At 43.6% G+C, this 72,089-nt stretch overlaps 2 non-coding genes across 2 annotated transcripts; both read right to left on the reverse strand.

Moving 5' to 3' along the window:
• Positions 1-26,689: 26,689 nt before the first annotated feature.
• On the reverse strand, positions 26,690-26,798 carry LOC113461618 (small nucleolar RNA R71). Its single transcript, XR_003383909.2, has one exon. It is a non-coding gene; the product is annotated as a small nucleolar RNA R71 (small nucleolar RNA).
• A 31,965-nt stretch (positions 26,799-58,763) lies between these two features.
• Positions 58,764-58,869, reverse strand: LOC149750997 (small nucleolar RNA R71). The gene has a single exon (XR_016398933.1). It is a non-coding gene; the product is annotated as a small nucleolar RNA R71 (small nucleolar RNA).
• Positions 58,870-72,089: the final 13,220 nt, after the last annotated feature.

The following is a 72,089-nucleotide window of genomic DNA, read 5'->3' on the forward strand; positions in this document are numbered from 1 at the left end:
CTTCATCCCCGACCAAAACGAAAAACCCTAGCCTCCATTTGCTCTCCACCTCAAATCCTAGCCTCCGTTTGCTCTCCATCACAAACCCTAGCATCCATGGCACCAAAGAAGGCTAGGACGACCCGTGGAAGGCGACCTAGGGCAGCGGCCGACGGTGAGGAACGGCGGGAAGAACCCTCCGCGCCGTCTCCTCCGGTTGCTCCGCCAACCACGACTATTTCCTGTGCAAATCGCACAGTCACGACCGAAAGGTACATAGATTTCTCATTTTTAGATCATGAGGGGTTCTCTATTGGAGAGAGACTCCAAGCCCAAGGGTGGGAGCACTTTTGTACCCTCAATACCTCGACCTATCCCAGCCTAGTTAGAGAACTTTTTAGCAATATGGCCTTAGGGGACATAGGGTACACTGCATATGTCCGAGGGACATTAGTAGAAGTCAATGAAGATGTCCTATCCACTGTCTTACAAATCCCTAAGGACGGTGAGGCTCCAACCTCACATCCCCAAAGGGAATCAGCCCTAAATCTACTTTTAGGAAGAGAGGACTGCGGCCCTCTTGATGTTGTCAATTCCCAGGACCTAAATGCAGAGATGAGACTTCTTTTAAGTATTGTCAACCGGGTCCTATTTCCCAAAACCGGTCGCTTCGATTTTGTTTCGGAGCGAGATTTAGTTATAATGCACCATATCCTACTAGGGATACCCCTAAACCTCCCTAGACTTATGCTAAACTACATTGCCCTATGTCATAGGTATTCTAGGTTTAGTTTACCCTACGGCATGATCTTTACCTTAGTTTTCAAACACTTCAAAGTTCCCATTCCAACAAATGAACCTGCAAAGCCCTTAAGAAACACCGACTATTATAATGAGGGCACAATGAGAAGAATGGAATTTCATAAGATAGATGGGTCGTGGGTGAAGGTACCAAAGAGAAAAGCCCAAATCCTAGAGCCCGAGAACCCACATCATGAGTCTGACCATCACTCTCCTCCACCTAGCCACTTGGATATCCCTGATATACCCTCCAGCTTAGCTGGACCTTCCACATCCATGCCACCACCTCCTCCAGTTAGTGGGCCCTCCTTCCTGTCAGAGGATCAGATGCGCACCTTAGCATCTGCCATTTGCCAGCAGATGAGGGAGGAGATGAGATCCATAATCTCTACAGAGTTGGCCCCCATCAGAGCTTCACATGAAGGGCTTCTACAAGAGATGAAGGATATTAGAAGTCAAATTGAAGCTACAACACAAGAAATAATGGGTGTGGGTGCCACCCAAACCATCAGATCAATAGAGCTCAAGGACAGCTTGAGGAGCATTTCCAAGAGTCTCAAAGAGCTGACAAAACCAGATGGCAACGTGGGCACCTTGGTTGCCCAACTCAGAGGAAGAATTGAAATGGCAACCATAGAGTTTGAAGCACTTGTGGCAGGTTTCCACAAGTCACAGGGAGATCAATTTAAGACCCTCATGGATTCCATCAATGCATTCATAGATGCAGCTTGTAAGGTTTATGAACAAAATACAGCTGGTAGGGCCCATGAGCAACGTCGCCGATGAGGGACATTTTGCAGGCTCTTCTTTTTGTAAATCCTAGGCTGTTTTGAAACACTTTTTGTATTAGAAATCAATACTTGTAATGATTTCTTCTTTTGACTATGTACTGACTTCGAAGATTTACAATGACATATGAATGACATACAATTTCTTTTGCAACCCTGTGTACATTTCCAACTCTGTATATGTAAATATGAATGTGCCTCTTGATGTGTCATAAGAATCTCATAACATACATTATGTATTCAAATTTGGCACAACTTATCAAAGCATATGAAACAGGGGGAGCACAACCTGAATATCAAAGGGGGAGTAAAATGAATGCTGAACTCTTTAATAAAGATAACTTGAATATCCTTGAGTGGTTAATTATAATATACTATGAATTGAGTTTTAAGCACCTAATGATAATTTGTCCCCTTCACTGTTGATGACAAAAAGGGAGAGTAGATATTGTATATGGAGATATTGAAAGGGGGAGTAGATATAATTGAAAGGGGGAGTAGATATATAGAAAGAACCAATATGGATATTGAATATGGAATGCAAAATTTATAATCATACTCCAAAGTTGATTTAGAAAAGATAAAATTGAAGAATATTGACTTGATTCAAATTCAGCATCAATATTTCATTTTAACTTGATTCAAATTCAGTTGATATGCTAAAATTGCTTAAGAGCTATAAAGTTCAATCCCATGCAATTATGCACACTGTATCTAGCTCTAATCAAAACATTATACTTGTACATCTGATCAAATACTGTGTATATGTTTAAACTTCAAATTTTTGCATATACTCAGTGTTTTGTCATCATCAAAAAGGGGGAGATTGTTGACCCCCTAATGGATTTTGATGAATACAAAATACTAGAGTATAATTCCATTTATCTTAACAATTTAATTGAGGAATTCATGTGATTAATTGAGAATATTGTTAAGAAATGTCTAGGCAAGTTCCCATAATTTTTATGAATTTATTGAAGAATATTTTGAGTTAAAGAAAACAGATCAGGGACAGCCGAGACGTCTCCGGATAGTTTCAGAGACGTCTCTGGCACAAACAGGAAGAACTGGGACACTTGGAGACGTCCCCGGCACCTGCCGAGTCGTCCCCGCGCTAGCAGAGTCGACTCTCTCAGTAGCGGAGTCGACTCTCTCAGTGGCGGCAGAAAGGCAATTTTCAAGAGATATGCGCGAGACGTCCCCACTGTACGCGGAGTCGTCCCCGCAAGTAAAAAGGAGACTTCCCGAGTCGTCCCCAAGATAGCGGAGACGGCTCTCTCAGGGTTTTCCAGAGAATGGTTTTTTCGGTGATAAGGAAGCGGAGTCGACCCTGAGACAGCGGAGTCGTCCCCATGCATAAAGTGCAAACAAGCCGAGACGTCCCCTGAAGGAGCGGAGTCGACTCTCTCAGGAAATTCCAGAGGACATGTTTTTCAGAGATAAAGAAGCGGAGTCGTCCCCAAAGCAGCGGAGTCGTCTCCATTCAAAAAGTACAAACAAGCCGAGACGTCCCCTTAAAGTGCCGAGTCGACCCCAGACAACGTAAAAAGTAAAATCTTGTAGCCGAGACGTCTCTCGTTGAAGCGGAGACGTCCCCGGAGCGCCTGGGACGCGACTGACAGCTTTTCAGGTTTGGTTTGAATTTCAAATCCTTTTTACTTTGTCTCTAACGGCTATATTTGCTTTTTTTTGGGCTATAAAAGGGACCTCTTGAGTGCTTCTCAACAACTCTTCACCAACCCAAAGCTAGATCATTCAAGAGAAAAGTAAGAAAGAAAAGTTCAAGGGAGTGAGTGCATTCAAGTGAAGAAATCAAGTGTTTTCAAGCTTCCCAAGTGATTTCAAGCTCAACCTCTCTCGTACGCTCGGGATTCAAAGCTCACACTCAACCCTACGCGGTCCACATCGGAAGAATCAACATTTCTCACGCTTCCAACGGCAAAAGGATTCTTCCGGGTTCTATTGTTCATAATTGTCATATTTGCTTTTTAGAGCTTTACTTTTCCTTTGTAAACTCTTTCATTGTGGTGCTTGTTCCAGTCAAGGGACTTGGAACAAGGGAAAGGCGTCCCAAGCCTAAGTGAAATTGGGGGTTTTAGGGTTTGTTGTGAACCCGGTGTAAAACAACGAGTTGGGTAGTGAACTCGCAAAACTACCGTACTATAATCTTGGATTACAGTGGAAATTCCCAAAGGTGATTTGGGGAGTGGATGTAGGAGCAGTGGAAGCTCCGAACCACTATAAAACCTTGTGTTTGCGATTGACCTTTCTTATTTCTCCTTCTTTACTTTAGTGCATATATTCGTGTGTTTTATTTTTAATTAGTCAAAAGCTTTTAAAACACCCAATTCACCCCCCTCTTGGGTGACCATCTCTGGGCAACAGTTTTTAATCCTTATCTATCTACGAACGGTTTTAAACAATGTTCATGCGATGAACGGTTGATCCCGCGCATGCCTCTTCCGCTGCATCTGAATTTTTGAAATTTTTCTGCAGCATGGGCGGGTTTCTAACAGTGGTATCAGAGCCTAGGCATCGTAGATTAAGATAAGGATTAATTATTAATAGGCTTATTAGATCTGAAATTTAAATGATTATGCATGCTGAAAATTTTCTGCATGCAGATTTTTTCTAGGGTGCTGATTTTTGCATGCTGATTTTTATATGATAAAAAGATGATTCTAATTGCATTGTTAATGGGATTACAAAGTTTAGAATCATGATTAGCATGATCAGCAACCTATATCATGAGATAATCAATTAGATTTCAGATCTGAAAATTATAATTGCTGCATGTGGTGATGATCATAGGATTCAAACCCTTTTGGTATCAAATGTAATGACCTGCAATGTGATCTGTAATGTCATGTAATTTTTTAGATGCTTGCATGCATCTTATTTGATGTTTTGAGAGGCCTGCGTGCCTCCTAAAAGGGGATGTAATTTATTATTATTTTTATTTTACATCTGGTTGTATTTCTGTAATATGATGTACGTCAACGATCAAGTTGAAGACAAGGCATGAGATGAACGGCGATCTAAGCGGTTGATGGCGATGTCGGTTTACCCTCACACGCGTTGCGACGATCGCAGCGGAAAGACGCGCGCGGGGTCGTTCATCTCATGAACGTCCAGAGGAACGTAGATTTCAAAAAATTCTGAGTTCTCTAACTCAGAAGATCATGAAATCTGAAGAAAAGAATTAAAATTAATTACTTGATTAATTTTCAGATCTACAATTAAAATTATAAAGATCAAATCTTTACCTTTGAGCGGGTAGATCTTCACCGCTATTTGATGATCGTGGAAATCAGGTTCGCTTGAAGCCGCACAAGTGTCCGGCCTCTACGGGTATCCACACGAAGATCTGGATTGATCGAGGTTGCGATCTCACCGGGGTGCTAGCTCCCTTGCAGAGATCCCTTTTGATGGTTGGAACTTCTCTAAGCAATCAACTCTTGATTGTTTCCAAGAGGAGAAAGAAGGAGAAGGAAGAAACGCTTTCTTTTCTTTTCTTTACCATGGAAGAAGAAGGAGGAAGAGAGAAACACCTTTCTCTCTTTGTTTTCTTCCATGCATCTGATGAAGAGGAGGAAGAATCAAACATCCTTGCTGCTCCTCTTTTACCTTGCGGATGGAAGAAGGAAGAGAGGGAGAGATGGAGGCCGCTCGCCTAAAAAGAACCACCAAGAATTATCCCAAAGGGGGCTGCCCCCTTTTTTATTCTTTTTCTTTGAAGCCCTAGGTGTGGACTCCTCCTAGAAGTTAGGAGGAGCCGCACGAATGTTTGGCCAAAACGGGTCTCGCGTCCCGGGCATCCGGGACGCGAGTCCCGCCCATCCGGGTCGCGCATCCCGGTCATCCGGGATGCGGATCCCGGGAGCATCCGAGGAAGGGAGGGGCTCTTGCCCCTCCCTTCTAATCCTAATCAAATTAGGAATTAGGTGGCCCTTGGTTCATTGAATCTTAATCTAAGTAGAACCCAATTAGTCTCCCTATTTGATTCACATGAATCCTAATCTAATTAGGAGTCATCTTTATCTATTGGACCAAAATTAATTAGGACTCTAGGAATCCTAATCCAATTAGGACTCATATAATTTTAGTCCTAATCCAATTAGGACTTTTATAATTTTAGTCCTAATCCAATTAGAACTTTAGCAATCCTACTCCAAGTAGGACTCTAATAATTTGAAGTCCTAATCTAATTAGAACTCTAGGTGTCCTACTCCAAGTAGGACTCTTGAACCTTATCATATAAGATCGAGCCCAATTAATTAAGTCCAATTGATTCAATCAAATTGCAATCCAATTACAATTAATTCCTTCTTCAACTCACTAACTCTTAGTGGGTTAAACTAATTATCAATCAAATTGACAATTACAAACTATTGTGATTCCAAATCACAATCCAACCATTAGATCGATCAGATCTTCTATTGTGTGTGACCCCATAGGTTCTATTCTGTCTGGTAGTGAGATATGCTGTGATCCCTATCACAATATCATTGAAACTCCTTTCAATGGGTTGGAACAATTCCAACTCTTCTCATTCGGGTTCACTGATCATCAAGTGAATGCCTCTGAGTCTCACAATCCACCAGTGACACCTAGCAGCATGTAGTGGCAACCCAGCAGAGTAGAATAGATGAACCTCTAGGTGCAGTTAGCGTATGATACAGTCCCTCTATCGTGGATCCGAACAGGATGGAGGTCATGGATAACTCGTCAAACCCCATCATCTGTCATATATAAAATTTATTCGACTCCAGTTCGAGATTGGAAAACTCTTTTTCCAAAAACTATCTTGGGCAAGGATTTACGAACTCAGTCTCATAAATCACATAGGATCTCTCCTAATCTATCAAGGTCGATAGATTCCATCTAGATGCACCCCTACTCCTGCAATGAACCTACTGCAGCCAATCTGCACCACAAGGACCCAAATGGATAGGGCCTATGTTTATGTGCTCGTCAAACTACAGCAACCTCACTGTGAATAGCCGAGGCATTGCAGGTCAAAGGACCAGTCATACAACTGCAGCATCAAGTAAGTCACTGACGAGTGGATAGACATCCAAGTGACTACTTGCTTTGGTCACGCTCAGTACCCTTGTTCTCTAACAAGTACTTACACAATCACTCCAGTGTCCCTACACTGTGGACTCAAGACTCATCCATCTGACTAAGTGATCTGTGCACTAATCTCAGCGGATCGATCACCGTCCCTCGTGATGGATCCATCGATCAGGAGCAATTCAGGAATTAATCACCAATGACACATGCCTCAAATTCTCAACTCTTGAGAATATGCGTCATCATCTTATTAATTCCTTGGACGATTCATGGACGCATAAGAACATGAATGAAAAGAATGCCCATCCTAATAAATTCATTATTAGGTCAAGTACAAATTTATGTCCCAAAACAAAATAATGCGTCAGCCAAATTGGCTTCTAGGGCATATTTCTAACAATCTCCCACTTGCACTAAAGCCAATCAGCCATAAATCTAAGCCCCATCTTCTCAAGATGTGCTTCAATTTTCTGCTGACTTAGCTTCTTAGTGAATGGGTCTACCACGTTGACTGTGGAGTCTACTCTCTATGCCTCTACTTATTTCTTTTCGAGATAGTCGCATATCAGGTTAAACTACCGCTCTATGTGCTTAGACTTCTGGTGAAACCTTGGCTCCTTAGCTAGTGCTATGGTGCCATTGTTATCGCAGTATAGTGTTATAGCATCGGATGACATTAAACCTAATTCTGCAATAAACTTCTTAATCTAGAAGGTTTCCACTGCACCCTTAGAGGTGGCGATACATTCAGTTTTTAAGGTAGAATCTGTAATGATCGATTGTTTGGAACTCTTCCAAATTACCGAACACCATTGCACATATTCTAATGTAGACTTTCTATCATCAAATGTGTGTATCCTTCTACCTTTAACTCTGATCTTCTCCTAAAGACCAAGAACATGTCCTTAGTTCTTCTCAAGTACCTACGACTGTTCTTCACAGCTATCCAGTGCTCGTTGCCTGGATTTGACTGATATATGCTCGTGACACTCACAGCATGTGCTATATCAGGTCATGTACATAGCATGGCATACATGAGGCTCCCTATAGCCAAAGCATAAGGGATCTTGCTCATCCGCTAAATCTCTTCAGATGTGTTGGGGCACATCTTCTTAGAGTGATTTATCCCATGCCTAAGGAGTAATAATCTCCTTTCAGAGGTTTCCATGCCGAACCTCTTCAGCACTCCCTCTATGTACATATTCTGTGATAGGACAAGCATCCTCTTAGATATATCTTTATAGACCTTAATTTCCAAAATATATGATACTTTCCCAAGGTCTTTCATAGATAATTTCTTAGACAACCATACCTTGACTTTAGTTAGCATGGGAATATCATTCCCAACAAGAAGGATATCATCCGCGTACAATATGAGAAATACAATAGCCCTCCCACTAACCTTCTTATAAACACATGGTTTCTCTTCGTTCTTGATGAAATCAAACGATTTGATTATATCGTTGAAATGAGTTTTCCAACTCCAAGATGCTTGCTTTAGTCCATAGATGGATATTTGCAGTTTACAGACCTTGTGATCACCATCACAATATCATGATATGCTGCAACAGCGAGCAATATTTGAATAGACTTTAGCATGGCTACAGGTGAAAAAGGTTTCCTGATAATCAATGCCTTCGTATCGATTATAACCTTTTGCTACTAGCCTTGCCTTATAGGTCTCTACCTAGCCATTCAAACCTTTTTGTCCTTTTGTAAATCTAATTACAACCAATAGGTACTATACCTTCTGGTGGATCTACTAAGGTCCAGACTTGGTTGGAATGCATGGAGTCCATCTCTGACTTCATTGCTTCCAACCATTGCTCAGAATCGATGTCTAACATCGCCTCGTTGTAGGTATTGGGATCCTTACCTTGATCCCTATCTCCCATGGAACACTTCCTCTTCATCCTCTGTAAGCATACCTAAGTACCTTTCAGGAGGATGGAAGATCCTACTAAACTTACGAGGTGGAGGAGATACAACATGTACTGGCTCACTACGAATAGGTTCTATAGGCACAATGACTCGTTGCTCTTCAGAGACTTTCTCTTCGAGCTCAATTTTTCTCCCACTGCCTCTATCAAGGATAAACTATTTTTCAATGTAGATTGCATGTCGGCTCACAAACACTTTGTGATCCATTGGGACGGAAAAATCGTATCCTAATGACTCTTTAGGATATCCAATAAAACGAGTATTAATTGTCTTATCCTCTAACTTGTCCGCCTGTTGTCGCTTGATGTGGGCCGGACATCCCCAAATCTTGAGATAACTAAGACTTGGCTTCTTACCATGTCATATCTCATACGGTATGGTAGGAACAGATTTAGAGGAAATTCTATTCAATAAGTAAATAGCTGAAAATAGGGTATCTCTCTAAAGAAACAAGGATAAATCAGTAAAGCTCATCATGGACCTGACCATATCCAATAGGGTCTGATTCCCCTTCTCAGATACCAAAGGGGGCAGAAGATGTACCAGGAGGGGTCCATTGTGAAACTATACCATTCTTCTTGAGATAATCTCGGAACTCTCCACTAAGGTGTTTACCTTCTCGATCCGATCGAAGAACCTTAATGAGTTTTCCTATTTGTTTTTCTTCTTCATATCCGAACTCTTTGAACTTTTCAAAAGCTTCAGATTTGTGTCTCATACACATATCAATACCGTGAGTAATCATCGGTAAATGAAGTAAATAATTAATTTTTCTAGCTTGCACATCGAATGGGCTAACACGTCAGTGTGTACTAGGGTAAGTATTTCAGTGGACCTCTTTCCGTGTCCTACAAAGGGTAATTTGGCCATCTTTCCTTGAAGGTAGGATTCACAAATCGGATATGACTTGGAAGTCAATGAGTCGAAAGCCCATATTTCTCTATCTTCTCCTATATGGCCAAGCCTGAGGAGCCACAAATACTTTAGATTTATCTCATCTCTAGATCTTTTGGATCCTATGGTACTCACTATTTGCTCAGATAATTTTACAGGTACATCCAAATGTAAGTGATAGAGACTGTCAATCATAAACCACGTGGAACCAATTTATTTCTCAAATAAATGGAACAGCAATCTTATAAAAATCTTTTTGTGCTAAACAAGATACAGAAATCAAATTTCTGCTAGCAGTAGGTAACAGTTCCTAAGTATCCTGAGCATATCTGACATACCTTCTTAAGGTGTGTCACCCTTTCTTGCTTTTTATGCTTCCCATGTATGTAGGACAGTTCCTCTTGCAATGGCCGTCCACAATGCAATGAAAATACTTTTCCTTGCAATCGGCCCTTTTCTTGGAACTTTTTTACTTGGCCTTTTCCTGGTCTTCTGCTTCTTCGCAGGCTTCTTCTTCTTCCAGGTAGACTCTCTCTTGGAAGTAGAAGCCAACTCGACAGCGAAAACTATGCCCCTTGAACTCTTCAAGGTTCCTAAGGTAGTTACCAATTTATTTAACAATTCTGTTTTGGTGCATACAGTCTTGTTCATATGATAGTTTACTATAAACTGTTCATATGAAGCTGGAAGGGATTGCGGGATCAAATCCGTTTGCAATTCCTTGTGCATGGTCATGCCGAGCTTCTCAAGCTCCTCAAAATCCTTTATCATGGTCAAACTATGATTATGGACGAACTGCCCTTCGCGTATCTTGGCCTTGAAGAGCCTTTTAGACACTTCAAACCATGCTGCGCGACTCTGTTCACCCTACAACTCTTGCATGTGATTCAATATATCCCCGGCAGTCTTCATGTTCTCATGCTGGCATTAAAGTTCATTGGACATTGATGCCATTATATAGCACCTAATTTTATTGTCATTGTTCGTCCACTTGACATGCATCTTATGCTGATCAGTGATCAGACGGACTGGTAACACAGAAAATTCATGGTCTAGCACACACCCTAATTTCACACAATTCAAAACTATTTTGAAATTGCAGAGCCAGTCTTTATAATTGGGTTTGGTCAAACGGTGGTTCTTTAGGATATGAGTTAAAAGTTTGGAAGCTGACTTTATAATCCTCAGAGAGTAAAGATTCTAGTTAGAATTTTGTACTTGAACTCTATTTGTTTTAAGGACATTTAAAACAAACACCTCCCACTATTTTCTCGAATCTCTTACACTCCTCCGGTAGAGAAACGGAAACCTGCGACTCTAGATTTCAAGTGGGGTGCTACGGTCCCACCAATTTACATGCCACCTCACCTAACAGTTATTGATGACACATAAATGATAAGTGTACAACTCTTTGTACAATGCTTCTCAAGCAAGTTGTAGCCTACTTGGTCTCCAAGTCATAAGAACCTCACCTAACAGTTATTGGTCCCGTTCCTTGGTTAAGTCAGACCCATCGTAATTCCCACAGAAGTAAAGTCGTCATTGGGCCCTCACCTAACAGTTATTGGTACCCAACCCCACCTCTACCCCACAACATCTCATGCCAATAGAGAGGTCCAGTCCTCCGATGCAACTTGCCCACTGTATCCAGCCGAGACAAATCAACGCCGGAAAGACCTTAGCAACTCTACTACGGTGGAAGACCTTAAGACTTAATATTAGGTAATCTAGTCTTAGTGATTCCAACTTTGAGCTATTCATAGGAGGTAATCGATCAATTGGCCAGGTAAGCAGGTGGGAGGCTCCCCTTACTCAGAGAGTAAGGTCCTAATTAAGTAACCATCTTTAATGCTTTCTAGACACCAATTAGATCAATTAATCAAATATGGCTAGCTCAATGCATCGTTCACTCTCGACTGATTGAGGAGGTTTTAGGTCTCAAAGGATTTGCATTTAATGTAACAATCTATCCCAAACCAAATGTTATATAATTACATCTTATGTAAATGTCACATTGGTTCAAGTTTACATCCTATGTAAATATGAAACTCTTTCATATATTATGTGATTACATCTTATGTAAATGACATAATTGTTTCAGTTTACATCTTATGTAAATGTCCTATTTTTTAGAATTTTATTTACATCTCATGCAAATAAATTTTGTTTAACTAATACATACATCTCATGCATACATTTTAAACACATCCTCAAACAGGGGTCGACTCATGTATGCTTGGAGTCAACTCGAGTTAACCTTAAGTCGACTCGAGTTGACATCCTTTAATTATCATGAATCCATGATTTGATCATATCTTATTCATCTCATGCATATATAATTTTCCTTTTAAGCATAGGCATAAACAGAAAAATATATTTTTATGATCATGAATCCATGATTGATTCTTATCACATGCATCTCATGCATATAATTTCAGATCTGATAATTTTAATTTTAATCATGCTACCAACTGAATCTCTGATTATACAAGACATGATTTTTAATTGTTTCAATCTCATTGTAATTTAAAATCAACATGCAACATCATAAGAATAAAAATCAGCATGCTGAAATTTCTGAAATCTGAAATTTTAGCACGCAGAAAATTTCAGCAAGCATGAATATTAAAATTCAGATCTAATAAAATCCTAATCAAGTCTATTAATGTTAATCTTAATCCTAAAAAAAAAACTTGGCTCTGATACCACTGTCGGTATACCCTCACATGCGTTGCGACGATCGCAGCGGAAAGACGCGCGCGGGGTCGTTCATCTCATGAACGTCCAGAGGAACGTAGATTTCAAAAAATTCTGAGTTCTCTAACTCAGAAGATCATGAAATCTGAAGGAAAGGATTAAAATTAATTACTTGATTAATTTTCAGATCTACAATTAAAATTATAAAGATCAAATCTATACCTTTGAGCGGGTAGATCTTCACCGCTATTTGATGATCGTGGAAATCAGGTTCGCTTGAAGCCGCACAAGTGTCCGGCCTCTACGGGTATCCACACGAAGATCTGGATTGATCGAGGTTGCGATCTCACCGGGGTGCTAGCTCCCTTGCAGAGATCCCTTTTGATGGTTGGAACTTCTCTAAGCAATCAACTCTTGATTGTTTCCAAGAGGAGAAAGAAGGAGAAGGAAGAAACGCTTTCTTTTCTTTTCTTTACCATGGAAGAAGAAGGAGGAAGAGAGAAACACCTTTCTCTCTTTGTTTTCTTCCATGCATCTGATGAAGAGGAGGAAGAATCAAACATCCTTGCTGCTCCTCTTTTACCTTGCGGATGGAAGAAGGAAGAGAGGGAGAGATGGAGGCCGCTCGCCTAAAAAGAACCACCAAGAATTATCCCAAAGGGGGCTGCCCCCTTTTTTATTCTTTTTCTTTGAAGCCCTAGGTGTGGACTCCTCCTAGAAGTTAGGAGGAGCCGCACCAATGTTTGGCCAAAACGGGTCTCGCGTCCCGCCCATCCGGGTCGCGCATCCCGGTCATCCGGGATGCGGATCCCGGGAGCATCCGAGGAAGGGAGGGGCTCTTGCCCCTCCCTTCTAATCCTAATCAAATTAGGAATTAGGTGGCCCTTGGTTCATTGAATCTTAATCTAAGTAGAACCCAATTAGTCTCCCTATTTGATTCACATGAATCCTAATCTAATTAGGAGTCATCTTTATCTATTGGACCAAAATTAATTAGGACTCTAGGAATCCTAATCCAATTAGGACTCATATAATTTTAGTCCTAATCCAATTAGGACTTTTATAATTTTAGTCCTAATCCAATTAGAACTTTAGCAATCCTACTCCAAGTAGGACTCTAATAATTTGAAGTCCTAATCTAATTAGAACTCTAGGTGTCCTACTCCAAGTAGGACTCTTGAACCTTATCATATAAGATCGAGCCCAATTAATTAAGTCCAATTGATTCAATCAAATTGCAATCCAATTACAATTAATTCCTTCTTCAACTCACTAACTCTTAGTGGGTTAAACTAATTATCAATCAAATTGACAATTACAAACTATTGTGATTCCAAATCACAATCCAACCATTAGATCGATCAGATCCTCTATTGTGTGTGACCCCATAGGTTCTATTCTGTCTGGTAGTGAGATATGTTGTGATCCCTATCACAATATCATTGAAACTCCTTTCAATGGGTTGGAACAATTCCAACTCTTCTCATTCGGGTTCACTGATCATCAAGTGAATGCCTCTGAGTCTCACAATCCACCAGTGACACCTAGCAGTATGTAGTGGCAACCCAGCAGAGTAGAATAGATGAACCTCTAGGTGCAGTTAGCGTATGATACAGTCCCTCTATCGTGGATCTGAACAGGATGGAGGTCATGGATAACTCGTCAAACCCCATCATCTGTCATATATAAAATTTATTCGACTCCAGTTCGAGATTGAAAAACTCTTTTTCCAAAAACTACCTTGGCCAAGGATTTACGAACTCAGTCTCATAAATCACATAGGATCTCTCCTAATCTATCAAGGTCGATAGATTCCATCTAGATGCACCCCTACTCCTGCAATGAACCTACTGCAGCCAATCTGCACCACAAGGACCCAAATGGATAGGGCCCATGTTTATGTGCTCGTCAAACTACAGCAACCTCACTGTGAATAGCCGAGGCATTGCAGGTCAAAGGACCAGTCATACAACTGCAGCATCAAGTAAGTCACTGACGAGTGGATAGACATCCAAGTGACTACTTGCTTTGGTCACGCTCAGTACCCTTGTTCTCTAACAAGTACTTACACAATCACTCCAGTGTCCCTACACTGTGGACTCAAGACTCATCCATCTGACTAAGTGATCTGTGCACTAATCTCAGCGGATCGATCACCGTCCCTCGTGATGGATCCATCGATCAGGACCAATTCAGGAATTAATCACCAATGACACATGCCTCAAATTCTCAACTCTTGAGAATATGCGTCATCATCTTATTAATTCCTTGGACGATTCATGGACGCATAAGAACATGAATGAAAAGAATGCCCATCCTAATAAATTCATTATTAGGTCAAGTACAAATTTATGTCCCAAAACAAAATAATGCATCAGCCAAATTGGCTTCTAGGGCATATTTCTAACAGGCGATGGGATCAAGAGTTGATCAAGGATCGAATCAAGGAGGCTTAGAACCAATTCAAGAGTTGAAGACCAATTGATCGATTGACGTGCATGTGTTTGTAATATGACCTAATTAGAATCCATGATCATCACCTATTTAAAGTTTAGCTTTATTTGATGCTGCGATTATAACTGCCTATGATGTGCCGTTTGCATGTGATGTGAATGAGAGCGGGGTAGATAGGTTTACATGTGATGTAGCAAACCCAATTGAGACCTAAATTAAAACCTCCTCAATCAAGTCGAGAGTGAACCAACATGAGCGAGTCATATTAGATTAATTGATCTAATTGGTGTCTAGGAAAGCATGAAAGGTGGTTACTTAATTAGGACCTTATTCTCTGAGTAAGGGGAGCCTTCCACTTGTTTACCTGGCCAATTGTTCGATTACCTCTTATGAAGAGCTCAAGTTGCAAACACTAAGACCTGATTAACCAATATTAAGTCAATAGGTCTTCCACTGTAGTAGAGTTGCTAAGGTCTTTCTGATGTTGATTTGTCTCGGCTGGATACAGCGGGCAAGTTGCATCGGAGGGCTGGACCTCTCTATAGATATGAGATGTTGTAGGGTAAAGGTGGGGTTGGGCACCAATAACTGTTAGGTGAGGATCCAATGACGACTTTATTTCTACGGTTATATGGTGGGTCTGACTTAACTAAGAAATGGGACTAATAACTGTTAGGTGAGATCTTCATGACTTAGAGACCAAGTTGCACTGCAACATGCTTGAAAAGCATTGTACAAGAGTTGTACACTCATCTATCTATGTGTCACCAATAACTGTTAGGTGAGGTGCCATGTAGATTGGAGAGACCGCAGTGCCCATTAGAAACCCTAGTCGTGTAGGATTTCCGTTTTCTTACCAGGAAAGTGTAAGGGATTCGAGAAAATAGTGGGAGGTACATTTGTTCTAAAAGTCCTTAGAACAGATTAAGGATCAAGTACAAAAGTCTAACTAGAATCTTTACTCTCTGCAGATCATAATGTCATCCTCAAACTCTTTGACCCGTATTCCTGAGACCAACCGATTGACTGGAACCAATTACAAGGACTGGCTAAGAAACCTCAAAATTATTTTGAACTGTGAGAAACTGGGCTACATACTCGAAAATGATATCCCTAGACTACTAGCACGTCCTACTGATGATCAGCGTGTGACGCATCAAAAGTGGACTGATGATGACATCAGAGTCAAGTGCTATATGATGGCATCCATGTCCAATGAACTACAATGCCAGTATGAAAATATGAAGACTGCTAGGGACATACTGGCACACCTGCAAGAGTTGTATGGTGAGCAGAGTCGCACAGCTCGTTTTGAAGTGTCCAAAAGGCTCTTCAAGGCAAAGATGCGCAAGGGGCAGTCTGTCCATGATCACGGTCTGACTATGATCAAGGACCTAGAGAAGCTTGAGAAGCTCGGTATGAACATGCACAAGGAATTGCAAATAGATCTGATCCTTCAATCCCTACCTGATTCATTTGGACAGTTTATAGTAAACTACCACATGAATAAGATTGAATGCACTAAGATTGAACTGATAAATATGTTGGTAACTACTGAGGGAGCCTTGAAAGGTTCAAGGGGCAATGTCCTTGCTGCTGAGTTGACTTCTGGTTCCAAGAGAAAGTCTACTTGGAAGAAAAAGAAGCCTGCTAAGAAGCAGAAGAAAGACAAGAAGCCAAAGAAGGAAGTTCAAAAGAAAAAGGCTAATGACAAAGAAAAATATTTCCACTGCAATGTCAACGGCCACTGGAAGAGAAACTGTCCTTCATACCTCGAGAGCCTGAAGAACAAGAAAGGTGACACACCTTCAGAAGGTATAGACTTGCTCATAATTGAAACTAATCTAACGGTTTCTTCTACTTCTAGTTGGGTTATAGATTCTGGTTCTAGTGCTCATTTGTGCACTACCATGCAGGGTCTAAATGAAAGTAGAAGGCTGGCGGAAGGTGCGGTAACCCTTCGGGTTGGCAATGGGGCAAAAGTTGCTGCTGTGGCTGTGCGCACCTACCCTCTGCGACTACCGTCTGGTTTTAGTTTATTACTTAGAGACTGCTATTATGTACCTGCTGCTAGCAGAAATTTGATTTCTGTTTCATGTCTAGCATAGGAAGGTCATGTTTTTACATTTGACAAAGACTGCTGTTCTATTTATTTCAGAAATAAAATAGTCGCACGTGGTTTTATGATTGACAGTCTTTATCATTTGCATATGGATATATCTGTAAATGTGTCTGAGCAAGAAGTGAGTGCCAAAGGATCCAAAAGATCCAGGGATGAGATAAACCAAAAATATTTGTGGCACCTCAGGCATGGCCATATTGGAGAGGACAGAATGAACAAAATGGATAAAGATGGGTTTCTCAGCTCATTGACTTTCGAGTCATATCCAGTTTGCGAGTCCTGTCTTCAAGAAAAAATGGCTAGATTGCCCTTTGTAGGACATGGGGAGAGGACCACTGAAATACTTACCCTGATACACACAGATGTGTGTGGCCCATTCGATGTGCAAGCCAGGGGACGTTATTCGTACTTCATTACCTTTACCGATGATTATTCACGGTATGGGTATGTGTATCTTATGAGACACAAGTCTAAATCTTTTGAAAAGTTCAAGGACTTCAAGAATGAAGTAGCTGGAAAACCTCTTAATGCTCTTCGATCAGATCGAGGAGGAGAATACCTTAGTGGAGAATTTCGGGACTATCTCAAGGACAATGGCATAGTCTCACAATGGACTCCTCCGGGTACACCTCAACTCAACGGGGTATCAGAGAGAAGAAATCGGACTCTATTGGATATGGTCCGGTCCATGATGAGCTTCACTGATTTACCTATGTTTCTTTGGGGAGATGCCTTACTTACCGCAGTATATCTACTGAATAGAGTTCCCTCTAAATCCGTTCCTACCACACCGTATGAGATATGGCATGGTAAGAAACCAAGTCTTGGTCATCTCAAGATTTGGGGATGTCCGGCCCACGTCAAAAGACTACAGGCAGACAAACTAGAGGCTAGGACCATAAGTGCTCGTTTTATAGGATATCCTAAAGAGTCATTAGGATACAATTTTTACGTCTCAGAGGATCACAATGTGTTTGTGAGCCGTCATGCCATCTTATTGGAAAACCAGTTTATCCTTGATAGAGGCAGTGGGAGGAAAATTGAGCTTGAAGAGAAAGTCTTTGAAAAGCAACAAGTCATGGATCCTATCGAACCCATTCATACAGAGCCAGTACACGATGTCCCTCAACCATCTCGCAGATCTAGTAGGGTCTCCCATCCTCCCGATAGATACTTAGGTATACTAGAAGAGGATACCGAGAAAATATTCCTAGTGGGAGATAGGGATCACATACAGGATCCCAAAACCTACAACGAGGCGATATCAGATATCGATTCCGAAAAATGGTTGGAAGCTATGAAATCAGAGTTAGACTCCATGCATTCCAACCAAGTCTGGACCCTAGTAGATCCACCAAAAGGTATTGTACCTATTGGATGCAAATGGATCTACAAAAGGAAGATAGGTTCGAATGGAAAGATAGAGACCTATAAAGCAAGGCTAGTGGCGAAAGGGTATAGTCAACACGAAGGCATTGACTATCAGGAGACCTTTTCACCTGTAGCCATGCTGAAATCCATCCGAACATTGCTTGCCATTGCAGCATTTCATGATTATGAAATCTGGCAGATGGATGTGAAAACTGCTTTTCTAAATGGATATCTTGATGAAGATATCTATATGGAACAGCCTTTGGGTTTCACTTCCAGTGATGGAGATCACAAGGTCTGCAAGCTGCAAAGGTCCATCTATGGACTAAAGCAAGCATCTCGGAGTTGGAACACTCGTTTCGATGACGCAATCAAAACGTTTGATTTCATCAAAAACAAAGAGGAACCGTGTGTTTACAAAAAGGTTAGTGGGAGTGCTGTCGTATTTCTCGTACTGTACGTGGACGACATCCTCCTGATAGGGAATGATATTTCCATGCTAACCTCGGTCAAGGTCTGGTTGTCAAAAGAGTTCTCCATGAAAGACCTTGGGAAAGCATCCTATATTTTGGGAATAAAGGTCTATAGAGATAGATCTAAAAGGATGCTTGGCCTATCACAGAAGATGTACATAGAGGAAGTGCTGAAAAGGTTCAGCATGGAAAACTCTAAAAGGGGTCTCTTACCCCTAAGGCATGGAATTCACCTCTCCAAGAAGATGTGCCCCAACACATCTGAAGAGATTCAACGCATGAGCAAGATCCCCTATGCATCAGCAATAGGGAGCCTCATGTATGCCATGCTATGTACACGACCTGATATAGCCCTTGCTGTGAGTGTCACAAGCAGATATCAGTCGAATCCAGGTGAAGAACACTGGACAGCTGTGAAGAATATTCTTAAGTACTTGAGAAGAACTAAAGATTTATTCTTGGTCTTTGGAGGATCATCAAAGTTAAAGGTAGAAGGGTACACAGATTCAGACTTCATGACTGATGTCAATGATAGGAAGTCAACATCTGGATATGTGTTCTTGTGCAATGGTGGTACGGTGAATTGGAAAAGTTCTAAACAACCGATCATTGTTGATTCTACTATGGAAGCTGAATACATCGCCGCCTCTGAAGCTGCTAAAGAAGGCTTCTGGTTCAAGAAATTCATTGCAGAGTTGGACGTGATGACATCAGATGCCATAACACTCTACTGTGATAATAATGGCGCCATAGCTCTTGCTAAGGAACCAAGGTCTCATCAGAAGTCCAAGCACATAGAGCGGCGCTTCCACCTCATACGCGACTATGTTGAGAAGAAGTATGTCGAGATGCAGAGAATAGACTCCGCGGACAACGTGGCAGACCCATTCACTAAGCAGCTAAGTCAACAAAAGACTGAAGCCCACCTTGAGAAGATGGGACTAAGATATATGACTGATTGGCTTTAGTGCAAGTGGGAGATTGTTAGATGTATGCCCTAGAAGTCAATCTGGCTGACACATTGTTAATTCTAGGAACATAATTTTGTACTTGACTATTTATTATTGAATAAATAAAAGGCATCTTTTTATTCATATTGTTTATGTGTCTATGAATCGTCCAAAGAATTAATAAGATGATGATGCGTATTCTTAAGAGTTAAGAATTTGAGCCATGTATCATTAGTGATTAATTTCTAAAAGGCTCCTGATCAATGGATCATCACGAGGACGGTGATCGATCCGATGAGATCAGTGTACACATTACTTTCTCTATGGATGGACGAGACTCGAGTCCACGATGTAGAGACACTGAAGTAATAGTGCAGGTGCTTGTTAGAGAATAAGGGTACTGAGCGTGACCAAGATAAGAAGTCACTTGGATGTCTATCCACTCGTCAGTGACTTGCTTGATGTTGCAGCAGTGTGACTGGTCCTTTCACCTGCGATGCTTCGGCTACTCACAGTGAGGTTATTGTAGTTTGACTGCACATATACATGGTCTCTAGCCATATGGATCCATGCAGTGTAGATTGGCTGCAGCAGGTTCACTGTAGGAGTAGGGTATGCACCTATAAGGAATCTATCTACCTTGATAGATAAGGAGAGATCCTATGTGATTTATAAGACTGAGTTCGTAAGACCTCGGCCGGGACAGATTGCACAGTGGAGAAAGAGTTCTCCGCTCTCGAACTTAAGTCGAATAAATCTTGACATATGACAGACGAAGGGGTTTGACGAGTTATCCATGACCTCCATCTTGTAGGGATCCACGATAGAAGGACTGTATCACATGATAACTACACCTAGAGGTTCATCATTCTATTCTGCTGGGTAGCCACTACATGCTGCTAGGTGTCACTGGTGGATGGTGGGACTCATAGGGATTATCTTGATGATCGATAAACCCTAATGAGTAGAGTTGGAATCGTTCCGACCCATTGAAAGGAGTTTTCAATGATATTATGATAGAGATCACAATATATCTTACTACCAGTCAGAATAGAACCTATGGGGTCACACACACTAGAAGTATTGACCGATCCGATGGTTGAATCGTGATTAGGAATCACAAGTAATCAATTCGATTGATATTCAGTTGAAGAAGGAACAATGAAATTAATTAATTAGACTTAAACACAAATCCTACTTCGAGTAGGATTCCTAGAGTCCTAATTGGATTAGGACTGGGAATCCTAATTGGAATAGGACTGGGATTCCTACTTGAAGTAGGATTCCTACAATCCTAATTAGATTAGGAGTTTTGAATTAAATTTGGATTTCTACTTGGAGTAGGATTTCTAGAGTCCTAATCGGATTAGGACTTCGAATTCAAATAAGAGTCCTAATTGGATTAGGACTAAAATTAAATAAGTCCTAATAGGATTAGGGTTTCTTAAGTCCTAATTAATTATTTATCTAATAAATCAACATGACTCCTAATTGGATTAGGATTGAAGGGTTCAATTGAGTCATGGTTCATTAAGTTCTAATTGGATTAGGACTTACCTAGATTAAACCCAAATTGGTTCACCCTTGGTCCAAGCCTAATCAGATTAGGACCTAACCATGAGTGACCTTCCTAATCCTCCTTATAGGAGGATTAGGTTAACCATGAAGGAGTGGCACACGCCCCTCCTCCTTTTCCTTGCTTGGTGCGGCAAAGAAGAGGGGCCGGCGCCCCTCTTGGAAGTTTATCAAGGAGCTCCTACAAAGTAGGAGCTCTACATGCTATTTAAGAGGAGGCGTGGGGGCTGACCTAGGGCATCATTGAAGCCCTCTCCCTCTCCAATTCGTGGCCCCCTCTCCTCCCCTTTCCTTGGTTCAGCCGCAAGCAAAGGAAGAAAAAGAAAGGTGGCCTCTTCATCCTCCCTTCCTCCTTCCAACGCAAGGAAAAGAAAGAAGGCTGCAGGGTTTTGTTCCTTTACTATTCTTCATCCTTCTTCTTCCTCCTCTCAAGCACATTCAAGAGTTGAAAGAAAGAGAGAAGATCAGCCATTAAAAGTTGTCTCTGCAAGGAAGCTAGCACCCCGGGGAGACAAAGAAGCTTGATCGGTTCTTGCTTCGTGTGGATACCCGTAGAGGCCGGGCATTTGAACGGCTTCAAGCGAACCTTCATCCAAAACCACGATCATCAGTTTGCGGTGATCATCTACCCGCACAAGGTGAAGATCTGATCTTCTAATGTTATTTAAAAATTTTTAAACCTTATCTATCTACGAACGGTTTTAAACAATGTTCATGCGATGAACGGTTGATCCCGCGCATGCCTCTTCCGCTGCATCTGAATTTTTGAAATTTTTATGCGGCATTGGCGGGTTTCTAACATCCAACATGTTCCAATTGTTAGGAGAAACCTCATTAATGGTTCCTTGCTTGTCCAGCAAGGCTTTCGTCTTGTTTTTGAGTCCTATAAGGTTGTAATTTCTCAATGGGTAATGTTTATTGGAAAAGGGTTCCTAAGTGAAGGATTGTTTAAATTAAATGTAATATCTCCTTCAATGAATGAAAATCTTTTGATTATGAATATAGAACCCCCTTCTATTTGGCATGGTAGATTAGGTCATGTAAATTATAATTCAATTAAGCAACTTATGAATCTAAATCTAATGCCAAAAAGTGATCTTAAGAACCATGAGAAGTGTCCAATTTGTGTAGAAGCCAAACTCCCTTGAAAACCTTTAAATCTGTTAATAGGAATTCAGATATATTAAAGTTGATCCATAGTGATGTTTGTGACTCTGGTAGAACTTCTAGAGGAGATAACAGATACTTTGTGACATTCATAGATGATCTATCCAAGTTTTGTTACATCTACCTAATTAAAACCAAGGATGAGGTGCTCAGCAAATTTAAAATTTTTAAGATCGAACCTGAGAACCAATAGGAAAAGAAAATTAAAATTCTTAGATCAGATCGGGGAGGTGAATATACATCCAATGATATAACTCAATTTTGTGAAGATCATGGAATCATTCATGAAGTGACTGCACCCTATTTTTCCCAATCAAATGGAGTAGCAGAAAGAAAAAATAGGACTTTAATGGATATGGTTAAATCCATGCTTATAAGGTCAGGAGTACCAGAGAATTTGTGGGGGGAAGCTTTAGTTTCAGCCTGTTATATCCTTAATAGGATTCCATCTAAAAATAATGATCTAACTCCATATGAAGTTTAGAAACATAGAAAATCAAATCTTAGCTATTTGAAAGTGTGGGGGTGCTTAGCAAAAGTGAAAATACCTAATTTTAAAAGAAAGAAAATAGGACCTAAAACAGTGGATGCTATATTCATAGGTTATGCAGCCAATTGTAATGCCAATAGATTTCTGGTAATTAATTCAGAAGAAAGTGATATTAGTAACAACACCATCATAGAAGCCAGAGATGCAACATATTTTGAAGACACCTTTCCACTTAGGACTAGAGTAGATAGCGGTATAGCTAGTAGCTCTAGTAGAATAAGGATAAGAGAAATAGAAGTAGAAGCAGAACCTAAGAGGAGTAAGAGATCCAGGATAGAGAAAACATTTGGTGATGACTTCTATACTTTTCTTATAGAAGACTCTCCAACTACCTTTGAAGATGCAATGAAATTCTTGGATTCACCTTTTTGGAGAGAAGCTGTGGACAATGAGATGCAGTCAATCATCCAAAATCATGCTTGGGAATTGACTGATCTTCCTCCTAGCTGTAAAACTATAGGGTGCAAATGGATCTTTAAGAAGAAACTTAGGCCTAATGGCTCTGTAGATAAATTTAAGGCTAGATTAGTTGCCAAGGATTTTACTCAGAAACCTAGGGTAGATTTCTTTGATGTCTATGCACCTGTAGCTAGGATTACAACTATTAGGGTCCTTATAATTGATGAGAGCACAAAAGTGCGATTTACACGCAGCTTAAATTAATATTATTGCTAATAAATAATGATAAAAGTGTTGCATTAATATTATATTTTTGTGGGGTGCAGGTGATCGTAAATCAAAGAAAAAAATACGCATTAGGTCGAAAAAGATGCATCACCACGGATGACCAGCCAACCGTATGAGTCAACCCAGCTGCACACTAGAAAGATGCTAGGTTCAGTCGTCCAGTTCACTGCAACCAAATCCCAGCAGCCAGCAGCCTATGCATCTCATCCCGATAGAGCCCCCATGCAACCCATTCTCTTCTTCCCAACCCGTCTGCCTCCTCTTCATCCGCCCGCGATCAACGCCATTTGCCTCCTCCACTGATTTCTCACATCCCAGCAACCCGTTTCAAGCATCCTCCCAGCATCCCGCGGCAATCTTCTTCAGCAATCCCGTGTCCGTGCAACCTCCCGAGATCCCCCTTCTACCAGCTCCTCCGCATCTCATCCCAGCAAAGAACCAGTTTACGAGTCCGTGATTTCAGCCCGCGATCAGCCTCCTCCAGCATCCGCGGCTTCATCGGTCTGCAATCACCGAGCCGAGATCAGCGTCCATGCCCTCCGCATCAGCTTCTCCAGCGTGCAGTTCATCCGTTTGCGTTCACAAAGCAGATTAGCGCCCCATCTCCCACGATCACCTCCTGGATCCACGATCTGCTCATCTTTTGCTTGCCTCACACGCCTCCTAGCCGTTCGTGAGGTTCATAGCAGCATCCACAAGCTCCCAGCAATCCCGCTTCCCGTGAAGCGTCGCAGCCGTCCGCACACGATCCTCGGCGATGCATCCGGAGTCCGCACCCATCCTCTTCTTCGGATATCCATCGCTAGCTGGAAGGTTGGGGGATATATATATGAGAGGAGGAGGAAGAACAGAGGAGGCGGGGGGGGGGGGGGCAGCTGCGGTTGAAGGAAGGAAACAGAGGAGGAGCTCCAGACGTTTGGGAAGGAAAAAAAAAAAAGAAACAGGGTATGCCCTGTTTCGGAAAAGAAAAAGAAAAAAAATAGGGGAGTTGATGTTTGTAATGGCTTGCTAACTCTTTTGGCAAAGGGTGATGGATGAATCCTTGTCATATTGCTTTCATCAAGTATACTTTAATCTTTTATTCTAATTATTTTATATCCATTGGTATGTTTTGAATTATTGAATATTTATTTATTAGATAGATCTTTTATGGTTTATATATATATTGATGCATGGATTGTTTCGATGTTTGATTTATTGTAGACGTAATCGGCATGATAAATACTTGGATGTTAAATTCATGTTTTCAGATTGTATACTCCATGATTAGAACTACTCTATCATATTAATCTTTAATCAAGAATCGCCGAGTTTATTTATTGGAAGTAATATTGTCAAGGAGGATTCTGGATCCCTAGCCTTCTCTATATTCTTGAACTTTGTTTAATTATCTATTAATCCTCTGCTTTTAACTTTTAAAAATCAACTGAAAACTATATCTAAAAATTACGCTAATAATCTATAGATCGTTCCCTGAGGAATCGACCTCGGACTCCCGAGTTATATTACTTGTGCAATTCTCCTGCACTTGGGAGAACAATTTTATTTTTGCCTCAAGTTTTTGGCGCCGTTGTCGGGGAACGACTGAGTTATTAGTATAATTTTAGATTTAATTTTTACCTTAGTAGTTAGTATTTTTCTTTTGAAAAAAAAAATTAGATTAAATCTTTACTACTATTTTTAATTCCCTGCACAGTTGCCTCAAATTGGACTCAATAATCTGAACGGTTTGATTGACATTCGGAGACTTTTAAGACCATTAGATTAATATGAAACCTTGCTGCTTTCTGTTTTGAATTTTCTGCATTTAATTTTTTTAAATCAGAATTTTATTATTATCATATCTCATTAACCCTTGTTGCCAATTGAAAATTTTAAAAAAAAAACTTTAAGAAAAGATCAAGGGTGATTATTCAAAAATAAAAAAAAGAGAAAAACCTAAAATTTCAAATTTCAAATTTCAAATTTCAAATTTCAGAATTCAAATTTCAAACTTCAACTCATAAAATTTAAAAAAAAAAATAATTTGCTTGATCACCTATTCAATGAAATTTAATGTCATGTCATAAAACATTAAAAAAAAAATCTCTTGATTGTTGCATATAGTATAAGGCATCAGCATAAAATATTCTAAGGGCTGAATCCATTTAAAAAGATAAGGTCGGAATTTCATCACTCGTCCTTAGCCCAAAAATCACCCCAGTGCATAAATATCCTAAGCTTAACTAAAATCAACTAGACGTTAGCCCCTAAGGACATTCGAGCTCAATAGGACGAAGACCACCGAAAGTTGCACTAATTTCGCTCTGTGGCTTAGTTGATGTCTAGGCAAGCTTTGTCCCTATAAGGGAGACAGTTCATCTGTTCGAGGCAAGTGGATTTTAAGTGGGACCTTTGCGAACGCATCGTGACCTCTCCACTTACCTAGGAGCTTACTTGGTCAACTTGGTTCATTAGACCGGATTGGAGGCTTAGGTGCCCTCTTCAAACCAGTTAGGAGCTGTCTAGAAATTTAAGAAAAATATTAGAAATTGAGGTGTAATGTTTTGTTGCATGTTTGATTGTAAATAGATTTTCGTTTTAGGGTATCTTTAGTTGGTACTTATATTTATTTTTTTTTTAAAAAGAGAGGAAAATATTTTGCATGCTAAAGTGGAATAGGGACGACACCGGTCGATTAAGTCGTACAACTTTAGATCATCCCTTAGGACACATCTCTGAAATTCCTTCGCAGTATCTCACACCTTGTGAGATGGCTGATTTAAATGAAGATGCGGGGAGTCACCACAATCGAGAACGAGAACCCCATGTTATGACTCTAAGACAATACCTACAACCGGCTAGGACTAGTCAGCCTTCATGCATAATTTTTCCTGATAATGTAGGACATTTTGACATCAAACCAGGGGTAATCCAATTGCTGCCCAAGTTTCATGGGTTAGAGTCCGAAAGTCCGTATCTTCATTTAAAAGATTTTGAAGAATTGAGCATTACATTTAGAGTGCCAAACGTTACCGAGGATGTCCTCAAGTTGACATTGTTTCCTTTCTCTCTAAAGGATAAGGCCAAAACATGGCTAAACTCTTTGCGACCTAGATCAATAAGAACTTGGCAAGATATGCAGAGAGAATTTTTAAAGAAGTTCTTCCCCACATAAAGGACCAACTTTTTGAAAAGACATATCAGCAATTTCCAACAAAAAGATAATGAAACATTTTATGAATGTTGGAAAAGATTTACAGACCTTCTTCTCTCATGCCCTCATCACGGATTCGAAACTTGGAGAACCATTAGCTTCTTTTATGAAGGTTTATCTCCACAGTTGAAACAGTTTGTAGAAACCATGTACAATGGTAGATTTTTAGAAAAACACCCTGATGAAGCTTGGGAGTATTTGGATTCCCTTGCTGAGACTGCCCAACTTTGGGATAATGGGGATAGAAACAACAAGTCTTTGCCTAAGCCTACTAGCTCTGTATAGGGATACCTTTACAACCTCAGAACTGAGGATGATCTTCATGCTAAAATGGCAGCTCTCTCTAGGAAGGTAGAAGAAATTGAGCTTAGGAAGGTTGAGCCTGTAAAGACTATAGAGTTTAGAAACGAGTGTTGTGGTATCTGCGATATGACGGGTCATACTACTACAGATTGTCCCACCATACCGGCATTCAAAGAAGTCTTGCACGATCAATCAAATGCTATGAACTCCTACCAAAAGCTTTATAGCGACCCATACTCGAATACCTATAACCCTGGTTGGAAGAATCATCCAAATTTTGGGTGGAGAAATGATCATCCTCAACAGTCACACCATTCAGTTCCTCCACCTGCACATCCTACTTTTGCATCACCACCCTCTCAGAAGCCAAATATCGAGGATACCTTGCAATCCATACAAACTTTTCTACAAGGTCAAGCTAATATCAATGCTCAAAATACTCGAAATTTTGAAGACATAAGGAACCAATTGTCAATATTGACTACCGTCCTAAGTACCCAAGAGAAAGGTAAGCTTTCAGCTCAACCCCAACCTAACCCACAAGTGCACGGTAGTAATAATACGGCTCCTTCTAGTTCGCATACAGAACATGCAAAGAGCATCATGACTTTGCGTAATGGAAAAGTCATTAATCAGACCGCAGGTCACTTCTAATTCTGATGCTCCCAAAGCCGATGAAAGGGAAAAGAAAAAATTGAGGTCCCAACTTCTACCAAGAAAGTTGAATGTCCTTTTTCTCCACCTTTTCCACAACGGTTAAAGCCGTTGCAAAAGCTCGAACCTAATTCTGAAATTCTTGAGCTTTTTAAGCAAGTAAAGATCAACATACCTCTTCTTGATGCAATCAAACAAGTACCCTCATATGCCAAATTTTTGAAGGACTTGTGTATTGTCAAACGCCGATTAAATGTTAAGAAGAAGGCATTTTTAACTGAAAATGTGAGTGCTATTTTGCAGCACAACATTCTCCCTAAATATAAAGATCCAGGTTGCCCAACCATCTCATGCATCATAGGCGACTTTAGGATAGAGCGAGCATTGTTAGATTTAGGGGCGAGTGTGAATTTTTGCCATGTTCTGTATATGAGCAACTTGGTTTAGGTGAGTTGAAGCTAACCTCCGTCACTTTGCAATTAGCTGACAAGTCAGTTAAAATTTCAAGGGAGATTATCGAGGATGTATTAGTCCAAGTAGACAAGTTCTACTTTCTTGTCGATTTTATCGTATTGGACACACATCCGGCTTCGAACTCACAATCTCAGATTCCAGTCATTTTAGGACGTCCATTCCTTGCAACTTCTAATGCACTGATTAATTGTAGGAATGGCGTCATGAAGCTTTCTTTTGGTAACATGACCTTAGAACTGAACATTTTTTATGTGTGCAAACAACCCAATGATCCCGAAGAGAGTAAGGAGGTTGATTGGGTTGAAACCATCGCAGAAGAATATTTGTTAGCAAAAGCAATTAACAACCCATCCGATGATAGCTTAATTGATTGGTGTCCTAATGGAACTAATGATGATTTGTCAGTCACACCTATTGTGGATAATCTGGATATCAAGATGGTCAATGGGTGGAGACCGAAAGTAGAGGAATTTGAGAGGTTGTCGCCTCAAGAGACGAAAATAGTACCATCCCATGAGCAAGCACCCAAACTCGAATTGAAACCCTTACTAAAGGAACTTAAGTATGCCTTTCTTGGACTCAATGACACTTTTCCTGTAATCATCTCATCTGGACTTGATCATATCCAAGAAAGAAAATTACTTGGTGTTCTAAAAAATCATAGGGGAGCCTTAGGGTGGTCTATTGCCGACTTGAAGGGGATTAGCCCCTTAGTTTGCATGCACCGGATATATTTGGAGGACAATGCCAAAACCACAAGGCAAATGCAACGAAGGTTGAATCCTACAATGAGAGATGTGGTTAAGGCAGAAGTCCTCAAGTTGCTTGACGTGGATATTATTTACCCAATTTCCGACAGCAAGTGGGTAAGCCCTACTCAAGTCGTTCCTAAGAAGTCGAGTTTGACGGTAGTAGAAAATGAACAAGGTGAACTAATTCCAACTCGTGTCCCAACGAGTTGGCGCATGTGTGTCGACTACCGAAAGCTGAATATGGTCACAAGAAAGATCACTTTCCTCTACCCTTTCTAGACCAAGTGTTGGAGAGAGTTGCAGGGCATGATTTCTATTGTTTTCTCGATGGCTATTTGGGATATTATCAAATTAAAATTTCACCAGAAGATCAAGAGAAGACTACCTTCACTTGTCCTTTTGGCACATTTGCTTTCTGACGAATGCCATTCGGGTTGTGTAATGCACCTGCAACATTCCAAAGATGCATGCTCAGCATCTTTGAAGACATGAACGAGAAGTTTTTGGAAGTGTTCATGGATGACTTCTCCATTTTTGGTGACTCATTTGATGATTGCTTGTCACATTTACAAGCAGTCTTAGCTCGATGTATAGAAAAGAATTTGATATTGAATTGGGAGAAATGCCACTTCATGGTACCAAAGGAAATTGTCTTAGGACATATTGTTTCATCGAAGGGCATGGAAGTAGATAGAGCTAAGATCGATTTAATTGCTAAGCTACCTGCACCCAAGACGGTTAGAGATGTTCGATCATTTTTGGGTCACGCCGGATTTTATAGGAGGTTCATCAAGGACTTTAGTGTCATAGCTCGACCATTATGTAACCTCTTATCCCTTGATACACCGTTTAATTGGACTGAAACCTGTCAAGAGGCATTCGAAAAGTTGAAGTCTATGCTTAGCACTGCACCCATCGTGCGACCACCTGATTGGTCATTACCTTTTGAGATTATGTGCGACGCTAGCGACTATGCGATAGGAGCTGTCCTAGGACAACGCAAGGATAATAAGCCATATGTCATTTACTATGCAAGCAAAACCTTAAACGATGCTCAAATGAATTACACTACCACCGAGAAGGAATTGCTTGCAGTAGTATTTGCCTTAGATAAATTTCGCTCTTATATCCTTGGTGCTCCTATTGTTATCTTCACGGACCATGAGGCACTAAAATATTTGTTGGATAAGAAAGAGGCCAAACCACGCTTAATACGATGGATACTTCTACTCCAAGAATTTGACATCACTATTAAAGATAAAAAAGGGAGTAGAGAATGTGGTTGGGGACCATTTATCACGGCTAGTTTTTCATGATTCAGTGCCACAATTTCCTATCAAGGACTCATTCCCTGAAGAGCAGTTGTTTGCACTTTCTAGTATGCCATGGTATGCAGATATTGTAAATTTTCTTGTTACAAGCCAGATGCCAGAACATTGGGGGTCGACAGATAGAAAATTTTGTTGCGCGAAGTAAAGAATTATTACTATGACGAACCCTATTTATTTAAATATTACAACGATCAAATCTTTAGACGATGCATACCGGATCATGATATACAAAGCGTACTCTCTTTCTGCCATACTGATGCTTGTGGTGGACACTTTGCTTCTAAGAAAACCGCCGCAAAGGTCTTGCAATGTGGTTTATATTGGCCTACTATGTTCAAAGATGCCCACGAGTTCTGCAGGACATGTGATCCATGTCAACGTATTGGAAGTCTAACTCATAGGCAAATGATGCCTCTTCAACCCATTACTATTATCGAAATTTTCGATTGTTGGGGCATCGATTTTATGGGCCCATTCCCACCGTCTTTTGGATATGAGTACATTTTAGTCGGTGTCGAGTATGTGTCCAAATGGGTAGAAGCTGTCGCTTGTAGGACTAATGATCACAAACCTGTCCTGAAGTTTTTAAAAGAAAATATTTTTTCACGATTTGGGATGCCTAAGGTTATAATTAGTGACGGTGGAAAACACTTTTGTAATAAGCCTTTTGAGATATTATTAAAAAAGTATGGTGTCATCACAGAGTTGCTGCCCCATATCACCCGCAAACTAGCGGCCAAGTAGAATTAGCCAATAGGGAAATCAAGCTTATTTTACAAAAAACGATAAATCCATCACGAAAAGATTGGTCCTTGAAACTATCAGATGCATTATGGGCCTATCGGACTGCATACAAAACCATTCTTGGCATGTCTCCTACCGGCTAGTCTACGGAAAAGCGTGTCATCTGCCTGTAGAAATAGAACATAAATCGTATTGGGCAATTAGAAAATTGAATTTTGATTTACAAGATGCCGGTCTAGCTAGAAAATTGCAATTGAACGAGCTTAATGAGATTCGCAGAGATACTTATGACAATGCTAAAATTTGCAAAGAACGAATGAAGATCTTACATGATAAATCAATTTTAAAAAAATCTTTTGAACCTTTGCAAAAAGTTCTTTTATATGATTCCCACTTACATCTGTTTTCTGGTAAGTTGCGATCGAGATGGACAGGTTCTTACATTATAAAAACTGTTTTTCCACATGGGGCGGTTGAGATTGAGAATCCACGGAATGGTAGAATTTTTAAGGTAAATGGATATAGGTTAAAACCTTTTCTTGAGAATTTTGCAGATGAAGAGGACTCCTTTTCCTTGGAGGAGCCTTCTTATGACTGAGCATGAAGGCAAAGGTATGTGTATATTAGTTAGGATTATTTTTCTAGTTTTGTAGGTTTTATTTTCTGGATATCAACAGCTCAAGGTATTCCTCTTCTCTTCAATATTATTTTCTCTACTGTCTTTCATTATAGCTTTCTTGTATCTATTACATTGAGGACAATGCAATGTTTAAGTTGGGGGGAGGGAAGTATTTTGATTAAAAAAAAAAAATATTTTTGCATTCTTTTCTAAACAAATGCACATGTATTTTCATATTGAGTTTGTGCAACTATTAAGGCAAGGAATACATACGTACTATGACTGATCAGAGACCTATTATTAGATCCCCGCACATGTATTTAATGATTATAGGAAGGCCTCAGGAGTTCACATTTGTTTAATGCATTTTTATTAAGCCATATCTGTAAAAGAAGTACGAGTATCCTTGTCCGTACTAAAAGGTTCATGATTTGGTTTTCACATAAAGATAGAAGTTGAATACCTTGGCTAGATCACCTAAGTGCCTTATGTTCCGACCTTGGTTGACTTATAGTCACGATGCAGTCACGTTATATGGTTCAGTTTACCTACTCTTATTATTTAAAAAAAAAAGAAAAGAAAGAGATGACAAGTCTGACCCCGTGGCGTAGTCTGGTTCGAGTAATTAAGTCCGAGGGGTGTTTCACCTAATGCCTTGAGCCAACTGGATCAGGAGTCATTGGCCGAAAACTCGCTACATGGACCTTGCTAGAGCCTAAGGGGGTTGGACTATTGTAATCATCATATGTGTTCAAAAATAAAAATAAGCATGAATAGGGTTGATCGGGCTGAACCCAGTGACATGTGGTAATGGCTGGTTTGACTCCATTGTATTGGACCTTTGTGTACTTTGGATATTTAGTTGGGATTGATAACTCCTTCTTTTTATGCGAACCATTCTTGACAATTTTTAGACAACATGAGATATTCCGAAAATTTGATGGATCAGGCTCTAATAAACTGTAGTAAATACTTATGAACTTGAGTAGTACACCTAAAATTCAAGCGGTACCATGTTGTGGTGGAGGTATTAGTACTCTGAGAAAGTCATACTATTTTATGCACACTATACTTTCATATTTCCCCTTGCTTTGATAGTTGCCATGCTTGAAAATATATATTAATTACATGGGTATTAGCTTAGAATTTAGGACCTCATGTCATATCATTCATGATGTTTGTGGGTAACATCTATACAAACCTTTACGAGACAACACTCGTCCACTAGGGTAACCTAGGGGTTTAACGGCTTGTTGCACGTGCTAAGTGCAATCGTGATGCCCTACGAAAGTGGGTACATATCTCAGTTTTATGTCTTTAGCTTTAATAAAAAGTCAAAGAATTGACCAACACTTTTTGTACTCTCATGTTATTATTTACTCTGAATTGCTAGAGACTAGCAATAAGCTAGTTGGGGGGTGTGATGAGAGCACAAAAGTGCGATCTACACGCGGCTTAAATTAATATTATTGCTAATAAATAATGATAAAAGTGTTGCATTAATATTATATTTTTGTGGGGTGCAGGTGATCGTAAATCAAAGAAAAAAATACGCATTAGGTCCAAAAAGATGCATCACCACGGATGACCAGCCAACCGTATGAGTCAACCCAGCTGCACACTAGAAAGAAGCTAGGTTCAGTCGTCCAGTTCACTGCAACCAAATCCCAGCAGCCAGCAGCCTGTGCATCTCATCCCGATAGAGCCCCCATGCAACCCATTCTCTTCTTCCCAACCCGTCTGCCTCCTCTTCATCCGCCCGCGATCAACGCCTTTTGCCTCCTCCACTGATTTCTCACATCCCAGCAACCCGTTTCAAGCATCCTCCCAGCATCCCGCGGCAATCTTCTTCAGCAATCCCGTGTCCGTGCAACCTCCCGAGATCCCCCTTCTACCAGCTCCTCCGCATCTCATCCTAGCAAAGAACCAGTTTACGAGTCCGTGATTTCAGCCCGCGATCAGCCTCCTCCAGCATCCGCGGCTTCATCCGTCCGCAATCACCTAGCCGAGATCCGCGTCCATGCCCTCCGCATCAGCTTCTCCAGTGTGCAGTTCATCCGTTCGCGTTCACAAAGCAGATTAGCGCCCCATCTCCCGCGATCACCTCCCGGATCCACGATCTGCTCATCTTCCGCTTGCCTCACACGCCTCCTAGCCGTTCGTGAGGTTCATAGCAGCATCCACAATCTCCCAGCAATCCCGCTTCCCGTGAAGCGTCACAGCCATCCGCACACGATCCTCGGCGATGCATTCGGAGTCCGCACCCATCCTCATCTCCGGATATCCATCGCTAGCTGGAAGGTTGGGGGATATATATATGAGAGGAGGAGAAAGAACAGAGGAGGCGGGGGGGGGGGGGGGCTGCTGCGGTTGAAGGAAGGAAACAGAGGAGGAGCTCCAGCCGTTTGGGAAGGAAAAAAAAAAAGAAACAGGGTATGCCCTGTTTCGGAAAAGAAAAAGAAAAAAAATAGGGGAGTTGATGTTTGTAATGGCTTGCTAACTCTTTTGGCAAAGGGTGATGGATGAATCCTTGTCATATTGCTTTCATCAAGTATACTCTAATCTTTTATTCTAATTGTTTTATATCCATTGGTATGTTTTGAATTCTTGAATATTTATTTATTAGATAGATCTTTTATGGTTTATATATATATTGATGCATGGATTGTTTCGATGTTTGATTTATCGTAGACGTAACCGGCACGATAAATACTTGGATGTTAAATTCATGTTTTCAGATTGTATACTCCATGATTAGAACTACTCTATCATATTAATCTTTAATCAAGAATCGCCGAGTTTATTTATTGGAATTAATATTGTCAAGGAGGATTTTGGATCCCTAGCCTTCTCTATATTCTTGAACTTTGTTTAATTATCTATTAATCCTCTGCTTTTAACTTTTGAAAATCAACTGAAAACTACATCTAAAAATTACGCTAATAATCTATAGATCGTTCCCTGAGGAATCGACCTCGGACTCCCGAGTTATATTACTTGTGCGATTCTCCTGCACTTGGGAGAACAATTTTATTTTTGCATCAATAATATTAGCCTCCATCCATAGATTAGTAATTCATCAGATGGATGTTAAGACAGCTTTTCTAAATGGAGACTTAAATGAAGAAATCTATATGGACCAGCCAGAGGGATTTGTATTCCCAGGCCAAGAAAATAAAGTTTGTAGACTAGTCAGATCTCTTTATGGTCTTAAATTAGCACCCAAGCAATGGCATTTGAAATTCGATGAAACCATAATGACATTTGGATTTGAAATCAATAGCACAGACGAATGTGTATATCATAAGAGAGCTGGAAATAAATTTGTGATCTTGTGCCTTTATGTAGATGATATTCTAATCTTTGGGATAGACCTTCAGATAGTTGATGAAGTAAAACAATTTCTAAATCATAAGTTTGATATGAAAGATTTGGGACAAGCTGAATTAATTTTAAATACCAAAATAATTAGAAATGGAAATAGTATTGAGCTATCCCAAAGTCATTATGTTGATAAAATAATCAATAAATTCAATTATACCGATTGTCAGCCTATCTCTACTCCATTTGATCCCTCTACTCATCTTAAGAAGAACTTAGGAACTCCTGTCCTTCAAAGTCTATATGCTCAAATCATAGGCTCACTAGGATTCCTAGCAAACTATATCAGGCCAGACATAGTATATGTTGTAAATAGACTTAATAGATATACTGTTAATCCAAATAGAGATCACTGGACAGCATTAGAGAGGATCCTTAGGTATCTTAAGGGTACTAAGTCTTATAGTTTGCACTTTAGTGAGTTTCCAACTGTTCTAGAAGGCTATAGTGATGCCAACTGGATCAGCGACACTTTAGATGTTAAATCTACCACAGGATATGTCTTTCTTCTAGGAGGAGCTGCAGTGTCTTGGAAATCTACCAAACAAACTTTGATATCTAGGAGTACTATGGAGTCTGAACTGATAGCTTTAGATACTACTAGCATTGAGGCTAAGTGGCTCAGAGATCTACTAATAGACCTTCTAGTAGATAAGTCATCTTTACCACCTATCTCCTTACATTGTGACTGTAAATCTGCAATAGATAAATGCAACCAAGAAAATACCAATGTAAAAATGAACAGGCACTTAAAAGTATGTTATAAATCATTAAGATATAAATTAAAAAATAATATTATTGCCTTTAATTTTGTAAAATCAGAAAACAATATGGCTGATCAGCTTACTAAAGGCTTGTCTAGAACAATAGTTCTAGAGTCGTCGAGGAGGATGGGACTTAGCCCATAAAGATAGATCACCACGGTGGGAACCCAACCTTAAAAGGTTCAATGGGTAGAAACAAACCAAAGTGTGACTAAGAGGAGCACTGTTTTATGTTTTCCTCATCCCTATGGCGCTAGTGCTCATAAAAGCAAGCGGTAGGATGAGTTCGTTTGTACAATTCTTAATGAGTCCGAGACCCAAGAGGCAGGAGCTTCCTTGCTAGCTTTCTTATTAGGACTCACCTATATGTGCAGTCGTGAGGCCGCGATTATGGAAAATGGGCGATTCTCTAAAAAGCACATGAAATATACCTGCGCATGGCCATAATAGCGCAACCCGCTTAGAACCCAGATCGGGCTATATTATGTGTGCTGTTGATTTAATCTGAGCCATGGAGCGAAGTTCAAGGTTAAGACCACCTTGACTCCACAGATGTAATCAATTGTCACTAAGTGAAGGTTCAAACTGAAAGGTACCTACACCTATTACATAATATTAGATATCCATTATTTTATTTTAATTTTAAAATTATTTTTTAAAAAAATTTAATTTTTGTGGAGGATTGTGGAAAAAATAAAATGCGCACGCGGCCGAGTCTCGGTCTGCGCGCGCATTTGAAAATGGAAACGACCGGGCGCCTTAAGGAAAAATCTAAATGCGCACACGGCCGAGTCTCGGGCCGCGTGCGCATTTGAAAATTAAAACGTCCGTTGGGCGTTTTTGGTATTGAGTCAGCGCCCGTGTGCGCTTAATTACCGCATGAAGGATGCGGACGCGTCCGCAGAATGCGCCTGCGTGTCCGCAAAATTACCAAAATGCCCCTGCGTAAAACCCCTATATAAACCCCCTATTTCATCCTATTCGGAACACGAAAAATTACAGAAAAATAGTAGAAAAACTCTGAAGAAATTCTTCCTCCTCTAGCCACTTTTAATTTTTGTTTTTATATATTTATTCAGTTTATTCTTTTCATTCTGCTCTTTGCTGGATCTGCAAGTCCGATCAGATTCGCTTTGACTTCTTCCGAGATGTGCCGAAGAAGAAGTTGTAGGATCGTCGTATCTTAGAGGAGGATTGCCGGGAGACCCGTACGTGGGGGCAAATACTTCTTGAGACAGCGTTTACGCACTTCAACCTGCCTTCAATCATGCTACTTTCTTATACCTTTATTTTTAAATTAATATTAGTAGATTTGTAGGATTTGAAATTCTATGATATAAATTTATTAAATGCATAGATTTATTTTGTGCTAGAATAGATTTATTTTGTGCTAGAATAGATTTATTTTGCATTAAAATAGAATTATTTGGATGCCGAATAATATACATGTATATTATTTCCTTTAAAATTTTTTATTAATTGAATTTATAAATTTATTTATTTATTTAGATGATATATTGCTAACAAACATGATCGCATGTGATTCACTAACCAAACAAGTTTGATAGGACTTGAGTTTTCCGGCTCACCTGGAATGGTATGGAAAGGACGGCAACACACCTTCACCTCCCACTCCAGCCAATGATGACAATGTCCCTCCATGATGTTTGTTTCAGTTGCGAACTCTTCCTCGTCACCTTCAGGATTACTGCTTTACTGTCACGACTCCAAATCCATCTCAACATCATCCTCTTCACTAAACTCCTCAAAGGTACTTCGTTCCCTCTTTCTTCATATCTTTCTTACCGCCAGCTTTCTCATGCACATCACCACTTTATTGCCTCAGTTTCTTCCCACGCTAAACCCACTAGTTTCACCATGGTTATTGAGGATCAGCATTAGTGTGAGGATGTGGATGATGAATTCAAAGATTTTGAACTTAATAAAACTTGGACACTCACTCAAGTACCCCTAGTAAAATTCCTAATGGGTGCAAAAGTATTCACAAAATTAAATACAATTTATATGGTTTTGTTGACTGCTACAAAGCTCGTTTGGTTGCCAAAGGCTCTATACAAATAGAGGGTCTCCACTACCATGAAACCTTCATCCCAGTTGCTAAGTTAGTTGACATATGTGTTCTATTGGCCCTAGCAATTTTGGCCCTTATATCAAATGGATGTTGACAATTCCTATTTCCATGGTGACTTACATGAACAGACTTATATGAAGTTGTAATACTTAGACCTTTAGAGCCTGAAAGTGAACTCGTCCTGCTTAATTTGACAAGCCTGCAGAGTATGGATCAAATGAAATAGCCCAAAATAGGCCTAGAAGACTCGGATCAGCTCAAAACCAGCCTAGCCCAAAATCAACCCAAAACCCATTTAGCCTAAAATCCTAATTGAATTGGAAAAAAAAGAATTTTTTTCTTGGCACATGCTTAGCACGTGCTTGGGGGGAGACCTGAAATGCGCGTTCACCTCACGTGCTGTGAACAGCTGGACTCCCGATGGGAGTTGCCCTCTTCTAAGATTTCTCTAATGAAGTTCGAAACTGAGAGGGACTCCAGTGGCCCCCTCTAGTTCTATTTAAATGGTTAAGGCTTCCCTTCAATCTTCCCATTGGAGATTTTGGCCGGGGAGTGGAGTTTGCTGGCATTTGTTTGAGCCATCGTCTAATTGCCATCTACCACCGCCATGGCCAAAACAATACTTGAAGTTAGGTAAAGATCCCAAAATCTTTTAATCAACCCTTTTCCACATCTTGCATGGTCCTTGGATCATGGATTCTGGCTGGCTAATCACTGAATTTTGGCTAGAAAAGGGATGCCTATTTCTCTATTTTTGAATTTCATGATGGTATTTCTTTCTTTCTGGCTGTCCTCGCTGCTGGCGCTCATTGCTGAAGCCTTCCTCCGATCTCTCATATCGGTTCGTGGCCATGGCCAGAGCTCTAGCCACTAGATTAGAGGTGGCAAAATATGACCCGACCCACCAACCCAACTTGTGTTCGATCCGCCATAAACAGGTTCGGGTCATAAACAGATTGACCCGTTTAACCTATTTATTAATTGGGTCGGATACATATTTTAAATGTCCGACTCGTTTAACCGTTTAATATATGGGTCAGATTGGATCAAACAGGGCCGACCCAAGCCTCGGCCCAAAGGAAAGCAATAGCTGTTGTTTACTACCTATCTCCACAACCCACAGGTTGCTTAGCCCATAGGTCCGGCATGATTTAATGAGATGGGATAGGGTCAGGGCGTCAAGCCATTAGGGGAACCTCCTCATCTCTCCCTTCGTCGCGTTGAACTCTCCATGGACCTGGTTCTCTCTCTCTCTCTCTCTCTCTCTCTCTCTCTCTCGAAGCCTCCTCGCCTCCCACCTCTCCGGCTCTCCCTCTCTTGTCGAAACAAATCCCGAGTCCCGATCGGAAAGGCGAGTGGCTCGAATAAGGCGGTAGAGCATCCGATCAGGAAGGCGAGGGGGCGTTGGATCCGAGCGGCGGAGCGGCAGAAGCGGCGGCGCTCGACGGAGGCAGCGACGCTAAGCGGTGGCGGCTCGGTGCGGCGTTGCAACGGCGGCACAGCAGCGGTCGCGGCAGATCTCGAGGCAGTGGTTCGATCGGTGAAGCTCTAGCGGCGACACGGCAAGGCGGAGGCCGCGGGCTGTGCAGGGTGGCGGCTCGGGCGCAGCTGTGGCGAGAGAGGCCAATCGGGGAAGAAGATGAGCAGTTATTATTTTTTTCTCCTTTATCCTTCCGCCTCTCTCTCTCGGTCTCTCCTCCTCTCTCTCTCTCTCTCACGGTCTCTCCTCCTCTCTCTCTCTCTGTCTCGGTCTCTCCTCCTCTCTCTCTCTCTCGAGTCTCTTCCCCTCCCATCCTGCCGGCCGATCCTTTTCTTTCCTTAAACGGGTCGGGTCAGGTGACCTGTTTATTAAACAGGTCGGGTTCAGGTTGTAATTCCTGACCTGTTTAATAAACAGGTCGGGTTCAGATTTATAATTTTTTGATCCGACTTATATCTGACCCGACCTATTTATGCCTGACCCGACCCGATTGCCACCCTTACACTAGATGCCATAGATCTCTTAGATTTAGGGCCAAAGCCCTGTGTTGGTTGTTTCTTTTCCACTTGATTTCGTTGGTGATAGTTGTCTGTTGTTGTCGGCTGTTGTCCGATTTCCTGTTTACCTAAAAATACGCTAAACAGATCGTTATTAGAATCGACAAACAAAGTTTAATTTAATTATACTCTTACCTTTTCTACTCGAAGAATAGTGGTCGTAAGAGGTCGATCTACAGGAAGGCGATTAGAGTTGCATAAAAATCAAAACGTTCACTCGGATTCAAAGATGGTTTTTGAATAATAAGAAAAATATTACGTCAGGGATGTTGAATGATTCTCTGGTCTACCAGAGAATGTTTTCTATTTGAAATTGACGAAAAGATAGGTACTTAGATTCGAAAAGCATTTTAACTAATCAAAGAAGAGCTTTGACATAGAAAATGGATAGAAGCTAAGAAAATTAAAGCCTGGAACATAAATTGCATAAAAGAAAATTAAATATATTGCATCAAAGAAGAATTAAAAGATTGCATAAAAAGCAGAAATTAACTTGAATTTAGAACAAGAATTGCATGAAAGAAAAATTTAATAGATTTTATAAAAAGAAATGATTACAAAAAGTAAAAATGAAGATTGGTAGCCTGATGCTGCATTTCTTCTGCAAATAAAAGAAAAACAAGAAAATTGCATTTTCTCTCCCTTTCTCTCCCACGGTGGAACTTCAACATAAAATAATATTTATATTTTTTTCTTTCTTCTTTCCAAGAACAGAGCATCCCCTGTTCTTGGCCCAACCGAGCACACCTCCCTTCTTCTTTTCCAAAAACCGAGCTCCACCCTTGGCCATCCGAGAGCTCCTCCCTCCCCCTCCTCTCCTCCTCCTCTTTTATAGATCGCCCCCACCCCTTGAAGCCGGCGATGGATCCCCTGATGGAGGGGTAACAGACGCGGGTCATGGGGGTTTTTACCGGGACACGGAGCAGACGCGGGATGAGCTGGCCGCGGGATTGCTTGGATGTGGAGACGGTTGGATCGTGGGAGGAAGGCGTGATCCGTGGAGGGCCGGATTGATTGCAGATGGCTGGATCAAGGGAGCTGGCCGCTGGGATTCCGGGAGGTTGACGTGCGGATGGAAGAAGATGAGATGGGAGGCTGAGATGTGTTGTGGAACGGGTGCTGCGGGATCGACGGAAGGAGAAACGGATGCTGGGATTTCCTTCTTTGGGTGCCGGATTGGAAGCGGGAATCCTTGGATGCATTACTCGTGGAAGCTTGATCCGTGGAAGCTAAATACGGATGGAAGAAGAGGAGCTGGCCGCGAGATCGACGGAATGGAGCTGGGAGGAGGGGCTGGCCGCGGGATCACTGGAGGAGTCGGGAGCGTGATCGTTGGGAGGAAGAAGCTGGGAGAAGAAACGGATGCTGGGATCACGGCTTGAAATCGGAATAGAGGAGACGCGGAAGAGGCGGACGGGTGTGGGATCCTTTCTTCTCCCCTGTTTTCGCACGGGATGAAGCTGGATCTGATCTGGAAATGGACGACCGTGATGCACTGCGGGAGGAAGAAGAAGATGGCTGGATTGCGTTCGAAATGGGCACCGGAATGGAAGGCGATCGGGGACGTGGCATGGACGTGGTCGGGACACGCTGAAGACACGGGGACGGCGCTGGTAGCGATGCGGACGAACGCCTGATGCGGAAGGCTGGCTGAGACGTGCCGGCTGGTTGCTTGCATAGCACGGGAGAGCTGGCTCGGTGGGGACGCGGGTTGGACGTGGAGACGTGCTGGAAAGCTGGCTGGCATGCTGGGATGAGCTGAGCTCAAACCCAATGTTATTGGATCTCTTGGATTACTTACACTCAAACACAAATACAACGTTAATTAGTTAATTTTATCATTAATGATTAGCTATAATACTAATTAAAATGGTACGATAATTGTACTTTTGTGCTCTCATCACACCCCCCAACTAGCTTATTGCTAGTCTCTAGCAATTTAGTGCGAAAATGATAAAATGAGAGTGCAAAAGTTTTATTTTTATTTTTAGTATTAATTATTATATATATATATATGAACTAAAATAAATACTCACTTTCGTAGAGCATTACGATTGCACTTAGCACGTGCAACAAGCCTTTAAACCCCTAGGTTACCCTAGTGGACGAATGTTGTCTCGTGAGGATTTGCAGTGAAGTTACTCACAAACTTCAATTCCAAAATAAAATTTATTTTATGAAATGAAAGTCTAATTTCAAGTACATAAATGATAAGAATTTCAAATACATAAATGATAAGAATTTCAAAAACACACAAGATTTTAATTACTAAGTAGCCCAAATTCTAGGTTAGTATGCAATTTAAGTTGAAGTCATTAAATTTTCCGTTAGGGAGTTGTAAGACTTATTATACTTGAGTGCTCAGTGAAGTCTGGACCATGCACAAGCTAAGGTTTTGGATCTCCAAAATATCGCTAATGCTAGTAGTTTCCAAGAATTGGTCGGACAAGACCTATTTGCTGATTCAAAATCATCTTATCTGCAGGATTTCGAGAGCTGTGGATATTTACTTTAATATCTCATGGGCTTTATTTGTAATATTCCAGTTTACTTGAATTTTTGCAACGACGGCTTTCACACTATTGTCTTTCTTAAGGTCAATATACAGAATTTTTTTTTCTTCAAGAAACATGATAATGTATATATTGTGCACTTTTACTCTTGTGATGATTTCTCCATGTAGCGAGCAATTAGTCGACAATTCTCACAGCAGTTGACATGAGGTGTCAGGCAACAAGACTCCCCTACGGACCTATGCTCGGGTTCCTCATCACAAGCCCGTTGACCTTTGACAATAGGTAGCCCTTTTCGATGTACCTGACTAAATCCACCATTTTTGTTTTGTGAATCAGAAAAAGATGGTTCATCAGGATTCGAGGTTGCTACCATATTCTCAACACAATGTCGAACCTATACCTTAGAAATACAGGTCAGATGTGTTGTGAAATTTAAAGCACTAATTAGCTTACAGCTCACTAAAAGGAACTTAATAAAAAGAACTTACTTTGCACTACTTCCGACTAGTCATTGGGCTCTTAGATTTTATATACCTTGTGTGTTGTACAGAAATAATATATATTTTTTTATTTTGGAAAATTTTTTTTTATTTTAAATGCTTAAAAACACCTCCAAACCTAAATTTAACATTGTCCTCAATGTTAAAGAAAATTTAAAGCAGTAATAGAACAGAGGAGAAGTTACCTGATATGGGTAGGTAAATTGACAATTGGGACAAAACCCCCAAACCTACATGTTAGTAATTTATTAAAATTTTTTTATATTCTTTTAATTTTTTTTATTTTTTTATAATATTTATATGTTGGGTTGCCTCCCAAAAATGCTAAGTTTTATGTCTTCAGCCAGATAAAATGTAGATTCATTTTTTTTTTTCAACCATTATCTAAGAATGGTTTTGGAAGAGTCCGAGGAAGAACAGTCGGTTGATAACGATCTATGCTCATAAGAGGAACAGAATTAGGGAGCGCATACTCGACCCCTTCCTCGGAATGGGCAAGGTAAGCCTCTAAAGGGTTCTTACTATAAGTTTGTAAGAAAGTCTCCTGAACCAGACTTTTAATCATGTCAACTTTATTGATTTCTTCATCGTCTAGTGGTTGTTTACTTATGTTGAAGACATTAAGCTCGACTTTCATGTTGCCAAAAGATAACTTCAGCATGCCATTTCAACAATTTATCACAGCATCTGCTGTGGCTAAAAAAGGTCTACCTAAAATTATAGGTGTGTGACTGTCTGGATGTATTACAGGTTTGGTCTCAAGGATAACGAAGTCCACAGGATAGTAAAACTCGTTTATCTTCACTATTACATCCTCTACAATCTCCTTGGGGTACTTCACCGTTCTATCTGCTAAGAAAAGGGTAATATTTGTAGGCTTTAATTCTTCCAAACCTAACTTTTGGTACACATAGTAGGAAAGTAGGTTCACACTGGCTCCTAAATCTAATAGGGCTCTCTGGATGATCGTCTCTCCTATTTTTATTTCAATGGTGGGGCAACCAGGGTATTTGAATTTCGGGGCAATCTGTTATTGAATGAGAGATGAGGCTTGTGCAGCCATAACAGCTTGCTTAGGAATGCTGGTTTTTCTTTTCAACGTGGTGAGATCTTTCAAGAATTTTGTAAAAGAGGTGTTGTCCGATTTCTGTTTAACTAAAAATACGCTAAACAGATCGTTGTTAGAACCGACAAACAAAGTTTAAATTAATTTTACTCTTACCTGTTCTACTCGAAGAATAGTGGTCATAAGAGGTCGATCTATAGGAAGGCGATTGGAGTTGCATAAAAATTAAAACGTTCACTTGGATTCAAAATCGATTTTTGAATGATAGAAGAAAAAAAATATTACTTTGAGGATGTTAAATGATTCTCTGGTCTACCAGAGAATATTTTCTAATTGAAATTAACTAAAAGACAGGAACTTAGATTCGAAAAGTATTTATATATTTAACTATTTAAAGAAGAGCTTGGCATAAATTAAAATGGATGAAAGCTAAGAAGATTGAAGCCTGGAACATAAATTATATAAAAGAAAATTAAAAGATTGCATAAAAAGCGGAAATTAAACTGAACCTAGAACATGGATTGCATGAAAGAAAAATTGCTTGATTTCATAAAAAAAACTAATTACAAAAATAAAAAGGAAGATTGGAAGCCTAATGCTTCTTTTCTTCTGCAAAGAAAGCAAAAAATAATAAGAAACTCCCTCCTCTTTTCTTCTGCAAATAACAAAAAAATAAGAAAAGAAAATAGAGCATGGCTCCCCTCAGTGGAACTCCCAAAATAAAATACTCTTTTTTTTCTCTTTATTCCTTTCTTCTTCGAAAATAGAGATTCCCCTGCTTTCTTTTTGAAACGGAGCTCCACCTCCTTTTTCCTCCTTTGGCCCAACTGAGCACCCCTGTCTCCTCTGTTCTTTGGCCCCCGATCCCGAACCGAGCTCCCCTCTCCCCCTCGCCAATGGCTCCCTTATATAGATCCCCAGCAAGCACGTGGATGGTTGGATTATTGGAGGAAGGAGAGGGCGGATGCGGTGGAGGTTGGGATCACGGAATCGCTGGGGCTTCCTTCATGGATGGAAGATCTGGGAAGGGATGCGATGCAGGGGCGCTGATGCTGGGAAGGATCGCGGATTGCGGCTGGATCGGCTCCGGTAATCTGCTGCTGTGGCCGGAAGAAAAGGAGATGGGAGGAGGCGATGATCCGTGGAAGAGATCCGGTGCGGATGCGAGATGTTCGGACGTAGAGGCTGCAATGGACGGAGATCATGGGTTGCTGGGATCACGGGATGGAGGCTGATGCCGCGGGATCGACGGGAGGATGCCGTGGGATCGCCGGGAGGAGCCGATCACGGACGTGGTGTTTGGGTCATGGAAGAGCTGGGACGTTGCGGACGGGTTGATGCTGAGAATCCGGAAGAGGGTGCTGCAATCGGGCGCGGGAGGCTTGGGATGCTTCACAGGCGGATGGAGTGCTGGGCTGCATTCGAACGGGCGCCTGGGATCGAAGGAAATCTGGGATGCTGCATCGATCGCGTTGATGGCATGGAAGCCGGATGCGCTGTGGGGAAGATGGGCTGATATGGAATAAAACTGGGATGAGGGGAAGAGACGGATGGGTGAAGAGGCGCTGTGGATGGCTTCATCGCGTCAAGCTTGGAATGGGTTGGGGTCTCCCGTGATCCCATGGACCGGCTGGACTTGAATGCTTGGGCTCACTCGATGGGGAAGGAAGTTAGAATTTTGATGCGGCTCGGATGCTAGAAAATTCTGGGAGCACATTGGGATTGAAGGCTGAAGATCGTTGATGACGGAAGAGATCCGGTTGCATCGTGGGACTGAGCTCCATCACGTGAAGATGCTGGCTTGACTTGAGCTCGAGCTGTTGATAAGTGCTGATTAATCTATAATTTAATATTCTTTTTCCAGCACATGTCCACGTTCTTAAATGGATAACTACTTATTTTACTACAAAATAGAACAATCTTTGAAATAAATTTAAAATATGATAAGAAATAAATAATTCACATGTCCTCGCCTTCCGAGCATACCAGCCAGCACGTTTCAGTTCAATAACACTGGGTTCGAGCCCAATGCCCAACTGACATGCATGCTGAGGATGATAGTGTTATTTTGATGATTAACAAGCAATTATCTAGAGTATGTTATAAGTTAAATCGATACTTCATTTATAAGTTTATTACTCTCAGTATATTTTGTATTAATTGATATAGATACATTTCATTGTTCATTTGAATGAATCTAACCTTGAGATGCAGCAAAGTGTGGATTGAGTCGACCCAAAGGATGATTGGGTCGACCCCGGCACATCAAGAAAACATTTGGCACACTTTTGCAAGAATGGCAAAGATGAACAGTGAGTTGGGTCGACCCAAGGAAAGCATGAGTCGACCCAAGAATCAAGATCCTCAAAACAAGACAGCAAAATGGTTCTCTGGATTTACTGAGAGGGTCGACCCAAGAAGTAGTTGAGTCGACCCAAGCTTGAGTCGACCCAAACCCTGAGAGGGTCGACCCAAAGGCAAGACAGAAAAGAAGACAGAAAAGGTTCTCTGGAAACCCTGTTAGGGTCGACCCAAGAAGAAGTTGAGTCGACCCAAGTGAACTTTGAGTCGACCCAAAGAAAGGTTGGGTCGACCCAAGTGAAGGAAGGCTGAATTATAAAGTTTCTGTGTTTCTGAGAGGGTCGACCCAAGGAATGTTTGAGTCGACCCAAGTGAAAGTTGGGTCGACTCAAGGACAGGTTGAGCCGACCCAAACACGGGCTGTAGCATAACGGCTAGTTCTGCAGATGTACTTTTTGTCCTTCCAAAAGGGAGTAATGGCTAGTTTTTGAATTCTAACCATTGGGGCTTGTCCAATGGATGTAGGAAGCTATTTAAAGTAGCACTATTCATCAGATAGAAACAACCTTTCCAAAGAATATCAAAGAGTACACAAGAAAGAGAAAGTGCACTAATCTTCTTCATCCAAGTGCTTCATTCAAGAATCAAAGAAAGGGGTTGAGCAGATTCAAAGAGTCATCTAGAGCTCCATCCTCCCTTGAAGAGTGAAGCATCCTTGACAAAGAAGAGAGAAGTCACTACAAGCGATAAATACTTTCTAAACTCTTCTTTGTAGTTTATATTGTTTCATTTGCTCATTTAGGAGTTTAAATCTTCTTTCTTTGTTTATTAAACTACTTGTAAAGGTTGGTTGGTTAGCCCGCAAAACCAACGGAATAGGTTGATTGGTGAACCCGGAAAACCAATTGTAAAGGTTCGTTGGTGAGCCCGTAAAACCAACAAAGGTTCGTTGGTGAGCCCGTAAAACCAACATAGGTTTTTGGTGAACCCGGAAAACCAAAGTGTAAAGGTTTTTGGATTGTGAGCCCGGAAAACAATCCAACTGTAATCCGCGGGATTATAGTGAATTCCCAAGGGGTCGCTTGGGGAGTGGACGTAGGTGCTAAGGAGAGCACCGAACCACTATACTTTGTGTTGTTTGTATTGTGATTTGTTTTAGCTTACTAATCATTCATTTAACTTAAGTAAGTTAGTTAAAATTAAAAGAAACCAATTCACCCCCCCTCTTGGCTTGTCACCTTGGGCAACAAGTGGTATCAGAGCAAGGTGCTCTAATAGTACTCATTGATCTCACAATCAAGAGTTAAAGATCATGACAACCCAAGTGGGATGTTCTATGAGTGAGGGGCAATCCACAAATAGACCACCTCTATTTAATGGCACAAACTACACATACTGGAAAGCTAGGATGAGGATATTCATTCAAGCTTCCGACTATGAACTATGGTACATTATCACTAGAGGACCTCACACACCCACACTTAATATAGAGGGCACTATCATACCCAAATCAGAAATGGATTGGAATGAAAGTGATAGAAGATTAGCACAGTTAAATGCAAAAGCTATAAATGTACTTTACTGTTCATTAGATGTAAGTGAATTTAATAGAATATCTACTTGCACTACTGCCAAAGAAATTTGGGACAAACTTGAGGTCACCCATGAAGGGACCAATCAAGTTAAAGAGTCAAAGATAAACATATTAGTACACAATATGAATTGTTTAAAATGGAATCTACTGAGTCCATAACTGATATGTTTACTCGTTTTACTGACATTATAAATAGGCTTAAGAGTTTAGGAAAGTCTTACTCTAACTCTGATTTGGTGCAAAAAATTCTCAGGTCTCTACCAAGAATTTGGGAGGCCAAGGTAACCGCAATTCAAGAAGCTAAGGACCTCAACACACTGCAATTAGAGGAGCTTCTAGGATCACTCATGACCCATGAGTTGACAATGAGGCAAAATTCAGAAGATGAGGTCAAGAGAAGAAAGCCCGTTGCCCTAAAGACTACCACCCCTAAACAACAAACTGAATCGGAAGATTCAGATGATGATGAAGAAATTGATGAAGAAGGGATGGCTATGCTTGGGAGAAAATTCAAAAAATTTATGAGAGGTAAGAATAGATTCTATAGAAAGAAACCCTTCATCAAAGGTAACTCAAGCAAAGAAAAGGGTAAGGACAAAGAAAAGGAAAAAGAAACTCCCATTTGCTATGAGTGTAACAAATCCGGGCATTATAAGATAGATTGCCCAGATTTGAAATGGATGGCAAGAAAACTGAAAAAGAAGAACTTCATGGCTGAATGGAGTGAAAGTGAGGAATCAAGTTCGGAAGAGGAAGATCATCAAGAGACGGCCCAAATGTGTCATATGGCCAATGACGATGAGGTATGTCTTACAGCTGATAAAGTGGAAAAATGATGGTATCTAGATAGTGGCTGTTCAAGACACATGACCGGTGACGTAGATCAATTTGTCACCTTGGAATCAAAGAAGGGTGGAGTAGTAACTTATGGAGACAATGGTAAAGGGCATATCATTGGAAAGGGTAAAATTTTCATTACGCCATCTATTTTCATAGAAAATGTCTTATTAGTTAAGGGTTTGAAACATAACCTTCTTAGCATAAGTCAATTTTGTGATAAAGGGTTTAAAGTCACGTTTGAAGCATCTGTATGCATAATCACAAATCCTAAAGATAATAGCATTATACTTGTAGGACAAAGGCAAAGAAATATTTACTTAGTAGATCTTCATGAGTTAGGCAAGAAAAATGGAATATGCTTAATGACTAATGAAGAAAAGAAAAATGAAACTAGTTGGCTTTGGCATCGAAGACTAGGACATGCTAGTATGGAATTAATATCAAAACTAGTCAAGAAGGAATTAATACAAGATGTGCCAAAATTGATCTTTGAAAAGGACAAAATATGTGGACCATGTTCATTGGGAAAACAAACTAAATCATCTTTCAAATCAAAGAATATAGTATCAACAACTAGACCATTTGAACTTATACACATGGATTTATTTGGACCTACTAGAACTACAAGTCTAGGAGGGAAGAAGTATGGACTAGTTATTGTTGATGATTTTTCAAGATATACATGGGTTTCATTTTTGGCACATAAGAATGAAGCATTTTTAGAATTCTTGAAACTATATAACAATATCATAAATGAAAAGAAACTCACCTTAGTAGCAATTCGAAGTGATCATGGTACCGAATTTGAAAATCAACACTTTGAAGAATTTTGTACTAAAAATGGTATATCACATCAATTTTCAGCACCTAGAACGCCTCAACAAAATGGGGTTGTTGAAAGAAAAAATAGGACATTGACAGAAATGGCACGCACAATGTTGTGTGAGTCAAATCTTCCAAAGTACTTTTGGGCTGAAGCTATAAGCACTGCTTGCCATATTCTAAATCGAGTTTTAATACGACCAATAACCAAGAAAACTCCTTATGAACTTTGGAAGAATAAGAAACCAACTGCTAAATATTTTAAAGTTTTTGGATGTAGATGTTTCATCTTAAACAATGGCAAGGAGGATCTAAGTAAATTTGATGCCAAGTCAGATGAAGGTATCTTCTTAGGATACTCCACATCTAGCAGGGCATACAGAGTATTCAATAAAAAAACTTTAGTAGTGGAAGAGTCAGTCAATATTATATTTGATGAGTTTGATAGTGAGTCTGCTAGAAAAGAAAATATTGTTGATGATGATACAGGAATTATCGACTTTGAAAAGTTGAATATTGATGACGTGCCAAATCAAGATAAGGGAGATGATTGCGTGCCACCTCAATCCCAAAACTTGCCAAAGGAATGGAGGTATGCATATGGACACCCTAAAGACTTAATCATTGGTGATCCATCTCAAGGGGTAAGAACTCGATCATCTCTTAGAAATTTAAATGATTATCTTGCTTTTGTTTCACAATTAGAACCTAAGACTTATGAAGAAGCTGAAAAAGATACTAATTGGATAAATGCCATGCAAGAAGAATTGAACAATTTAAAAGAAGTAATGTATGGACATTAATTGAAAGACCAAAGCATAACTCAGTAATTGGAACAAAATGGATATTTAGAAATAAATTAGATGAAAATGGATTAGTCATAAGAAATAAGGCTAGACTTGTAGCTAAGGGATACAATCAAGAAGAAGGAATAGATTTTGATGAAACATTTGCTCCTGTAGCTAGATTAGAGGCTATTAGATTACTTCAAGCATTTGCATGTTTCATGGATTTTAAATTATATCAAATGGATGTGAAGAGTGCTTTCTTAAATGGTTTTATTGAGGAGGAAGTATATGTAGAACAACCTCCTGATTTTGAGAATCATGAATTGCCAAATCATGTGTTTAAACTACATAAGGCTTTGTATGGATTAAAGCAAGCACCTAGGGCTTGGTATGATCGATTGAGCAAATTTCTGCTTAATAATGACTTTAGTAGAGAAAATGTAGATAAAACTCTATTTCTCAAAAGAAAGGACAAAAATCTATTAGTGGTACAAATATATGTAGATGACATAATCTTTGGTGCCACAAATGATACTCTTTGCAAAGAATTTGCTGATTTAATGCATGGAGAATTTGAAATGAGTTTGATGGGAGAACTAAGCTTCTCTCTAGGATTACAAATCAAACAAACTAAAGAAGGCATTTTCATTCATCAAACTAAGTATACAAAGGAAATACTAAAAAAGTTTGGGAATGAAAATCATAAAGGAGTAGGCACTCCAATGAATCCTACTAGTAAGCTAGACAAAGATGAAAAAGGGAAGAGTATTGATATTAAGCTCTATAGAGGACTAATTGGATCCTTGCTCTACCTTACTGCTAGTAGACCCGACATCGTATTTAGTGTAGGAATATGTGCTAGATACCAATCGGATCCTAAGGAGTCACATTTAAGTGCTGTTAAAAGAATCCTTAGATATTTAAGAGGAACTACCAATATAGGATTATGGTACTCAAGAGACTCCTGTCTAGATTTGCTTGCATATTCAGATGCGGATTTTGCCGGATGCAAATTAGATAGGAAGAGCACAAGTGGCACATGTCAATTCTTAGGAAATAACTTAGTATCATGGTTTAGCAAAAAGCAGAATTCAGTGGCACTGTCCACAGCTGAAGCTGAATATATAGCTGCTGGTAGTTGTTGTGCTCAAGTATTATGGCTTAAGCAACAACTAGAGGACTATGGAGTTAAGCTAGATAATATTCCTATTAAATGTGATAATACTAGTGCCATCAATCTTACTAAAAATCCAGTTCAGCATTCTAAAGCCAAACACATAGAGATAAGGTATCATTTTATTAGGGATTATGTGCAAAATGGAAACATATGTATTGAGCATATATGCACTGAAAAACAATTAGCCGACATATTTACAAAACCATTGAGTGAAGATAGATTCTGCATGCTAAGGAGGAAATTAGGCATATGTGATCCTTTTTATTGAAGAAATATAAAAGAAAGCTAGTAGTTTCATGATACATTCCTCCAATTTCTAAAAACCCATGAAACATGAGTCAAACTTGTTATCTATAGATTCCTTACTCATGTATCATTGTCCCAGAAAGAATTTATAAGGATTGGAAGCAAGGAAAATTTTTAGACGCAAAAAGAAAGAGAAAAGAAAAATTCTGCACTTGGGTCGACCCAACCCAGAATAGGGTCGACCCAACGTTGAGTCGACCCAAGAAAATTCTTGAGTCGACCCAACGTCGGGACCCCACTGTTAAAAGGGGGACCCGAGAGCAATGTTAGGGCACTATTTGCCCTTGTCCTCTTCTGAATACTCTAATCCCCACTCTCCAAACTCCTCCAAACAGTGGATTACCTTAAGATCTTGGAGAAATGGGACCCAAAAGAGCCGTAGCCAAGAGATCCGGAAGAGTCACACGGATCCAACGTGAGGAAAGGCAACCTACGGAGCCATCTACCGTGTCTCCACGACGTGAGGCACGTGCGGAGCCACCTCCTCCTCCTTCCCCCTCTGCTATACTTGCAAGATTTGCGGGGAGACCAGTTACAACGGGGAGAAGGATCCATTCCGAGTTCTTTGATCAAGAAGGGTTTCGGTTGAGGGAATGGATCCAAAGGCAAGGTTGGGAGTATCTTTGCTCCCTAGATGTGTTGATCTACCCCGGATTGGTTCAAGAGTTCTATGCCTTCCTTAAAACTGGTATGGGAGGGCTTGTTTCGGAAGTTCGAGGGGTTCGAGTTCGAGTTTCCGAGGAGAGCTTGAGTGGGCTACTTCATCTACCCTGCGTAGGAGCCACTCCGGAAAGGCCAGAAGATAAACTGAGAGCCCTACAGTTGATCATGAAAAATGAGAACTTCAACTTTTCCGAGAAGGTAATAGCTAGTTCTCTTTCTGCTGAAATGAGATTACTGCTCAGTATAATAAACAGAATTTTATTTCCAAAGACCGGGAGATTCGATCTCATCACAGAGCGAGATCTAGCAGTGATGGAGTGTATGATTCAGGGGATTCCCCTAAATCTTCCGGCCATGATACTGAGACAGATGAGGAAAGTGATCTGCAACTCTAGGGTATCACTACCTTATGATATGATACTCACTTTGATTTTTCGGCAGCATGGTATATCTGTTGAGGGGGAGGCATCCAAGAGTCTGCTTCATACTGACACATACACTGCACGGACACTTATACGCATGGGATATGAGAAAGTGAACGGGCAGTGGATTAACACTGGAGCAGGCATTCAGGGTGAGGCACCAGAGGGAGATGCACCAGAGGCCGAGGATGAGGAGCATATGGATCATCCTACTGCATCTTTAGAGGCTGGACCATCGTCATCCGTTCCTCCGAGAGATACGGATGAGTTCTGGAGCAGGATGACTGAGCTCATGTCAGCTCAGGCGAGGACTATCACTGACGGGCTGATGAGCCGATTGGACGTCCGATTGGACGTCATGTCTGCTGAGATCAGTGATCTGAGGTAGCAGATAGGAGCACTCTGGAGAGAGAGAGACCCATGGACCATCTGTGCCACAGGCTGCTGAGTCAGAGATTTCGGCACAGAGTCATCCAGCTCGTCGTGCTCCACGCCAGACACAGTCTCACCAGGCTCGACCTCTCCTCGCCACGTACACTAGGAGGATGAGGACTAGATCCCAGCCATTAGATTCTCCCTAGGCTGATATTAGCATTTCTATTTAGAGCCTAGGCTAGATATCTAGTTCTCATATGTATCTTGCTTTTATCATGTATCTTTAAATCTTGATTAAGGAACATTGTATCTGTTTTTGTTTTTGGACATGAATGTACTCAAATGTTCCTATTTTGATCAATGAAGTTTGAATGGTTGTTATTTATTGCATCTTTTCCCATGTACCTATTTGATGATAACAAAAAGGGGGAGAAGTAAAGAAAGAGTAAATAGGGGAGAAGTAAAGATAAAAGTAAATAGAGTAACAAAAAGGGGGAGAAGTAAAGAAAGAGTAATAAGGGGAGAAGTAAAGAAAGAAAGTAAAATAATTTGTAAAACAAATTGAAAATCATATAGGAAAGCATATACATCCAAAGGGGAGCAATTTGCAACAATGAAAATGTTCAACTCAACAATTTATATCAAATTTCAGAATTTGGCACATATAAATTCAAAATTTGGCACGCACCTTTCACACCTCGATACATAACCTGAAACTCATGTTTTATCTCAAATTTTTGGAGTTTCATCTTTAATGAATTATAAATGAAAGGGGGAGTAACACAAAAAGTCAAATTGGCAACATTTAAATGATATAGGGGGAGACTTCACTCTTATATATGAAAAGCTGAAATTCAGCAAGTTAAATCCTTTCAAAAACTGAATTTAAGATAAGTATCAATAGGCTCATACTCTTTATTTTGTAATCATCAAAAAGGGGGAGATTGAGGATGATAGTGTTATTTTGATGATTAATAAGCAATTATCTAGAGTATGTTATAAGTTAAATCGATACTTCATTTATAAGTTTATTACTCTCAGTATATTTTGTATTAATTGATATAGATACATTTCATTGTTCATTTGAATGAATCTAACCTTGAGATGCAGCAAAGTGTGGATTGAGTCGACCCAAAGGATGATTGGGTCGACCCCGGCACATCAAGAAAACATTTGGCACACTTCTGCAAGAATGGCAAAGATGAACAGTGAGTTGGGTCGACCCAAGGAAAGCATGAGTCGACCCAAGGATCAAGATCCTCAAAACAAGACAGAAAAATGGTTCTCTGGATTTACTGAGAGGGTCGACCCAAGAAGTAGTTGAGTCGACCCAAGCTTGAGTCGACCCAAACCCTGAGAGGGTCGACCTAAAGGCAAGACAGAAAAGAAGACAGAAAAGGTTCTCTGGAAACCCTGTTAGGGTCGACCCAAGAAGAAGTTGAGTCGACCCAAGTGAACTTTGAGTCGACCCAAAGAAAGGTTGGGTCGACCCAAGTGAAGGAAGGCTGAATTATAAAGTTTCTGTGTTTCTGAGAGGGTCGACCCAAGGAATGTTTGAGTCGACCTAAGTGAAAGTTGGGTCGACCCAAGGACAGGTTGAGCCGACCCAAACACGGGCTGTAGCATAACGGCTAGTTCTGCAGATGTACTTTTTGTCCTTCCAAAAGGGAGTAACGGCTAGTTTTTGAATTCTAACCATTGGGGCTTGTCCAATGGATGTAGGAAGCTATTTAAAGTGGCACTATTCATCAGATAGAAACAACCTTTCCAAAGAATATCAAAGAGTACACAAGAAAGAAAAAGTGCCCTAATCTTCTTCATCCAAGTGCTTCATTCAAGAATCAAAGAAAGGGGTTGAGCAGATTCAAAGAGTCATCTAGAGCTCCATCCTCCCTTGAAGAGTGAAGCATCCTTGACAAAGAAGAGAGAAGTCACTACAAGCGATAAATACTTTCTAAACTCTTCTTTGTAGTTTATATTGTTTCATTTGCTCATTTAGGAGTTTAAATCTTCTTTCTTTGTTTATTAAACTACTTGTAAAGGTTGGTTGGTTAGCCCGCAAAACAAACGGAATAGGTTGATTGGTGAACCCGGAAAACTAATTGTAAAGGTTCGTTGGTGAGCCCGTAAAACCAACAAAGGTTCGTTGGTGAGCCCGTAAAACCAACATAGGTTTTTGGTGAACCCGGAAAACCAAAGTGTAAAGGTTTTTGGATTGTGAGCTCGGAAAACAATCCAACTGTAATCCGCGGGATTATAGTGAATTCCCAAGGGGTCGCTTGGGGAGTGGACGTAGGTGCTAAGGAGAGCACCGAACCACTATACTTTGTGTTGTTTGTATTGTGATTTGTTTTAGCTTACTAATCATTCATTTAACTTAAGTAAGTTAGTTAAAATTAAAAGAAACCAATTCACCCCCCCCTCTTGGCTTGTCACCTTGGGCAACACATGCACCCAAGCACTGTCCACCGTCCATGGCTCCCCAAGTGATCCAACGGTTCAGAAATTTCCGTCTCTGCATCATGTTTCCAAACTAAGCAAAATAAGGGAGACCTTTTAAATCCATATATGCCCATTTTCACATTAAAATAGAGCAAGAAAAAGAGTTTTTCCCCCAATGCTGAAAACACTGTTCATATGAACAGTGTTCCGAGATGTCACTGTACATATGAACAGTGTTCCGTGAAAACACTGTTCATATGAACAGTGTTACAAAAAAAAAAATAAAAAAATGACTCAGCCACTGTTCATCTTCTTCCTCCCCCGATGAACATCTCACGCGCAGCCCACCGACGGTCCCCCGCGGCGTCTTCCCGTTGATCTCGCGGCCGCCCACCGTCCACGGTTTCCTCCCGACGATCCCGCGATCAAATCCGCCGGCGACCAGTCCTCCGTGATTCCAGTCGGCCGCAATCAGCCGCGTGCCCACCGTGCCCGTGCGGTCGACTCTTCCCAGCAGCGGAGATCCAGCCCCACCGCATAAGCTCCGTGCTAGCCGCATCAACCGTGTGCCATCCGCCGCCCGTTCCACCTCCCAGCAGCCGAAAATCAGCCATTTCCTCCAAGCATTCCAGCCATCCCGAGCTTCACCCGGATTCGTTCCAAGAAGAGATCCCATCGATTCCCAGCTCCAATCCCTGTGATTCAGCCTTCACCGCGATCCTAGACAACTACATTCAACGAGCCGGTAACCCAGCTCCATCCGGATCGGCACCCGTTTCGAGCTCCATCCCCATCGTCGCCCGAGATCCAGCCATTCTCCCAGCATCACGCCCTCCTCCTCTCTCGGGATCCATCGCTGGTCTTCGGCGATCTATAAGAGGAAGACGAAGAAGAGGGGAGAGGGGAGCTCGGTTTTGAAGAACAGAGGAGGCTCTGTTCGGGAGATGAAGAAATAAAATAATAAAAAAAAAGAGAGAAGAGAGAGAGGCTGGGAGCGGAAGGGAGTGAAGAGCAATTTTTTTATGAAGATGGGAGGACTTCCGGCCACCATGAGCAGCTAAGCCTCGGTTTAGGGGTTTTGATGAAGCCATAGAGGAGTATTCATTTTATTTTTATTGATTTGAGTTTGTATTGTAAGATGGTTGCATGATGAAGAATTTATCAATTGATCTTATGATTTATCCAATTTATGTGAATCATTTATCTTGCATAAAATATTTTACATAGATTGATCTATTTCATCGAATCCAACACCTATGGTTTGGAGGAGATATTCATGTGACATCGATTTCATGTTTAAATGATCAGATGCATCATGCTAGGTTAGACAGGTCATGCAGAGTAGATGGTTTGTGCTAGACTTAGATGATTCATGCTGGGAATTAGTTATAATTTTCTTTTGTGATTGCTTTGGCGTGTAGTCGGAAGCAATCAAGTCTTACATACAACTCAATTATTGAAAGCATCACGGATATAAATCTATCGGTGGAATCTAGCCCTAAACACCTCTCTCCATAGATAATTCATACTACTATACCCATATTAATTCTTAGTTTTTATCATTTACTCTAGCTTATCCCCTTTGAAGTAATTATTTAATTAGGAAAAATAACTTGTCTCCAATCCCTGTGAACCGACACCCGTAATCACTATCCTACAGGATACGTGCTATTGCGTGGTTTATTTTTGAAATTAAAATAACCAATCAATTTTTGGCGCCGTTGCCGGAGATTGCTAGCATAGTTATTTTTTTATCATTAAAAAAAATTAATTAATTAAAAAAACTTTCAAAATATATATATATAAATAAAAAAAATTATTTTCTATTATTGTTACTTTTTTTATCTCTTTTTTCTCTTCTACTAATTTTTTTTAAATTTTCTTTTGATCTTATTTGATCAGGAATCGAAGGAAAAATCTGGGATGATCAAAAAGAGAACTGCTGAAAAAGGAATGCTGTAGAGGTTTGCCTGAAAAAAAAAATTAAATTGCTGGAAAAATTTCCTTTGGTAACCTCTAAACCTTTCTTGTTTAAATTTATTATTAGATTGAAATTTTGTGGTGATTGTTTGATTTTAATTTCAGCAAAAGTGTGAATGCATGCTTGATACACATACACAAATTAATCCGCACATAGTAAGGGCAATCACCCCAACAAGATAAGAGCCGGATTTCATCACCGGACTCTTGCCCAACTTAGGTGAACTCAATCTTACATAGTGTCACTTTAATTAAAATCAATTAGACATTGGCTCCTAGGGACATTCGAGCTTAATAGGATGAAGATCACCGAAAGTTGCACCAATTTCGCTCTATGGCTTAGTTGATGTCTAGGCAAGCTTTGTCCCTATAAGGGAGACAGTTCATCTGTTCGAGGCAAGTGGGTTTTAAGTGGGACCTTTGCGAACGCATCGTGACCCCTCCACTTACCTGGGAGCTTACCTGGTCAACTTGGTTCATTAGACCGGATTGGAGGCTTAGGTACCCTCTTCAAACCAGTTAGGAGCTGTCTAGTGATTTCAGGACAAATACAAGGATTGATGTGTTTATCTTTTATTGCATGCTTGATTGATCAAGTACTAGTGTATGCAAGGTAGTCGTTCTAGAGTACGAAACCTATTACCTTTTGACCCTGAAATAGAACGAACCCTTAGGAACATTCGAGCTAAGATCAAAACATTAGGATCATCCCCACCTCTTAAGATGGCTGAAGAACAACCCAAACTCCTGAGGGAGTACTTTACTCCCACTATTTACACTTCCCCATCTTGCATTCGATTACCTGAGGTAGCAGCTGTACAATATGAAATAAAGTCTAGTGTGATCCAAATGCTCCCATCTTTTTATGGGCTCACCAACGAAGACCCATACAAACATTTAGATGAATTTCTTGAGATTTGCACTACTGTCAAGATTCAGAACTTCACTGATGATGCCTTGAAACTTAGGTTATTCCCCTTCTCCCTTAAAGATAGAGCCAAACAATGGCTGAATTCTTTAGAAGCTAACTCGATTCGTTCTTGGGATCAAATACAACAAGAATTCCTTAAAAAATACTTTCCCATAGGAAGAAGGAACCAGTTTAGACGTGCCATTACAAGCTTCTCCCAAACCGAGGGAGAAGAATTTCATGAAACTTGGGAGAGATTTAGGGACCTAATCCGTAAATGCCCTCATCATCAAATACCTAAGTGTTGCCCAGATAGACAACCCAAGAGGGGGGGTGAATTGGGTTTTTAAATTAACTTAGCTAATTAAAACTTTGTGGATGATTAACTAAATACTATATCCAGTTATTTAATTAAAGCTAAGTGCTGTGAGTAATGTGTGGGGAAGAAGATGAGAGACAATGCACTACAAACACAAAGTTTTATAGTGGTTCGGAGCTAACCCTTGCTCCTACGTCCACTCCCCAAGTCTCACTTGGGAATTTCACTATAACCCCCTTGGATTACAGCCGGTTGTTTTGCAAGCTCACAACCGAACTTGTTGTTTTACGAGCTCACAACGAACTCGGTCGGTTTTCCCAGGCTCACCGACTAGAACCAACCCCGATTGTTTTCCCGGGCTCACAATCAAACCCTTACACTCGTTGGTTTTAAACCGGCTCACCAACCAACCTTAATCCCCTTGATTCAATCCCCCGATTGAATCAAGTAAATACACGAGATAGAAGAAAACAGAAGATAGCTTCTCAAAAAGCAGATTTAAAACAATATAATCGTAAAGGAGTTAGAAGCCCTCAAATGCTTTTAAGATGGTGAAGAGGTGTGGCTTCTGGAACTCCGGTCTCCTCTTGAAAGAGTGATCGACTTGAAAGCAGGAGGAGGAAGCTTTGAATGCTGGGAAGATGTTGGTGGAGCAGTAAATGCAGATCTTCCCTTTTTCTCGTTGAAGAGCACTTAGAGAGCTTGAAGACTTGAATGCTAGGAGTGGAATGTGTGTTCTCTCTCTTGCTACAGTCTTCTGTGGCTATTTAAGCCAACCCCCACGGAAACTAGCCGTTACTCTGCTTTTTCTGGCCGTTCTGCACACTCTGCGCACCCTGACAATGTGACCGTTGGTAGGTTGGAGTCGACTCGCGCGATCAGGAGTCGACTCGGCTGTAGCAGGAGTCGACTCGAGCTTTTCCGGAGTCGACTCGGCAACTGTTCCCAGTTTGAATTAAAGTTGCCGTTTTGACTGGGAGTCGACTCGTCTTGACCCGGAGTCGACTCGCCAACTTCTGGCGCTGACCTGGCAATTTTGGAGTCGGCTTATCCTCTGTAGCCCGTGGATCCAAATTTGAATTTTGTCCACTCGAGTCGACTCGACTATCCTGGGAGTCGACTCGAATCTCAGAGCCCGAACTCCCGATTCTCTGTCTTTTGGCTCATCCAGTCTTGGAGTCGACTCGAACTTTCTTGGAGTCGACTCGGCTCTCAGTTTCCAAAAGTTGGTCTTCTGCCTTTTGACGTGAAGCTTGTCTTGGAGTCGACTCGAGCTGTCTGGGAGTCGACTCGAATCTCAGAGGCAGTAACATGGTCTTCTGTCTGTCGATGGTCGCACAGTCTCGGAGTCGACTCGCGTACTGCGGAAGTCGACTCGAATCTCAGAGTCCATAAAACGCTCTCTGACTTTTTCTTTGTGTACCGCTGGGAGTCGACTCGCATTCCACTGGAGTCGACTCGAATCTCAGACCTGAAAAACTGCTCTTCTGTCCTTCTGTCTGTTTTCAGTCGGAGTCGACTCGTACTGATCAGGAGTCGACTCGAGCTCGTGCCAGTGACCTTGATACGCTTGGAGTCGACTCGTGATACTCGGGAGTCGACTCGAGTCTCAGACATTGGTTCATGCAGACTTCTTAACTTATCCAAAATACTATGAACCAAGTCTAGAAACACTTGGACAGGATTTTCACTGAAACACTCAATTGAATTCATTAGTAATCACAAGATATACTCAATTGCTTTGAGCTCATCAAAATCAAATGGGGTTTTAATCAATCACTCCACAATCTCCCCCTTTTTGATGATGACAAAACTTTGAGTATATGTAAAATGAATTGCTCATAAAACAATGAAGTAAAATCCATAAATGAATTCAAATGTCTGATAATTTAATTTATCCAAGTTTGAAGGGAGTGAAACATTAAATTTCGGAGTTAAAGCTCCCCCTTTCATTTGGAATTATATAAGCCTTCATATTATGCAATCAATTGTTTGGCTTATATGTCATTAATGTTTTAGCTTGATTAAAATTCAGATTCTCCCCCTCAACATATGCATTCAACTATATTTTGATTTTCTGAATTTCCTCTTCATGCTTTGAAGTTTTTTTTGAACTGAATTTTATCTTTAGAGGGAAAATCTGTCAATTTGTTCTTGAGTAGGATTCAGCTAATCTCCGAATATCCCTTGAATAGATTTATTTCCATTGATTTCTTTTACATATTTTTTTAATATTTCTCCCCTTTTACATATTTTATACTGTTGCTGGTGGTCCAAACCGAGAACGATTGACACGACGGTGTGAACGGGGTTCCGCCTGAGTTGTCTTGGTTGGTGCTGGTTGCGCTCCACCTTCCGCCAAGGAACCTGCAAACAAGCCTTGCACCACCACCAGGGTGGTGATGGCCCTCCGACGGTCAAGTCAGAGGAGATTGGAGGAGGAGAGATGATAATCACAAGTGGAAGAGAGTGCTCTGGGAGGTATTGCTTACCCCCCCCCTTCTCCCCCCAGCCGCATATATACCTGGCTGGGAGGTCTCTCAGGGGGGTTTGTCGTCGTGGGGCACGATAGAATGGCCACTGACATGGCCGTTACGGGGCGTCGTGGAGCAGCGCTGGGTACGGTCATGGCAGGGCGTAGTGGAGCTCCGCTTTGTACGGTTGATACAGGAGATCGTGGGCAGCATCGGGTACAGCCGTTGCAGGGAGTAGTGGAGCAGGAGGCCGCGGCATGCCTCTGGAGAATAGCCTGTCGTTATCAAAGGATCTCCGACTCGGGGTCGGAATGCTGGATCATAGGGCAGCCGACCCGGGGTCGGGCTGCGAAGCCGAGGAGGTCCGACTCGGGGTCGGAGTGCTGGATCATAGGGCAGCCGACCCGGGGTCGGGCTGCGGAGCCGAGGAGGTCCGACTCGGGGTCGGAGTGCTGGATCATAGGGCAGCCGACCCGGGGTCGGGCTGCGGAGCCGAGGAGGTCCGACTCGGGGTCGGAGTGCTGGATCATAGGGCAGCTGTAGCTTTCCTGGATACGCGTGCCGATCACGTGGGGCATGGCGGCTCAATTCCCCCATAACAGTAGCCCCCCGCTTCCGAGCCTGGAACCAGAAGGGGAACAGGTGAAGGGAGTGATGTTTCGAGATTGCCGCCATCCTTCGGAGAGGCGCGCGCGCTTCAAGCTTCCCGCCTTCTTTATGGCGTATGGCGGTTGCTGCTGACCTGGCAACCTGAGGATTTCGGCGGACATCCTTCCTTAATGGTGTCGATTCGCCTTTGGGGTGCGAGCGACCCTTCGGCGGCCAGGCGTCTTCTGGCGTCATCGAGGTGTCACTTGCCCTTTCGCCTATTTAATCGGGGGCCCTCCCCCGTCCGTCTTCTTCTTTACGGACATTTTCGAGTTTCTCCTTTGCGCTACCATTGTTGCCGCCGAAACGTTCGCTTGCTTTTCCTTTGACGCTCTCGGAGCCGTTCTTCCTCCTCTTCAAGTGAGTTTCCCACTCTTCTACTTTGAGCTCTTCATACTTTTTCTTTTTGTACTAGTGCACCCCAGTCGTTCCGGCCTTTCCCTCCTTCTTGACCCCGTCCTGACCGTAGATTGGCCATTAGGGATGGGCGAAGTGGGAGCAGATAGCATCAAGTCAAAACTGGTCGCCGAGGACTTAGACGGATTTGTGGCTCGGTACCACCTTCCCGAGGCCTGCAATGTCACGCTCCCAGGGCCTGAGGAGAGGATGTCTCATCCTCCTCGAGGGAAGATCGCCATCAATGAGGGCATCCTCCAGGCCGGGTTCCGCTTTCCCCCTTCAGACCTAGTCTTACAGGTGCTCCGGGGTTTAGGAATGGCACCGACGCAACTGGTGCCGAACTCGTGGCGTGCTCTGACGGTCTTCCAGGTTCTCTGTCGCTTGCATGCGATTCCCGCCACCTTGAACGTTTTCTGGGAGCTCTACGGCCTGAGCGGCCACCCCCAGGACAAAGGGTGGTGGTGCTTCGCAGCGCGGCGAGGGTGCGGCCTTGTCAAGGAGGGTCCTACCTCCATTCACCACTGGAAGGAGCGCTTCTTTTTCGTTGATGCAGACCCCTCCTGGGAAATCAGGGCAATCTGGGGGACGCCGGTGAAGTCCCCAATTGGCCTGTCGAAGTTGTCGAGGGAGGAATCCGAGGGCGTCGCCGCCTTGAAGGGGTTGGTCGCCGAGGGCCAGCTTCCCCCGGTGGGCCGCCTTATTTCTGAGGATACCTTGGTGAACGTCGGTTTGAGCTCGGTCCCCACCGACCGTGAGTCCGCCATCGTTTCTTTAGCTCTTTTCTTCTCTTTCGTTCCTTCTTCCTTTCGGTTTCTCAGTCCCTGACCATCCCGTCCTTCTTGCAGAGGTCGACGACGTCATGCGGTCGGTGAAGTCGAAGGCTGTTGGTAGGGCGTCCCTGCTGGAAGCAGTCCGGAGGAGGAAACGAGCTCTTCCGAGCGGGGCCCCACCGGCGAAGAAGTCCCGTAAGGAGATACCTCCGATGCCGACCGACGAGTCCGGGCCCACCGGTCAGGGAGATGTCGTGGGCACCGACCGGCAGCTGACGCTGTATCAGCCCTCCGGTGGTAAGGTTGCCGCTACTCCAGAGGTGCCACCTGAGCCTGCTCAAGACGGACGGGTCGGACGTGATCGGTCCCCGACCCGGCCTTCGACTCGGTCGGCTCCTGATGACTCGAGGAGGGACGCGCCGAGGCCCCGGCCGAGCGGGACCCTATCAATTCCTGGGGCGACCCCCGCCCCGAGCGCGATCAGCCGGACTCTTCCCCAGGCGATGGATAAGGGTAAGGCTGCAGAACCACCATCCGGCTCCGGGGAGAAATCGGGGTCTGCCTTCACTACCGATGGCGCCCGAAATCTCATCGAAACAGTGTTGCTGGAGAAGGACCGTCGGCGGGTCCGGGAGTTGGATGTCTCTGACGTTGGGGCCGCCAGCTGCGTCTGTCTCATGTCGGTGAGTGTTCTTCTGGCCGTCTTTCACCATTTATTGGCTCTGTTGCTCTCCGCCTGACTCCCTTATTTTTCCTATTTCTTAGCTCGCCCAGTACATGATCCGTCTGGAGGAGTGCTACAAGGAACAGGCGGGGCTTTTGGCGAAGGCCGAGGACCGGCTGAAAGCAATGGAAGAGGGAGGCCGGGCTGCGGCAGGCAGGACGACCGGGGACCTCGAGGCGAGGCTCCGGGAGGCCGAAGAGCGGGCACTCGGCTTCGCCGCCCTGGAGGAGCAACTGTCAGAGGCTCGGGAGCAACTCAAAGCCGCCTCGGGCCTCGAAAGCAGGGTCAAGAAGGCGGAGGAACGGGCTGAAAAGCAGTCCCGGAAGATCGCGGACTATCGAGAGCGGTGGGAGAAGGCCCAGCGGTCTGCCGACAACGCCTGCGACCGAATCCGCTCTTTTGAAGCCAAACTAGGCGAACTGGAGTCGGCCCTGGAGAAGTCATGCACGGACGTCCAAGAGCTCCGTTCGCGCCTGAAGGAAGCCGAGGCCGCTCGGGTTGCTACCGAGGCGAAGCATAAAGAGGCTCAGGCTGATCTGCTGAGGGTCTCCTCTGAGGCCGAAGGCCGGATTGTGGCGAAGGTCTTGGAGGCCAAGGCTCAGATTATGGAGCGAGCTGAGGCGGAGCTGGCCGAGAAGAGGGCGGAAATCGGGCGTCAGGCGGTAGAGGCTTATCGCCAGTCCGCCGAGTTCGCCCATGATATGTCGGAGGCAGTGCGGACCTATCGCCAGTCTGACGAGTTTGTCCATGACGCGTCGGACGCGGGGGCCGAAGCCTTCACCTTGGGCTTCGAGGTGGGCCTGGCAAGGGTGTCGGCTAAGTATCCCGAAGTTGACCTGAGCGAGATCTCCCTCCTGGACTCCTCTCCGGCGCCATCGCCTGTTGGTTCTCCTGCTGCTTCCCTACCTCCCGCGGACGAGCCCGGCGTTCCCGACCCGGGAGTTCCTCCAAGCTGACCTCTTGTACCTTTCATTGTCTTTTTTATTTTTGTATGTCGGCGTTTTGCCCAATTGTATGGGCCTCGGCCCTGAAAATTAATGCACGTTGAATATTTCTTCATCTCGCCCTCGTCCTCTTTTTTTTTTTTTTTTTTTTTTTTTTAGCTCTTGGTTGCTTCTTGCTGACTTTTGATTCCCGAAGTTCTTCCGGCGCTAGGCCAGGCATCCGAGGGTTAAACCTCAGGAAACTCTTCCGGCGCTAAGCCAGGCATCCGAGGGTTAGGCCTCAGGAAATTCTTCCGGCGCTAAGCCAGGCATCCGAGGGTTAGGCCTCAGGAAATTCTTCCGGCGCTAAGCCAGGCATCCGAGGGTTAGGCCTCAGGAAACTCTTCCGGCGCTGAGCCAGGCATCCGAGGGTTAGGCCTCAGGAAACTCTTCCGGCGCTAGGCCAGGCATCCGAGGGTTAGGCCTCAGGAAACTCTTCCGGCGCTAGGCCAGGCATCCGAGGGTTAGGCCTCAGGAAACTCTTCCGGCGCTAAGCCAGGCATCCGAGGGTTAGGCCTCAGGAAATTCTTCCGGCGCTAAGCCAGGCATCCGAGGGTTAGGCCTCAGGAAACTCTTCCGGCGCTGAGCCAGGCATCCGAGGGTTAGGCCTCAGGAAACTCTTCCGGCGCTAGGCCAGGCATCCGAGGGTTAGTCCTCAGGAAATTCTTCCGGCGCTAAGCCAGGCATCCGAGGGTTAGGCCTCAGGAAATTCTTCCGGCGCTAGGCCAGGCATCCGAGGGTTAGGCCTCAGGAAATTCTTCCGGCGCTAAGCCAGGCATCCGAGGGTTAGGCCTCAGGAAATTCTTCCGGCGCTAGGCCAGGCATCCGAGGGTTAGGCCTCAGGAAATTCTTCCGGCGCTAAGCCAGGCATCCGAGGGTTAGGCCTCAGGAAATTCTTCCGGCGCTAAGCCAGGCATCCGAGGGTTAGGCCTCAGGAAATTCTTCCGCTCGCTGGTCGGCCAAGGCTGGCGCAAGCCGAAGCGACCGGTCGGGGCTTCCGGCTAGTCTGCTCCCGGGATGATCATCGGGTTAGCCAGGCATCCGAGGGTTGTCAAGCCTCAGGGAAATTCCGCTCGTTGGTCGGCCAAGGCTGGCGCAAGCCGAGGCGACCGGTCGGGGCTTCCGGCTAGTCTGCTCCCGGGATGATCATCGGGTTAGCCAGGCATCCGAGGGCCGAGCCTCGGGAGATTCCACTCGTTGGTCGGCCTAGGCTGGCGCAAGCCGAGGCGACCGGTCGGGGCTTCCGGCTAGTCTGCTCCCGGGATGATCATCGGGTTAGCCAGGCATCTGAGGGTTGTCAAGCCTCAGGGAAATTCCGCTCGTTGGTCGGCCAAGGCTGGCGCAAGCCGAGGCGACCGGTCGGGGCTTCCGGCTAGTCTGCTCCCGGGATGATCATCGGGTTAGCCAGGCATCTGAGGGTTGTCAAGCCTCAGGGAAATTTCGCTCGTTGGTCGGCCAAGGCTGGCGCAAGCCGAGGCGACCGGTCGGGGCTTCCGGCTAGTCTGCTCCCGGGATGATCATCGGGTTAGCCAGGCATCCGAGGGCCGAGCCTCGGGAGATTCCACTCGTTGGTCGGCCTAGGCTGGCGCAAGCCGAGGCGACCGGTCGGGGCTTCCGGCTAGTCTGCTCCCGGGATGATCATCGGGTTAGCCAGGCATCTGAGGGTTGTCAAGCCTCAGGGAAATTCCGCTCGTTGGTCGGCCAAGGCTGGCGCAAGCCGAGGCGACCGGTCGGGGCTTCCGGCTAGTCTGCTCCCGGGATGATCATCGGGTTAGCCAGGCATCTGAGGGTTGTCAAGCCTCAGGGAAATTCCGCTCGTTGGTCGGCCAAGGCTGGCGCAAGCCGAGGCGACCGGTCGGGGCTTCCGGCTAGTCTGCTCCCGGGATGATCATCGGGTTAGCCAGGCATCCGAGGGCCGAGCCTCGGGAGATTCCACTCGTTGGTCGGCCTAGGCTGGCGCAAGCCGAGGCGACCGGTCGGGGCTTCCGGCTAGTCTGCTCCCGGGATGATCATCGGGTTAGCCAGGCATCCGAGGGTTGTCAAGCCTCAGGGAAATTCCGCTCGTTGGTCGGCCAAGGCTGGCGCAAGCCGAGGCGACCGGTCGGGGCTTCCGGCTAGTCTGCTCCCGGGATGATCATCGGGTTAGCCAGGCATCCGAGGGCCGAGCCTCGGGACATTCCACTCGTTGGTCGGCCACTTGTCGCTCGCCGCCCATCGGGGTTTCTCTGTGCCCAGCCGCGACCGTGTTTCTCCTCTCCTCCAAGCGTTGCCTGGGGGGAACACGAGAAGGGTATTAAACGCTAATTAATGCGTTACCTGGGAAATCGGATCGCCAGTTGCTGCTGGTGAGGAGTGTTAGTTGAGCGGCCGCGATACGCGGGTTCTTCGAGGAGGATGCGGCCTGGGCGCGAGCGGAGACACGTGGACCTAGGGGTATACGTCACCCGGATCGTCCTGCACAAAGAATGCGATTTAAGGAGAATGACGCTTAGGAAATCGCGGGGAGATACGCCTCGGAAGCCGGAACGGCTCCGGATTCAGTGCGCCTGCATTTATTGGAGCCACCCGTATCGGAACTACCAGGGGGCCGCAGCTTGGCTATAAATACAGGTGCAGGTACGATGGAATTTGCCAAGCCGGAGCTGCAGGTTGCCATGGATCGCGGACCTCCTCCTTGGCATATGACTGAGAGACTCCTGTCGAAGGAAAGGGGAGGCGCTCCCCTTACAACTTCAGCCAACTAGCCGTTTCATCTGGGATCAACAAGGAGGGTCTCCCCGGCGGAACTCCGCTCTAGGCGTTTCATCCGGGATCACATCTCCCCTCCTTGAAGTTCAGCCTCCCGGTTGAGCTCTGCGCCGGACGCTCAATCCGGGACCGCGCCTCCATATACTCTTCCCCCTTGAATCCCTTCTCTTCCCTACCACTGGGGAAGATGGGAATATCCTTTGGAGGCGGCGTTCCCCTGGGGGCAGCGGGAGCTTCTTCTGCGGCGGCTCCTCCTCTTTTTGGTGAGGTGCTGGATGGCGCCTCCGGTTAGAAGCACCCACTTCTGGTGGGACTGCAGCCGCCCTGGGTTGAGGGTTTGGGTCCCCACCTCTTCTTTACTTTCTTTACTCCCTAATTCCCCTCTGGGAATTCCTTGTAATCACACGAGCACGCCACTGTAACCAGAAATTATTGAAATGAAAAGTATTGCACCTTTTTAAATTGTCTTTCTGGCCTTGTTGTTCTACTGGTAATACATCCGCAGGTTAGCGGAATTCCAGCCCCTTGGAATTTCTCGGCCATCTAGGGCTTCCAACTGGTAGGAGCCAGGTCGGTTTACCCAACGAACTTTATACGGGCCTTCCCAATTTGGCGCTAGCTTCCCACCTTCCGTAGGTTGAGATGCCTTAGCTCGCCTCAGCACCAGATCTCCAATTCTGAAAAGCTTCGGTCGGACTTTGGAGTTGTAATATCGGGCCACCCTCTGCTGATACATTGCCATCCGTACCTGAGCCATTTCCCTTGCCTCTTCCAAGAGATCCAAGTTCCCTCGGAGTTGCTCTGAATTGGCCTCGGGTCGGTGCGCGGCCACCCGAGGCGAGGGGAGTCCGAGCTCCACGGGGGCAACGGCTTCCGTGCCATAGGTTAGGCTGAAAGGCGTCTCTCCAGTAGGAGTCCGTTGTGTGGTCCGATACGCCCAAAGGACATTCTCGAGTTCCTCGACCCAAGCTTGCCCCGTCCGGCCGATCCGCGCTTTGATACCTTGGAGGATTGTCCGATTTGTGACCTCGGCCTCGCCGTTGGTTTGGGGATGCGACACGGATGTGAACCGATGCTCGATCCCGAATTCCTCGCAGAAGTCCCGGAAGTGCTTGTTATCAAACTGTCGACCGTTATCCGAGATGAGGACCCGAGGTACTCCAAATCGGACAATGATGTTCTTCTTCACGAACTTCCGGACTTGTGCCTCCGTGATGGTGGCCAGTGGCTCTGCCTCCACCCACTTGGTGAAGTAGTCGATGGCGACAATCAAAAATTTTCGCTGGGCCGAAGCGACGGGGAATGGTCCGAGGATATCCATTCCCCACTGTGCGAAGGGCCAGGGCGCGGTGATTGGCGCCAAGGGGACAGAGGGGACTCTCTGGACGTTGGCGTGGCGCTGGCAGGCGTCGCATTTCCGCACGTGGTCCTTCGAGTCCTCCAACAAGGTCGGCCAATAGTAGCCTTGCCTCATGATCTTATGCGCCAAGGACCTAGCCCCCAAGTGCGATCCGCAGATGCCTTCGTGGACTTCGCCGAGGGCGTAGGCCGCTTCCGCGGGGCGGAGGCACCTTAAGAGGGGGGCGGTAAACGAGGTCCGATACAGCCTCCCTTCATAAAGTACGTAGTGGGCGGACTTCTTTACAAGCCGCCGGGCCTGATCTTCGTCTTCAGGGAGGATTCCTTCGGCGAGGTAGGCGACGAGCGGGTCCATCCAAGACGGCTCCGGATCAATTGCCATCACCGCTCCAGCCCCGTCAATGCTCGGGGCATCCAGGGTCTCCAGGTAGATTGCCCTCGACAAGTTGTGCGCGTCTGCGTCCACTAGGCGGGACAACCTGTCGGCCCTGGCATTTTCGCTCCTCGGGACCTGCTGAATGTCAACACTGCCGAGGTCGGGAATGAGTGTTTGCACCTTCCGGACGTAGCTCTGCATGGTCGGGCTCCGCGCCTCGAACTCCCCTCGAACCTGCCCGACCACCAGCTGGGAGTCGGTGAAGACTTTCAGACGCCGGATGCCGAGCTCCTTGGCGAGTTTGAGTCCCGCGACTAGGGCCTCGTACTCCGCCTCATTGTTGGTCACTGGAAATCCGAACCTCAAGGCATACTCGGCTATCACTCCATCGGGATTGGTGAGGACCAGCCCAGCCCCTCCACCTTCAGGGTTCGACGACCCGTCAATGTGGAGCGTCCAGATCGGGAGATCGAGGCTGGGTGTCTCCGGCGGCTTAGGTTCCGCCTCCTGCACAGTGCACTCAGCGAGAAAGTCCGCGAGCACCTGGGCCTTGATGGCTGGTTGGGGCTGGTAGCGGATGTCGAACTCACCAAGTTCTACTGCCCACTTCACCAGCCGTCCCGCATTCTCTGGATTGCTGAGAATCTGCCGCAGTGGTTGATCGGTCAAAAGGGTGACAGAATGAGCCTGGAAATAAGGGCGAAGCCTCCTGGTCGCAGTCAGCAGCGCGAAGGCGATCTTCTCAGCCTTCGTGTACCGCGTCTCGGCATCCTGGAGGACTCGGCTGATGTAGTATACAGGCTTCTGAAGTCTTGCCTCTTCCCGAACCAGTACTGCGCTGACTGCGGTTGGGGAGACCGCCAGGTAAAGGTAGAGCATCTCCCCCTCTTGCGGCTTGGACAGCAGGGGAGGAGACGCCATGTACTCCTTGAGCTGGTCGAACGCCGCATGACATTCGGCCGTCCAGAGGAAGTCTTTTGGGCGCTTCAACACCTTGAAGAATGGTTGGCAGCGTTCGGCCGACTTTGCCACAAATCGTCCGAGCGCGGCGACCCTTCCAGCGAGCTCCTGAACCTCCTTCACTTTGGTCGGAGGGGACATATCTTGGATGGCTTTGATCTTGTCCGGGTTGGCCTCGATCCCGCGCTGGTTGACAATGAAACCGAGGAACCTCCCGGCCGAAGCACCAAAAGCGCACTTCGCTGGGTTTAGCTTCATGCGAAACTTTCGCAAGGTGGTGAAAGTCTCCTCCAGATCTGCAATGTGCTGGTCTGCATGGCGGCTTTTTACCAGCATATCGTCCACGTACACCTCCATATTCCGGCCGATCTGCTCCTTGAAGATTTTATTGACGAGGCGCTGGTAAGTGGCGCCAGCGTTCTTCAGACCGAAGGGCATTACCTTGTAACAGTACAGCCCCCGGTCTGTTATGAAGGCAGTTTTCTCCTCGTCCTGTGGAGCCATCATTATTTGGTTGTAGCCGGAGAAGGCGTCCATAAAAGACAGTAGCTGATATCCGGAAGTCGCGTCGACCAGTTGGTCTATCCGTGGAAGCGGAAAGCTATCCTTGGGGCACGCCTTGTTCAGGTCGGTGTAGTCGACGCACATCCTCCACTTCCCGCTCGCCTTCCGGACAAGTACGACGTTTGCCAGCCACTCGGGGTAGCTCACCTCTCTTATGAAACCTGCCTCCAAGAGTTTGTCTACCTCCTGGTCGACCACCCGGATCCGATCCGGGGCACAGTGTCTCTTCTTTTGCTTTACTGGTCGGTGGGTCGGGTCGACGTTGAGGGCGTGAGAAACGACCTCCGGGTCGATCCCAGGTACATCGGCCGCCGACCAGGCAAACACATCTGCATTGGCTCGGAGGAATTCCACTAACCGGAGCCGAGCTTCCAAGTCGAGGTTGGCACCGACCCGGACCGTGCGGTCCGGGCGGCCTTCTTCGAGGGGAACTTCGATTACGCCCTCGGCCGGCTCCCCGTGCCGCAAGGCCACTTCGTCTCTGGCGTCAAGTGACTCGACGCTTAGGGCCTCCATGGGCTTCTTCCCTTTGAGAGTTGCTAGGAAACACTGCCGTGCGGTCGGCTGGTCACCTCGGACCTCTCCAATCCCGGCCGCTGTGGGGAACCGCATGAGTAAATGGTAGGTAGAAACCACCGCGCGAAGGGCGTTCAGTCCGGGTCGTCCGAGGATAGCGTTGTAGGCCGAGGGGACACGGACGACCAAGAACCCGAGCCGCACCGTGGCTTCTGCGGGTGCAATGCCCGCAGTCACAGGCAGCTCGATGACACCTTCGGCCGAGATAGCGTCTCCAGTGAATCCTATGAGGGGGGTGGATGTTTTGTGCAACAATTGTCGGAAAAAGCCCATCTTTTGGAAGGCCTCGTAATACAAAATATCAGCTGAGCTTCCACTATCCACAAGAACACGCCTTACATCATAGTCCGCCATAGTGAGAGAGATCACCATGGCGTCATCGTAGGGAGTCTGAACCCCCTTTACATCTTCATCACAAAAAGTGATTACATTTCCGACCCGCTGCCTCTTCGCGACGGCCACTCCTGATACTTCCGCCGAGCCCCCTGCGTTCCTCACGGGCCGAGAGCAGCCCCCAGTGATGGTGTGGATCACTCCCGCAACGGGTCGATTCTGCTCCCGAGGCTCCTGAGGGGCCGGGTCGGCTGGACGCGGGTCTGCGGGGGGACGTCGGTC

The sequence above is a fragment of the Phoenix dactylifera genome, chromosome 17 (assembly GCF_051530095.1).
Source record: "Phoenix dactylifera cultivar Ajwa chromosome 17, Ajwa_hap1_PhDact_Kaust_v1.1, whole genome shotgun sequence".
Taxonomy (NCBI): domain Eukaryota; kingdom Viridiplantae; phylum Streptophyta; class Magnoliopsida; order Arecales; family Arecaceae; genus Phoenix; species Phoenix dactylifera.